A 72089-nucleotide genomic window follows, 5' to 3' on the forward strand; every position below is an offset into this window, starting at 1 on the left:
AGAGTCACCATGTGTATCTTGCTGCTTCATTGGTAACGGGGGAAACAGCTAAAATGATGATTTCAGCATGTTGAAACTGCGGATGTCAGTAGATTCTATGATTTATGATTGGATAAAATTGGTAAAAATGAACTGTTGCTTAGTGAATTAGTTTAGAATGTTAATACAAATAAAGATGCTTTTTTATACAATGAGAGCAAGAGGGAAAGAGGAAGACGTGGTTGGTGAAAACCCTCAAAGAGTTTACTTCCCATATTGGCATTTGAGGATTTTGTGAGCGAAGTAGCTTTGCTATTCTCTTTCTTGAGCCTTCAACTCTTCACAGAACGTGCGTTAACCTGTCAAAATGTGCAATGCTATTATTTAGTTGTAATTAGTTAATGATTATGTCGTTTCTTTTGGCAGAGAATGCCTTAACTGATGAAACAATCTTCTACTTGCTTGAAAAATATACACACATAAACGATAGAGAAAAGAGCCCTGGGAAGGCATGTGAAGTTTATTTTCCATCACATTAGCACATTAATGTGTGGTGGGTTTGAAGAAGTGGCACGAACAAGCGGCTACGCTGTCCTGTTGGTAATATTGACTTTTATGGGCAATTTACTTTTAAGTCTACAACATATGATTTAACACAGTTCTGCTTTTCCAAAGATGGAGTATGAAGGCGATCCTTGTTCAGTGAAACACCTAAAGAAAATAAATTATTTCACCATTCTGGTGATGGTTAAGGTGAGTAGAAATAATACTACTAGTTGCTTTATTTTCACCAGGTAATCATTTTTAAAGTGAAAGGTGATAATTAATTAGCTGCAACTAATTATTACTGGAAAACCTTGTATCGCTGAGTGGAAGAGGAGCGTTTCAACCAAATGATGAAATTATTAAGGTACTTTTCCCCCTCTTGTGAAAAAATCAGAGGCCTCAAACTTAAGACGTTTATAACATCATCAAATTTATTTTACTTCTGTTTCCCCAATTTAGGAACTGAAAGAGAGTGGCTTTCTTTTTTCCCTGCATGTTTCAGATGATGATGCTGATCTGGAAATCCAAGGCAGGTAACCTCACAGGTGACGGCTTCTCGTGGAGAGTGTGTCCTCCAAGTGCTACGATTTTCATGCCACCTGCCCCAGAGCACGTAAACTTCCAGAAAGCCCGTGGTTTTCAGGATAATATATGGTCAATCTGAAAAAAGAAAAAAATTAAATGCATGTATGAATCTGTTGTGGGAACAAGGCACATGTATAATGAAGGCAAGTTTTATGTGACCTGAAAAGGACTGGACCGTGAAATGATAAAATATTTAGAATTTTAACAGCCAAAGCACCATCTAGAGCAAATACATACAAGCAAGGCCGCCGCCTCAGAGTGATGCCCTGGCAAACTCTAAGATAGGATTTTATTGTTCCAGACCTCTATTTATCTACCAGCAGATGTCCCTATAAGGCAGTAATATCTTACAACCAGAACAGCTGATTATGAAAATCAGAAACTGAACCACTCATCATATTTCCAGACATTAATCGTATTAAATCCACCATGTACTTCAGAATGTTTCCAGAGATAGGTAAAATGCAGTGCAGTGCAAAAGTAAATTTAGTTTACTCTGGAAAACCAAATAGAACAAAATCCCTTTTTTTTAATTCTAGGAGTCCCCGACCTTTATCAGCACTAAAACTACTTTCTAAAGTAAAATAAAATTCTTGGTTGTGTCTGTGTTATCAGTTATACTTAAAGTATCCATTGAAAGAGGAAAGTACTGTGAACTCAGTAAGATGTTTAATTAAATTTGTATTTATAACTGGGTATAGTCTCTTTGAACATTTGCAAAATAACATAAACATACTATTTTACGTTTCCATGAGACACATTGCTGAACTTGCAGACAATTCAAGATGCACATACAGATTTAAGGATTCTAGCAATACTTCAGGCTGCCCAGAGGATCTGTAGCTACACATTGTGAAACAACAGTTTCTTCCATTCTGCTTTTCATTCTTTAGTGATATGCTGCTTCTTGATGGACGAAAATAGTGTAGAGTAAAATTGTTGCAAAGAAGTGAAAACTAGCTTATAAAGAGGTTCCTTCATTGATACAACATGCTAAAATACAAAATCAATATCAACACTAATTAGCATTTCTATTTTTAGAAGTAGTAGGCCCATTTGTTTTTCTCCCCTTATGAGAGGCAAATGCTATCTAGGTCGGAGAGATGACCTAGATGTAAGGAAAAATTATGGATTTTGAAACTAAACAAACCCAAACATGTAACTATCTTTGCCACTTTCTAGTAGTGTGAGTCAGGGCAAGTTATTCAACATCCAGCTTATGCTTCCTTCTTTGAGAATAACACTAGAAATCTCATGGAATCGGCACAAGCATTGAATAAGATCATTTATGGACCTGCTGGTATCCTACAGGAATTCAATAAATGCTAGTTCCCTTACTTCGTATTCCTCAATCAGTTCATTTACATTTTATGATCTCAATGACTATTAATTCATTTACATTTCAGGAGAAGGTGCAATTACTTCTTGTTGTGGGAGTTAGAGAACGGATTGTGGTCATGGAAGAAGCAACATCGGTGCTGGACTTAGAAGGATTTTGTCATGCAAACAGAGTTAGAGAAACTTTTCAAAAATTGTCTTCAAATAGTAGAAGTATTTAGAGACTTAAAAACAAGAGTTATAACAGTCAGTGAATCTTCTATTGCCGAGCTCCTCTTTCTCTGTGGAAACCATAAACCCTGGGGTTTCTCTCTAGTGATGTGCTGGGTTCCCCTCTAGTGATGTGCTGGGTTCCCCTCTAGTGATGTGCTGGTTCCCCTCTAGTGATGTGCTGGGTTCCTTTCTAGTGATGTGCTGGGTTCCCCTCTAGTGATGTGCTGGGTTGCCCTCTAGTGATGTGATGGGTCAGTATCACAAGGCCTGGACCTACTGGATGCACACTCATGGACAGTCCATTTCTCTCAATGATAAGTAATTTAAAGTACTCTCTTTATATAAAATGTAATAGAAAGCCAACTTCACACGTATTTTTAAGAGAAAATACAAGTCTTAAAATAAAAATCCTACCGTCATCTACTTGCTCTCTCTTTCTGCCATTATGAGCACTTGGGCGGAGATACTTTTAGAAACACACCTCACTGAGCCACACGAGAAGGTGGGGAAGCCTTTGGATGATCATTTTCATTAGACTATTAGAAAAGCAGAATTTTTTTTTCAGTTAGGTTTAGGAATAAAAATTTCTCCATACTGAAGTTATCACTGTATTTATATTGCAATTGTTACTACAGAGTTACTCATGGATCTCTATCACACATTTATGTACAGACCACTATATTCACTACTCACATGTTAGCAATATGTTTCTATACATCAGATAATACAGTAAAAAAAAAAAGCAAAATAATGGGAGAGAGCAGAAAATAGTGGGAGAAATATTTTTAAATATATACAAGTAGAGAAAAAAGTGAAGAGAGATACAGTGATGAAAGAAAAAAAAAATGATTGCATCAATTCCTCCTTTTTAAAAGGAGGATGCCTTTTAAAAAGGCATCCTTTTTAAAGGATGCCTCCTTTTTAAAAACAGATTTAAAAGGGTTTACAAAATTATATATAACACAAAAAAATACAAAATATGCGACTGAGAAAATGATGGAAAGGGGATAAAAGGGCAGAAAAAATAAGATGAAGCCAAAAGTAAGGAGAATATAGACAATGCATCCCACACAAAGTTCTGTACACGTTGTATCAATCGATTGCAAATTTTGTCCTGAGCTTTCTGGTAGACATCGCAAAGAGTGATACACTCATTTCTGTCCACTTACACATTCAGCAAATACCTGAGCATCTCCTATGTGCCATGCACTAGTGTAGGGGCTAGGGATAGTCAGTGAACAACACAGAACACTCTCCCGTTCAGTAGGAGGAGACAGACAATAAACAAACTAAGTGGGCTAAAGAGTATCCAGATTTGGAGAGCGCTATGAGAGAAAGTAAAACAAGGAAGAGTTGTGCCGGCAGTGGGAGTCCTTGCAATTTTAAAACGAGGTGGCCTCACTGAGAAAGTGATCGTTGAGGAAAGACCTCAAGGAGGTGAGAGTCAACCCTGAGATCTCTGAAGGAACCCAAGGGCAGGCAGCAGGATTAGCAAATGGGAGTGTGCCTGGCACCGACTTCCTGGTGATGAACAAAGGGATTTCTGAAGCTGAAGGTGGTGGGAATCAGGAGACACACGTCTCAACAATATCTCTTCTTTTCCCACAATCATGAGTTTGTCCCGTGGTGTTCTTAAGGTGTTCCCACTGGACTTCATGGTCTTAACATCAGGGAGCAACAGATGATGCTGTTCAGGGACAAGGATTTCTATATGGCTGTCTTAATCCAAGATGTAATTTAGCTCACCTGGAAAAGAAGTGCTAAGCTGTGTCAGGGAATCTACATATGCAGATTTGTATATGTATGCAATTGTGTGCGTTTTTCTGAAGAAATGTTCCTAGTTTTAAGCAAATTCTCAAAGGGCTCCATAACTGTAAAAGGATTAATAATCACTAGTCTAGACTGAAAGAACCGTATATCCTTCAGGCAATCTCTTTTTCAATGATTTATTCCTTTTTAATCCCTACTGAATTTTTTAGGAGAAGTGGATGGCAGGTTATGTTCTGCGGCTGAGTACAGACGGAGTCATGCTTTAATAATCACCCCAGAAAGGGTCAGGGAGAGGTAGTAAAAGGTAATAGCAAGTGAAAATGAAAATGAGAGGCCTGAGAAAAATACAAAAAGTGAAGTTCCATGTGTTGGAGAGTGAGTGTGGAGGAAGTTGCTAGGTGAGGATAGTTGCCTAGTCGTGGCTGGACCAGAAGGAGGTGTTGAGAAGAATGCAAGTGGTAGACCAGTGCTGAATGGGAAGCAGTCGTCAGCTGGTAAGAGTGAGGAGAAAGTGGGCAGCTAATTGCTGCAGGATCCTTACAAGATATAACATCATAAAGTCAATTTTCTCAGGAAGTCTTTCTCATTTGCTCTTAATCGAGGCAATTTACATGAAAAGTTTTGTAACAGCAAGTAGCATTCTAATATTAGGTACTTCTAGGAAAAAGCTACCAGACACTTACTTTAGTTTCCAAATTCACAAAAAGCATATTGCTAAAAGCTTTGAAATTGACATTATCTTGCTATTAACACAAACAGAAAGTAACACTGTAAATGAGAAATAAGATGATGAAGGAGGAAAAGAGAAGAAGCAGCAAAAATGGTTTGTATAAAACAAAAAGAATGGGAAGCAAGAAATAAAAAAACATTTCTCAAAGTCTGTGTACCTGATACTTGCATCTCATATTTTGCACTATATCTTTTGGAAATTAAAGTGGTCTTTACAAGTGGTTCATCATTAATAGCACAAGAGGAACAATTATAGACTCTGAGCTGTTTAGGTGAAGGAGAGAAATGAATTCTGGAGATCAGTCTGTAGACGCTGGGGCAGCCTGCCAGAAGGCTATGGGTCTCTTAGTAAGATGGCCATTTAAAATCGGACAGATCCCACCAACCTGGGACCCTTTTATAGCTTTCCACCTCTCCCTTGCCCTTGCCTCTCTCCTGTCCTCACCAAGGTGAAGAGATGGAAAAGAATAAACCACCTTTGCAGCCTTCTTCTACCCTGGGATTTTGAGATTGCTCCTGTTCCTCCCATCCACCCTTGAAAGGCAGAGATATTTAGTCAACACTCTTCTTTTTTCCAGCGACTCCTCTGCCTTTCAGGCATTACCAAACATATAATTAAGGAATGCTTTAAAGCTTGAGCAGGCTCAGTTTTTAACACACACCCCTACCATTTGAAATGCAAAATCGAAATGCTAATGAGGGTTTCCTTGTCTATCACCGTTTTCCCAAGCTGAGAAATGCTGGATGGCAAATATCTTCGGATTATCTCTTTGCATAGGTAATGAAAACCCCTGGATGTTCTATCCATACGGTAATTGTACTCATTAATTACAAGCCCCCAGTTTTCATGATGAAGGTAGATTCATTATTTTTACAGTGGGGTGGTGATTATTGAGCAAATGCCAAGCCTCATTTACAGGATAGATGGAATGATTCAAATCTATTCTTTGAAGATCTTTCCTCTGACCTCTACCATTACCCCTAAAACATAACTGGAGCCTTGACTGTAGGAGTGAACAGTTTCCTTGAAAGTATGTCTGGAGAGCAGGAAAGAACAACTTTGTGCCATGAAATGGGTCCTGGAAGGCAGCAAATTTCCCGACGAGGTGAATTGTTTTGTGACTCCACTTCTAACTGCTTGCTCAACATGTCCTGCACGACGCCCGCAGGAACCTCAAGTCTCTATGTCCCAACCAAAAGAGTCCACCTTCTCTGTTTTCCATCATATCACCCTTGTCGCAGGTGCTCAGGATCAAACTTCAATATATTTCGAAGTTTCCTTTCTCACTTCCCCCCATTTCCAATCAGTAGCCACGGTTTCTTTCACTTTCACAATATTTTTAGATGTGTGCTCTTCTTCACCAATGCCTCATCTCTTCAGGCTTTGAATTTTGTGATTGATCTTTCAGCCAGCAGTCTCTTGCCCTCTAGTGTACCTTATCAATTCAATTTTCTTGAAGTAATGGTTTGATCCAAAACCTTCACTGATACTCCTCCACCCAGGAGGGAGAGCTTAATCCACTCCCTGTCTCCACCCCCACAAACACCCAACCCTTGACTGGATTTAGTGACTCAATTCTAAGAACAGAGTATGGAAATGGGGAATAATAACTGTACAATGGAGTGATCTGCCTTAACCAAGTGATCAGGGTTAACATCACTAATGATAAGTATGTTGGTGTCATGTACCCCTGATGTGATGTGATGAGAAGGGCACTTCACTTCTGTGGTATTCTCCAAAACCCATAACCCCAGTCTAAACATGAGGCCGACATCACAGAGGTCTGTATTGAGGACATTCTACAAAATGCCTGACCAGCACTCTTCAGTATTCTCAAAGTTATGAAAACAAGGACAAACTGAGAAACTGCCATGGACCAGAGGAGACTAAAGAGATATATGACAAAAAGCATTATGATATCCTCTGTGGGATTCTAGAATAATAAAAAAAGGACATTAGTGAGAAAATTGGTGAAATCTGAACAAAGTGTGGCGAATAGTTAATAGTAATTTACCAATGTTAATTTCTTGGTTTTGACAAATGTACCACAGTTATTATATAAGATGTTAACATTAGTGGAAACAGTGAAGGGCACCTGGACACTCTTAATAGTATTTTTGCAACTTTTTTGTCAATCTAAAGTTATTCTGAGGTTAAAAATTTTATTAAAAAATAACTTTATTGTTTCTTGATTCCCAAATGCAGTTGTACATAAGAACTACTGTGAGAACTTTTTCAAAATATATATTTCTGGGTCATATCCTTGAAGATACTGTCGGGAGACAGGGAGAATCTCCCTCTGCCATTTTCTTTAAGGTTCTTATGGCTGGCCAAATAATTAACAAGACAGGTTAGCAGGAGAAAATAATACCAAGTTTAATAACATGTATACATGGGAGAAAGCAGGGACACTGCGTTTCTCAACACAATAGCAGAAATTCTCGTCTTAAATACCATGTTCAGCCAATGACAAAGGAGAATGTTGGGGGGGGGAGTCAGTTACAGGAGATTACCACTAAAGCACGGTAAACAGGAGTCAGGTTATTATGCAGATTTAAGGCCTCACCTTCCACATTGATAAGTCTCTAGAAATGAGGCCATCCCCCCTTTTCCCAATACAGAGAGGGAGATACCTTTACAAATGGAGATTTCCCTTATAAATGTCAATGTTTGTCTGGCAACTCCTCGCAGGGCCATCCAGAGAATGTGGCCAGAGAGACAGAACTTCCGATTTAAGATGGGCTTGTTGGTGCCTTTTCTATTGTAACATCTATTTTACATTATATTACAGCCATCAGATAGAAGATCTGTTCCAGGAAGGAGTTACTATGTCAAATTCTTTAGGCAGGTAGTGGGGGAGGTCAAATGTCCCTCAGAGAAAACAATCAAGGTGAAGAGAGGTATTTCAGGGTGGCCACATCTTGATGTCCCACAGTACTGACTCTGCAGGTCTGGGTGGGGTTCAAGACACTCCTTGTAAGAAGCCCTGGAACAGATTCTGACGTGCCGCGGGCTTGCTAATGACCGGCCTACAGAATTAAACTGTAGATTGCAGACAAGCCCCAGAACTAGTGGGCAACTTGAGCCTTTAAATGTTCACTTTCTTCTCTCACAACCAGAAAATAATTTCATCTTTGCTTAGCTCACAGGGCTTTCTAGAAGTCTCAGGTGTGCTTCAGGCTTGTTGATGACCTATCATCTCCCCGCTCTCTCTCTCAACACAGGTTAAAACGTAAAGACCCCTGTGTGGTATAGTGCAAGCCTCTTCTACACTTATCTCTTACCTAGTGAGAAACGAGTATATCTAATGACAGCATACGTTAGACAGACCAATTCTTTGAAAATAAAGGTTTTATTACTTCCCAGTTTATAGATTAGTCAATACCATAACGCTGATAAGTATTGTCCATCCGACCTGATTTAATGAATAGATAAGAACCAAAGGCAACTGCTCTTTAATTGACTTTAAGCAAATAGAAGGTGCTTGCAATTTAAGACAGTTCATGGACCCTCTACAGGTTAAATAGTGCTCTAGTTTTTTAAAAATATTAAAATAGCAAAAGCTCTCCACATATCTTTTCTGATTTAATCCTCAGAATAACCTTGGGAAGTAGAGAGTTATCAAATCCATTTCACAGATGAGATACTTTAGGCACAGATTGGTTAAGTAACTTGCCCAAGGTCACCCAGCTAGTCAGCGATGGAGTCAGGTGTACAGCCTGGGACATCTGCACCCAGTACGATGCACTGCTGCCCTATAGAAATACGCTTGACGAAGCTTTAAAGTAGCCGAATAGAATTTGTGACTTCAGCTGGGCCCAGACTGCACACAGTGCTCAAATGGTAAATTGTTGAGCATGGGTGTATACCACGAGCACATTTAGCTTAGATGCATAATATATTCTTCCATAGCTTATAAATTTTCATAAAGGATGGCCAGTGTTGTGTGTGTGTGATTTTTCTGTCATGTGTCTCTAGTATGCTACATTTTGATTCTTACTCACTAGGCAAATTTCCTGGATCTGAGAAATTCCCCAAGGATAGAAAAATCTGGGATCCAAAGCAGTATGCTTTGAAGGTCAGGGCAGGTGTGTGTTGGTAGGAGAGTAACATGAGAAAAAACCAGAGACTTCCTTTTAAAGCATTAAGGAGGTTAGGTGGAAAACATCCCAGGCTGATATCAGCTAACTCCAGGTCTCTACAAAATGACGGGATATTTTTGCTTGTAATGTGTTCTCAGGAAATTTCACCAAGCAAATAAATGAAACAAGCTTGTGTGGTCCTTCCTGAAAACCTCTAGTCTATTCAATAAGGAGAGCACCTGTTTAAGAACAGTCCGGGTGATCAATCACAGATGGTGGCATCAATCAAGGTGGCCTAGAGCTGGTAAGTGCAATTATTGGGTTGTCACCCTAGGGAGATATCTTGATCAAGGCTCCTCAAACCCACTATAAACCCTCAAATTCTTGCCCAAAGACTGCTGGACCTAATCTGAGGACTTAGCACATCTTATCCTTAGGGTATTGAAGGCCTTCTGGCAGGGCCTCATCCAATATCCACGGTAATGAACCCTTGTTCTGGTGAGATCTATTAATGGTGTGATGATGGAATACCTCCACTGCCAATTGGTAGCAGTCTTCACATACCACAAGTGAAAAGAAACAGAAACAAAAACCAAACTTGAGTCCTGTCCTCTCCTATTCCTGTGTATTATAGAATTTTACATAAATGAGAGTAGAAACTAGTTGTATCTCACCATTCAGAGAGATGCCTTCACTTGCTTAGGTTGATTTTTTTTAAATGTTATAAAATAGAATTTTTAAGACAATATCATAATTCAAAAAAGCATCAACAAATATATTTAAGACTAAAATGTAAATAATTCAGCCATCATTGTTGAATATTATTTTTAAATCGTGCATTCCTCATGGATAATTGATATCAGTTATTAGCTATGATGCTATCATCATAAAATATTTTCTTATTTTTCCTATATCAACAAAATGAGAGGAATCTATTTGGGTGCTAAAAAATCCAAAGCGCCTAAATTCTGGTATTAATCATCTAATTTCATTTCAAGAGCTATGTTAGTCCCCCTTCCTCCAAAGTGTACTGCACATTACACTCAATACTGTGTTCGCTCTTGGTACTCAACCACAGATCACCAACTGCTTCTCCCACGTTTGTGTCTTGCCATCATAGATCACACCTGGTATCGTTGATTAACATTTTATGTGTGCATATGATATCCTCCTCTTACCCCTGAATAAGTCCCTATGGGACAGGAGTTACCACCCTTTTTTGTGTTTTCATAGTTCTTATTCCATGTTACACTCAATTTATGTTTGGTAAATGACAAAGTCTGCAGGAAAACTGGTGCACTTATGCTTTGGGGACAATATGGGATCCTAAATTACAAGAATCCAGAAAGAGATGCCAGGTGTTTATGAATCTGGTGTGCAAGAAAAGTTAAACTTTCAATTCAGCAGGAAAGAAAGGTTTATTTAATAAACAATGCCGGCAACTTGCTATTCATTTAGAAAAAAATAAAATTCTTTCCCTATCCTATACTACTTTTTAAATTTTCCGATTAAGTTAAAGATGTAAATGTAAAAAATAAGGCAAGAATAATCTTAAAGTACTATCCAGGTGATAGTATTGACAACACACGAGTAGGGAAAACTTTTTTAACCAAGGCAGAAGACACAGAAATTTTAAAAAGGAAAGATAGACTTATTTTACTAAATTAAATTTAAAATTTATGCCTGACCTCTCAAAAATAGTAGGTAAATGATAAGCTTTTCTAAAAAACAAAACAAAAAGAAAACACATATCTTTATTGAACAAAGGGTTACTATCTATAATATACAAAAAACCTTACAGAATGAGAAAATAAACAATTCTACAGAAAATGAGCAAAGACTAAATCCATGTGGCCACAAAACTTGGGAAAAGATGTCCAAGTACACTAGCAGCAAGAGACATGCAAATTAAGGTAACAGGGATATATTACCTTATTCCCACCAACCTGACAAAACAAAAAGAACTCTTTCTGCCAGAATGCAGAGGAAAGGGGACTTGCATACAGCTGGTGATGTGAAATGTTATAGCCTTCTTGGAAAACAATCTGACAATGTCTATTAAAATTAACACTACAGAGACTGTATCTTAGCAATTCAATTCAATTCAATTCTTTCATAGAAATAAAAACACCAGCCAACAAAAATACGCATACCTAAATGTTTACTACTGCCTGGGTAAATATCATGAAACTAACAAAAATAATGAATCAGAGAGTATATGAGTTGACTTGGAGGGGTGGGCCCTAGGTATTATTGACTGAGAAAGAGTAGAGAAAAGGCAAATATGATAGCATCCAATATTTGTAAAAGAAGGACAAGCCTTTCTACATTTGTAGGTATATGTAATGGTAGGTATGACTATTCGCGTATTTCATATAATTAAATGAAAGTGGAAAAATTATAGAAGGATATTTACTAGGTTGTTAACATGGGACATTGTTCCCTGGGAAGAAGATGAGAGGGCAAAGAGGAAGAGAGGACTATCAAAAGAAATGCTGTACCTCAAAAGGCCAGCAACATACTGCCAAGAGTTAGAGAGAGAATGTGGAGGACTCTGCTGGTGAGGATAGGTGTCTGCTGGTGGCTGGATGAGAAGGAGCATTCCATTTATATAATTATGTAAAATTATGTACACAGACATACTTGCAGAATTTTTAAAAATGTGATAAAATACAGTGAATTTGGTTATTCTCTAGAATATCTCAGCAGTGTCGTGTCTTCACTGAATCACCAGTGGTTTCATTAAGTGGTCATACCAGGCTCATTTGTCCATCCATCTCCTGAATAAAAATAAAGGAAAGCTTCGAGTTCAGCCTAATCGTTTTGATTTTTTTCTTTTAAATGTATAAAAGGAGAGGTACTTTGAACAGAAACTCCATAGAGATAGCGTGATACAGTGGAAACACACTAGGCTTTGAAGTCAGACTTACTGAGGCTCCCAACCCAGCCCTGTCATTAATTAGTTGTATGACCTTGGACAAGTTGCTTAACGTTTCTTGCCCTCAGTTTATTCAGTTCTAAAATGTGGAGGACACCCACGTGGGAGGTCTGTGCTAGGGACTGAATTTTATAACGTGTGTGAGCATGCCTGGCGAAGTGCTCAGGACCTTGCAGGACTCAGCAGGTTACATGAAAAATAAATCAACATAAACTAGAGACCTGGATAATTGGAAGCCAGAAAAATCATGTAGTGCTGAATTTAATGGACATTTTTGATGTAGAAGCCATTTGAAAGACGATTGTGCACAATTAGTCGTCTTCATTCCCTGTAACACCAAGGTGCAATAAATAATCTTGGAATCGCCTGCCTGAGATTCAGGTCTGCACAGTGGGATCTCTCTCAGCCTTGGCTGGCTTGCCTGTCCGTTCCGATTTGTTTTTATATATTGTACAGCTGGATCATGCTTTCAGCTACACCAAGTTGTCCTCTACAAAGGAAGAATTTATAAAGTCCTGTGGTTTTCATTTCATGAAAAGTGGATGTAATTTTTGAGATCATTCAGTTAAGATTATAGGTGCTTTTCCCTAATAGAAATTTCTTCTTATGTATTGGCCACATTTTTAAGAAAATAGGTTTACTTGTACACTAAATCCATCCAAACTGGAGGCCTGGCAAGATAGGAGCCAGATAAATAAGATAGCACTAAGTTTATTAGGTATTTTTGATATAGAAAGCTCTACAGAACATGATTATGCACAATTCATTTTTGGAAGAAAACTTCCACAGTGAATTAAGCTGGGAACTATGAAAACTGACATTTGGAGACATTTTAAATATTATTATGAAGTTTAACTTGACTGAACACTGAAAGAAATTTAGTGCAGTCTTTATGTATGTGGCTTATTCGATTTTAATTTGTTCTATTATATTTAAAGATTTTGCTATAATTCATAATCCAGACATCTTTCTGCTGTTCGGTTTTTCCACTTACAAAACAGAATCCACCTAGGAACCCTTTAGAGGCATTGTAACAGGGCCCCTCCAGCATCTTTTAAATTAGTCCACTGTAAAGCATCAGTTAATCCCATATATTTCGTTTTTCCACTGGCAATTACAATTTTCCTCCTCTGTTAGAATTTCCCATCTGGGAAAGCTCCTTCTCCATATTTTTCTAATGACATTACATTCTTTTAAAGAGCTTTAAGCCTCTCCTATAGAGCAACACTAACCAAACTAAAATACTTCAGGAGGCAAAATTGGAAACAGACCTTCTAACCGGACTAACCCTGGCAATTCATGAAACCATTCTTTACTTTCCTCTGGTCATTGCATCATTTTTGGTAAAAATCTGGTCTACTCTGAACAGTCCTAAAGGCTGGGACAGGCTGGTTAGCTGGGCTGCTGTTCAGGTCCGGGTCGCTCTGTCTGCTGTAGACCAAAGCGCCCGTGTTGACTCCTGAACCGTATGTGCTTGTTTTTGCTCGTCCAGCTCTTGAGAGGTGTTGTGGTTCTTCTAAATGGCTCCCAGGTTTGCTTTTAAAAAGTACCTCTAAAATTTTGACTTCAAGAATAGGATTCATGTGCTATATCTTTTCTTCATTTCTATGAATTTCTTTATGTTGTCAACTTACAAAATGAGCACTTCCTTATTGAAACTGGTAAAACAATATACAACAAAGATGTGATAAAAATGCCAATTATCATATATTCTTGTCACTCTGGTTCTCATAAGATTACTAATTTTGCTTTTCTACTTGCTCATGCAAATGAATACAAGCACATAAATGCAAAAAAAAGTGTAATTTGGTTGGTTGGTTATTTTATTTCAGAACAGTAACATAAAATATACATTTCCTTTCAGCTTGTTTCTGCTTTTGTTCACTTGATACACCATGGATAACCTACATATCAGTAGATATTCATCTATGGGTTTTTCTGCTTTGATACACATACATAAATTTGTTCAAAAATGGAAATAAATAATACAAATTGGTTTCATATTTTTTAGAATCGCATCTTTTTCTTTTCTGTTTAGATGTATGTCCCTTACTTTGGCAATTAACCTAACACATCCTTCTCCCTTGACCTCGAAACAAATTCTGCCTCTGTTTTTTGGTCCCCACTTTTTGGGAATGATGGGCACACCCGACATTTGAGCAGTTAAGACAAAGATTCCTCATCACTTTTAACAGTGCTTCATTGCCTGGATTCCCAATTAATATTAAATGCCAGATAGTAATTAAGTCACTCAAGAAATGGAGCCAACTCCCTCAGATTTTAATATGACCGGCCTGTTATTCCTCAGATCATATAGATGCTTGATGAAAATCTCAGCGGTGAAAGCTGAGTGAGCTATTAAGATAACAAGAAGGGTCGATAGCTAGAATCCCATCTACTTCTCAAGCTGCTTGACGTGGAGGCCATGCTCTATGATTTTTCCCCGAGGAATGTCATGCTTGTGAATTATACATAGGGTCTGCTCAGATCAGTGAAAGGTTAACCTATGGGAATACCAATCCCAAGAAAACAGTTTATCTCACAAAATATTTATATTTTCATTAGGTATTCTAAACATTTTTTTCCTCGAGTCTTGTCTCCCATCTTCACAGATGCTAAGTCTCGGCATCTGTAATGGCATATGGACACTGTGATATGCTGCTCAGATGCCCCTTCAGGAGAGAAGGACTTGTCACGTCCGCTGCTGAGAGTAGCACCAGCAGTCGACCCTCTTCAGGGATTGTCTCGGCTGAGACAGCCACCTTACCCACCGTCAAACCTTTTATAGGTTTAGAGGTCAGCCCTGACTCAGGACAGCTCTGACGGGGCACCCCTCTCTCAGAACTTCCTGGGTCAGCAGAAGCTTCCAATGAGACTACCTTCCGCTCGAATTCTCCAGCTTCCCCATCCTGCTTCCTGCCTGTCCTTCCACCTGAAAGTTCTCGTATATAAAACCGAAGTCATCCTTTCCCCAAGACTGCCTCTTCTCTTTTCTTTTAAGAGAAACGTCATTTATATAAGTTTGAAATCTCTTGATCACTTCAAGATTTTCCTTTCCTTCACTCCTTATGCCTGTCAGTCAGGTTTTCCTCATTTATTCCATCACAATGTCTCTCCTTCCTTTTCCCTGGTCTGGATTTTCGGTGCTACACCTAGATGACGGTAATGCCAGCTTCTCTCTCTACAGCTCTGTCCTTGCCGTCTATTTTGCACTCCACAGTCAAGTATTCTTCCTAAACAAATTGCTAATTATATAATATAATGCACCTTCTCAAAGCCACCAGACTGGTCATTATTGTCCTTCACCAACATGTGCAGTTCTCCTGCCTCTGGCTCACGGTAGAATTGCCCTTCCCTGCTTTCATGAAACTAGACATGACCATGTGACTTGCTTTGTTCAATGGAACGTTGGTGAATAACTGTCACCAAGGTGAAGAGCCCGTGTGTGCATGCACGGCTTTTCCTGTCCCCTTCCCTGGTGACGTTTTAGATGGTGGGGACATTTTAGAGGTTCAGACTGTGCTCTGGATGAGGACAACACGGAGAAGACCCCCCACCAACTCCAGGTGACCGTGCAGCAGGAACCATAGGTAAACTTTTTCTTTTGTTTTAAGCCACCAAGATTTTTGTTTTAAACCTCAGCATTACTTAGTCTATCCTGTGTCATTCACGTTCTTAACTGGCAACCAGGATAAAGTTAAATTTCTGAGTCTTTCCTTCAAAATCCCCCTCCACCTGCTCCTAACCCAACTTTCCAATCCTGTCTCCCACTCTTTTCCTAGATGAGCCCCAGCTCTAGCTAATCTGGTCTCCTTTCTCTATGACTTGTTCCAGAGTCACTGTTGATCGCTTCGTTCTACTTCTTGGAATTCCCAACCTATTGTCCTTTCCCATTCAAATTATTTGCTGCCTTCAAGCCAAGTTCAACCCTGCCTTCTCCACAAAGCTTCCCTTGACCACCCCAAGGTCATGTGGCCTTCGGAAGTCATGTGATATCATGTGGACTATCCCTGTTACTGAATGCCTGTCTCTAGGTGGCAGATAGAACATTACGATTCTCCTTTCCCTTGCCCTCAAAAAGCAGTATGACTATATTCTGAAATATGGTTTCAGAATTATCTGAATCTTTATATTCCTTATTTACTGGCAAACGATGTGCCCATTCTTCTATTCAAGCATCTCTCTAGAGACAGTAAATGACCACCACACAAATGCATCATATCAATAATGCCAGCTAAATGATGTGTAATTACTGTGATAGATGTGGTACATTTTTAGTATTTATGCAGAAAGCTCATGTGCTGTATATTTAATATTATTGTGGCTCCTAATATTGTAGGCAAAGCCCCTACATCTTTATTAATAATCTACTTTAGGTAGGCAATTAAATTTCTTTAGAATAACAAGTTTGTTTCTTACTTACCTTTCATGTCCCTTAAAAGTTTTTTCTAATCTTAGCCATCTAATAACTTTATACCCCATCTGTGTAGGCAGTAATATTGATTTTTATTTCCTACATGTAGGCAAAGTCTTAGGTAATCTTACAGTATTTGACATTAATATTGATTTTTATTTCCTACATGTAGGCAAAGTCTTAGGTAATCTTACAGTATTTGACGTTAAAAAACTTACATATCCGATTTCAATCAACTTTAATGGAAACAGGGGAAACATCATGGACATGTTTTACTGATAAAATACAAAATTTGTAAAATAATTTTAAAATCAGTATATAAGTAATGCCCTTATATAGTAAATAATACCCTTTGTTTAATTTTCACATCATGTGTGTGTATGTGTGTGTGTATATATATATATAAATAAATGTATACATGTAGAGAGAGAGAGAGAACAAGCAATAACTTCTGTTTTCTGCTCCAAATATTTTCTTGATTGATAAACTTGGAATAAATCGTTGTGGTCATTAATCTTAATTGAAGATAATGAATTTAAAGTTTTATTCTCGGATATTGACACCATTTTGTTTTTAACTTTTCTTAAATTGTTAAAAGTGATTTGTTTTAGACCATTCTAATATTCATTCAACAAACATTTGTTGAGCACCAGCTAAGTGCCAGCCACTGTGCAAGTCACCAGCGATGTAATGATGAATAAAATAGTCTTTGCTTCAAACTACTCACAAGTCAATGAGATCATTAGTGATTGTAGCTGTTGCACCCACTGCCCCAATCATGATGTGATTTAGGAGTGATTTCCAAGCTTAGAAAATTTCCTGTAAACTCTGTTTATGAAGAAGCAGAACCCTACCTTTGCTCCCTGTGGACAATTGTGGCATAATAGAAATAGTACTGAGCTTAGAATCAAGAGAGTGAAATTCGCATACTGGCCTAGCTACTCCGTTACCTGTCTCCCTTTTGCAAAACGATTAATCTTTCTGAGTATTTCTCAATCCTGATATCACCATCATATTTATCTCAGAGGCTGTATAGAGGATTAGAAGTTAAGAGCTATGAAAATAATATGTATATTATTTATAATATTATAAATAATAGTCAAAATAATAATTATTTTGAAGTTTCTGATACTCTCCACGCTAAGCAGCTCCTTTCTCTCTTGAGTTTTGTGGAGGAATAATCACACGAGGCCGATTTCACAGCCTGAATCTTGTAGCTGAAACTTATCACCCTTATCATCATCATCATCACTCTAGTTACAATTTTGCATGCCTTCTATATACCATATGGTGGCCAGACTATATGTTTAGATCAGTGTTTCTCAAGCTTAGCTGCACATTGGAATCACATGGATAGCTTTTAAAAAACCAAATACCCAGGTTCTATTTCAGACCAATTACATCAGAATCTCTAAGGGAGGGACCCAGCGCCAGTACCTTCTAAAGCTCCCCAGGTGATTCCAATTAAGTTGAGAACAACTACTTTGATTAATTATCTCATTAAATCTTTATAAAAACCCTGAAAGTAGAGATGTTCATTTCTACTTTGTACAGAGGAAACCTAGGTTCAGCAAAATCAAATACTTGACTCAATGTCACATACCCAGTCAGTGGCAGAGTTTGGATTCAAACCCAAGTCTGTCTGATTTCAGAGTCCATGTTCTTTTTCCTAAGCTCTATTAACATAGTATCAACTCTTTTGCCTGCACTCCAAAATGGAAGTTCTAAGATAAGAGGACTCTGGGCTCAGCTTAGTGGCACATTTTTAGGATTTCCCCTTCTTAATACAGTATGTTTTCTGTAGATAAGGATTAACAATTTAACTTAATTGAGATGTTAGGGAAGTTTAGGGATGAAAATGTTCCTATTTCAGCTAACAAAGCAAGGATCCTCATTATTTGATATAAATAATGAGTATGATAATGCAATGCTGTGTGCAAAAATGTGGGCAAAGGTGAAAATGAATGGAATATAAGTTTAGCAATTGTTTTTAGAAAGCAAGTAAAAATGTGCTTTTAGTTACAATTAGTTACAACATACATTTTTTCATTTCTTTATCTCCAAACTTTATATGTTATTTTATATTTGGTTGGAATCTTGTAAATAGAAATAGCATAAAGTTGAATTTTTAAAAATCCTGTCTGTGAGTCCCAGACTTTGTTTTTTGAGTCTTAGTCTTTTAATAGCTAGGTTTAACCCAGTCACATTTATTGTGCTTAAAAATATATTTAGGCATATTTTTGCCATATTATTTTGTGTTTTATGATCATTGTTCCTCTTCTATGTTTCTTTTTTCTTTTCTATCTTCTTTGATATTTTTTAAGTCTTATTTCTTTCATATTTTTTTCTTTACAGTTTTGGAAATTGCACTAGTTAGGGTCCTTATTTGCAAAGAGCAGAAACAAACTCTAGCTGAACTGAGCAGAAAAGACATTGATGAAAAGATATTGAGTAGTTACTGTAATTAGCTGACAAGATTGTGTACAGTGGGGTGAACTGTTGAGGTAGTTTCTTTCTGATTGGCTGCAAGCTTAAAGAGATTGATAAGGGTCAAATACAAATTTTAATGAAACTCATTTTAGTGAATTACCTATAAAAAGAGTTACTATGTGTTCCTGTTTATGATTGTCATCCCAGATTAATTAGCAGTAATGCCTATATTTATTATACAAAAATAGTATATAGGATTCAGGATGATTGTTACCTGGTTTGAGGTGATGGGTTGTGGTAAAGGTACTCTAAAATCAGATATAAGTTATCTAGGTCATAGCTTTTCTTTTGGGTGGTGGGTTTCAAAGACGGTTATTATGTTACCAAAAATGAATAAACGGGTGAAAGAAAGAAAGCAGGACATGTATAGACCAAGTATAGGTAAGTAGGAATCAAGGAACATGAATAATCCAATTTTTTGCATTAACTTGCAGGTTAAGAAAAAAATACATAAAGTTAAACCAACAAGAAACTAGCATCTCTAGACTATACAAGGAACAGAGATTATGTATAATTTGTTACCTAACTCAGCTTAAATTTACTTTCTTATGACAGCGAAGAGGTAATCAGGCCTCAACACTTCACCGCATTGTACAGTCAGTCTTGTAAGCTAATTTATCTCACTTTTTTTGAATCAGAAACTTTGCTTGTTGTAACTACATTTAACAAAACTAAATGCTGAATTTCAACATTTATGCCATGATAGAGTTTTCCAGAGGTGAACACTGCCTCGGGCTTGACGCGACCTTTGCCCCACCAGGCATCCCTGAGCAGCAGATCACCCTTGTGCTCTCCTGGCTGGATTCCACTCGGAAGTCTGTGACTGACACACTACACTCTCTCCCCCTGCACTCGCCTGATGAAGTCCTTTGTATCCTGTCATTTTCAACGTAGATGTCACCTGGGAAACCTTTCCCCACCTCCCTACTACCTACCTCTGCCTGGGCTAAATTAATCTCTCTGTGCTCCAATGTCTCTAAATTGTAGAATCTAGAAGATTAAATGTTTGCAAGACTTTTTCCCCATTAGACTGTGTGCTCCAGAAGAGCAAAAAACTATGCTTCATTCCTTTTTTTATCTCCTTAATTTGACTCCACATCAGATTTCTATGGTTTCTTCATTTATAAATGCATTTCTTATGTGCAACTTATGAGTCGAGTAGGAAAAGAACACCCGGCTTCTTCACTTTTGTGCAACTATAGTTTACAACTTAAAAAAATAACGCACAGTTATGTTTATTGGATGAATGTGAAGTAATTGCTGCAAATCATTTACATTCCAGCAGCTGACTGCCAGCCCACCTTAGTCAGAGACACACATGCTATAGCCATGGCTACTATTTCATCTGACAGCAAGGCCACCCATCTTACTGGAAAGGAGCTCATTTTTCAATCAGACATAATGAACACTTAAGGAAGTGCTGTACTTGAGAGAAAGCATTGCTTCATGGAGTTTATGTCAACCCACTGACCATACGTAAATATTCACATAGACACCTTCTGCCTCTCTTGTCAATGAGTGGGCTTTTGCTTTATATTTCTGGAACTATGCTTTAGAGTTGCTTCAAAATATTAGTTAGCAACAAAATACACCCTATTGCCAATGTAGCTTGTAATCAATCAGTTAAGAACAACTAACTCTCCCGGAGAGAGTAACTGTATCATGAGAAGGGATTGGTGTTGGGATTTGTGTCTCTTCTGTATTGGCACAGAATATGAATGACGGCAGTGTAAGGAACCTAGCAAAGCAAGAACACTCTTTAAAAAATTTCTTGAGGCTATTTCCCCTATTCTCTCAAGACATACTTTATTCTCTGCTAATAAATATGGCTCGGAGAGAGAGTGTGGTTAGTGGAAAGGGAATAGAATTTAAATTGAGACAGAAGAGACTTTAAATCTGGGCTTCAGCCTCACCTGAGCAAGTTACTTCACCCTTATGAGCCTCAGCTTCCTCTTCTGGGAAGTGGAGATAATGGTACACTGAAGGTTAGTGGGAGGGCTCTTGAGGCACTGGGCGCAGAATTTGTGTGCAACGACTAATTGCCATTATTGTTAGACACGGTAGGAAGAGAAGAGACCTAAGTCTTCGCATGTCCGTCTTTTCCTTTCTTCATTAGATGGGCTTTGGTTTTAGAGCTGTATGTACATCTCATCTCATAATGAGTATTTGTGAGGATTAATGAAGCTCTTGATAGACCACCACTCGCAAATAGCGAAAATAGTCTTTGTGTGACGTGAGTGCTTTCTGTTTTCTGAGTAACAGCTGGGGCTTGTAACTGTTCTGATTGTAAGCAGTCTGCTCATTTTGTATAGAAGGTTACAAAACCAGTAAAAACAAGGTGATTTGGGAGTAAAAGTGTTCCTTAATACCTTGAATGCACGTCTTATCAGGTGAAAGAAAATCTGTTCATTTTATTCAGAATTGGGCCCATCAAAACACTGTATACAATAAACAATTCTAGATTTAATCTACATTTTTTGCCTGCTTTAGATATACATCTTTATTTCTGAGGCTAGCCTGAAACTTCTGATGTGTGCTCACTGTGCATACGGTAGAGGCAGTGCTGGGCGACAGACTGGTTGCTGGTGTGCGCCCTACCCTGGCCCGGGTGATATATTTGTTTCTTTGTGCAGATCTGTAACTCTTTCCCCAAGGCTAGAATTGCCAACCAAAAATAATCCTTTAGGTTTTGTTTAGCTCCCGTCTAATCTCTTCAAACATGTAGGTGTTATTTTTGGAAAAAACTTTCTTCCTGATTCTGAATGAGGATTTAGTTAAATGCCTGTTTAAGAATTGATGAGTAATTTAAAGGATTTAGGAGAACATTCTGTGCTATTATATGCAAATACATGCCATGCATGGCTCCCTATGTCATTAACCTGGCAGTCATTTCATGCATGACTCCCCATCTTATTAAGCTAGCAGTATGGAATATTTGATTTACTAAACTGGTATGAACTACTTAGTGTGCTAATATAGGAAGATAACTTTTAAATTTCTTTGGAATAACTATCTTCGAAACAGATTCTTGAAGACAATAACATTATTTTGACAGCTGTGCTCAGTTTCTAAAAGTCTATTTTAGGAAGCTTCTTATAACTGTTGGAAATGTACCTGTGTGATTTGAATGAACCATACAATAATTGAAAATGAAAACCATCATAGCAATAAGGGCCTTTAGAATTCTGTAGCAAGAGATTCAACAACACAGGTAAATAAATTTGGTGGAAGCGTTCGCTTCTAGACAGGATGTTTAACAGTGTGTGGTTGCCTGAGAGTCTGCACTAGGCTCCCAGTTACCATGATGCTCTACAAACTCTTTCTACAGCCGAGGCCCCCCTGGCTTTCCTGGTTTTCGTTGCCATAGCAGCATTCATTGGCCATGGGATTTACAGGAAAAAAAAAAAAAAAAAAGAAGGGGGAGGGGGCTGCATATTCGTAAAGTTGGTGCAGTGCCAAATGTAGCAGGAATTATAAATGCAGTCTGCTGGATTCTTCCTTTAGTGTCCATTTCAGCTGGCGCCTGATGTCACCCACATAATCACAAACCACTCTGTCATCATTCAGACCAGCTGCATGAAATGAGACAAAGGGAAATTTAGCAGCAAAGGAGGGAATGGTAATTTAAAAGGCTTTTAAATGATGTTTTCTGTGTTCCTCAATCAACAATATTTTAAAGCCTTTAATTTTTTTTTCCTACAATAGGATTTCCTTGTTGTTGCTGGCTTGACTGATGACATATTAGCATTAAGTTGGCCAAAAAAATGTCAGCGACTAGAAAGGAGGTCAAATAGATAAATCCAAAAAGGAGTAGAAAGGAAATATTTATAGTAATCTTCATTTCTGCTGGTTTTTTGCATTCAAATTATATAGGCAAATTTTCTTTCACTCTCTGCTGAAAGTATAATTTTTGAACCACAAATGTTTAATGTTCATCAGCTGTGCCCCTCAATAAACACAGCCAGATTTGTGACGTTGTGTTCATTGTTTCTCTAGTCGTGACACGTATTTCAGAGTTCACAGGGAATGGTAAAAAAATGTTCATGGGGGAAGAAAACCAAGTAAATAATCCAGGGAAGTTGGTGAACTGTGACATGTGTGGGCTCATGTGAGCCATGAATATGTAAGGGGACTGGCCAGGGCAGGGTGGGGGGAGGGGAGGGAATGTCAGGTGGGGAATTTGTCCGAGAGAGGGAATACACAATGTGTGTACTTGTAGCAGTTCCAGGATTTTGGCAAGTACACTAGGATATACAAATGGATGAAGTTTAATCTCTTAAAACTGGAATAGTTTATTGGTAGATGATTGGAAACAGAGAGGTCAGCTATGAGAGGACCATTAACGTTTGGCTGAGTCTTTTATTAGTTAAAAAATTTCTTCTTTGTGACCTCTTCATCCCAAATGGTTAATAGTGCCTGCATGTAAGGACAGACAATTACGTGAATGGCACAGAATAGAGATGGCAGATATTGACTCCCCATTATCTGGGGAATTGGTGAACCACAGAGGTGGCAATACGAATCAGTGGGGAAAGGAAAGAGTGGGCCAGTGACCATTTGGGGACAGTTTGGTTATCCATATGGAAAAAAATTAAAAGAATATTCATACATCACATCATAGGAAAAAAATAGAATTGACTAAAGACTGAAATTTGAATAAAAGACTCTAAAATCTTTAAGAAAAATATAGGACACTATTTTTATGAGTTTAAGGGAGGTAAGTGTTTTTTAAACAAGATATTACAGTACAAATTTTAAGGGAGAAATAATATGGCTTGACAAAAAGCAACATAAACACAGTGAGAAGACACGGTAAAGTCTAGGAGAAGGTATTTTCAAGGCAATAGCTGACTGAGGATTGTTTTGCAGAATAAATAAAGCATTCTTATAAATAAATAAGAAAAAGATTTTTTAACAAACCTCAATAGACAAAAACGGCTAAACAATATGAACAGGTCACCCACAGAAGAACCTTGAACTGCCAACAAACATGGCCAGGTGCTCGATCTCATTAACAGGGAAACGCAAAGGAAAACAAAAATGATAAAACGCTTATCAATAACACTTAACATTTATCTATTTTATAAATATCAGACTGGCAAAAATGCAAGGTCTGACAATGCCAAGTGCTGGTGTAGATTTGGAAGAATAATGCTGGTGGGAGTTTAAACTTGTATCAGGGCTTTGGAAAACAATTTGTCAAAATGCGTGAAAGTTTACAATGTGCCTCCTGCAGGCCTGGGTAATTCTGTATCACACAAAACATTACAGCATTAATTAAATTGGAAACAAATATATCATGGCATATTCATATTGTGGGATATTACATGTCCATTAAAATGAGCGAAATAGGTAAAAGTTTTAATAGATGAGGAAAAAAAACTTGAGCAGGAAACGTTAAGTTTTAGAATCAGACATAAAATATATCATCTATGATAACATAAACATACTATTCTGTTAATATATAATATATATTAAAATATAAAATAAGCTATTTATGGATACATGACCACATAGTAAAAGCATAAAAACACGGGTAGGAAGAATATACTCCCGATAAAGGAAAAATGGGCAAGGACATAAGCAGGGGCAGAGAGCACCCGAAGTGCTGGCTGAGGGAAGGACACCGCACCACCTCGGAAGTGGTGCTGCCAAAAAATATCAGACCTGAATCTGATTAAGTCTCGAGACTGAAAAACAAGTTTATAGGAAATACTGAGGACAGAGGAACCTTTCACCTCTCACCATGGGGGTGTACTCAGTGAAATTCTAACTCTGGGAAACTCTATATGTAACTAACTCAATGTCTTCAACAAAAAAAATTGCAAGCAAAAATTGTAAGCCAAACAAGGCGAAAGTTGAAGAGATTTAAAAACCCGATCAGCCAATGTCAATGTAAGAGCCTCACTTAGATCCTGATTCAAACAAAGAAACTGTCAAGCTACATGTCTGGGACAACTGGAAATGTAAGTACTGACTGGAGATTATATGTTATTCTAGGTGTGATATTGGTAATACAATCTATTTAGGACTAAATAGTAAATAATTAGGAGAACAGTGGAGAGGCACGCAGGGCAGTCTCGGTTCTTATTTTACTGCAAATCAAAAGTAGGGAGCGATCAGCTCTGAACACCCTCTAGAGTGGTCAGAAAAGGCTTATTCACTCATTTGCTCACTTAACACATATGGAGAGGAGCTTGGATATATCACGTGCCATACTCTTTTATGCCTTGGAGATGTCAGTGAGCTAAAGGGAAAAATATCCCTGCCCTCAGAGAATTTGCACTCTATGAGGGAAACACAGACAGTAAACAAATAAACATGCAGATAAATGATGTGTCCTTGGTGATAAGAAGTAGACAGAAAAATAAAGTGGTCCAGGGAATGACAAAGGGGAGGGCTATTACTTTATATTTATATATGTATTACTTTATATATTACGTCTATATTTATATACTCAGGGAAGGCCTCACTCGTAAGATGCTGTTTAAACAGAAAGATCTGAAGGAAGCATAAACATGCCAATGGCTGGTGGGCGGAGCCTTCCAGGCAGAGGGGACAGCAAGTGTGAAGGATGTGAGGTGAGAGCGTAGCTGGGGTGACCTGGAGGGAGTGAGCAGCTGGAGCGCCCCAAGTGACCTGCAGACGAGTCAGAGATCACGGGAGACAGGTCACGTGCAGCCGAAGCGAAAACTCTGCATTTCCTCTGAGCGAGGTGGGCCCTGGTGGAGGTTTCCAGTGGAGGTGCAGACACTGACTTAAATGTTGAAGGATTACTCTTTTGCTGTGTTGAGATTAGACCTCAAAGCAAGTGCTGAAGTAGGAAAACCAGTGAGCAGTCAGTCGATTATAACAATCTAATTGCCTGTTTCACTTCAGTCTCAACACTCACCAGTTTTCTCCCCAGATCTCCAACTCCTGCAGTCTTCCCATTTATTTTGTTGGACCAAACCCCAAACCTCTCTTTCTTTCATACCCACATAAAATCCTTCAGATTTGGGGCTCTATCTTCAAAATATATTCAGAATGCATGTTCTTTTTATTTTATTGCTGTAAAATATACAGCACATAAAATTTACCATCTTAACCATTTTTAAGTGCATTTTCTGTGGAATTAGTACATTCATGTTGCTGTGGAGCCATCACCACCATCCATCTCTAGAATGTTTACTCTTCCACAGAAACTCTACACTCAAACACTAACTCCTCATTCCCTCTCCCTCCACAACCCCTGGCAACTACTGTTCTACTTTCTGTCTCTGTGAATTTTGCTACTCTAGTAAAATTTACTACTTCTAATATAAGTGGAATTATGCAAGAATTGTCCTTTTATGGCTGGCTTATTTCATTTAACATAACATCCTCAAGCTTCATCTATGTCATAACATGTGTCAGAATTCCCTTCCTTTTTAGGGCTGAATAATATTCCATTGTCTGTATATACCACATTCTGTTTATCCATTCATCCATGAATGGATACTTGGGTTGCTCCATCTTCTGGCTATGTACATGGGTGTATAAATACCTCTCTGAGCTCTGCTTTCAATTCTTTTGGGTATATATCGAGAAATGCAATTGCTTGATCAGATGGTAATTCTATGTTTAGTAATTCTATGCCATGAAAATGCAAAGGAATGGATGATTGGAAGAGAACCAAGAGAGAGTGTTGTCCTAGGAGTGAAGTGAAGAAATGCTTCAAGAAGTAGGAGGTGATCAACAGTATCAGCTGCTATTAAAAGATCAGTTAAAGTGAGAACCAAGTGCTGTTCATTGGATTTAGTAATGTGGGTGTCATTTGTGACTTCAACAAGAGGTGTCTTGGTGGAATAGTAGGAGTAAAATCCTGACTGGCATGGCTTCCAGTGACCATGAAGTAGAGAAATTGGTGATAATGGGACCAGACAACTTATTTTAAAGGGAAACTGAGATATGGGGATGACCTAGAACTTGACTATAGCATAGGAATTGTTAAGTGCTAATTGTTGAGGCAGGGAGGAAGGCAGGCGTGGATACAACCATGTGACAAGCCACTAGTCTGAGGGCTGGAACAGAGCAAAAAGGTGGAGGGAGGGAAAATTTGCTTTTGTTGCTTAAGCTGGGATATCCATTGGATATTCACGTTCCTGGTTCTTAGGCCTTCAGATGCTGACCGGGCTTTACACCATCAGCCCTCTGATTCTTGGGCCTTTACACTAGTGCTGAATTATGCCACTGGCTTTCCTGGGTCTCCAGCTTGCAGACGGCAGACTGCGGGACTTCTTGGCCTCCACAACCATGTGAACCAGTTCCTATAACAAATATCCTCTTCTCTGTCTATGCATATCTTACTGGTTCTGTTTCTCTGGAGAACCCTGAATAATACACTTACTATCAAAGTTAAGGCTAAAATGTGAAGTCACTTCCTTATATATATAAAAAACCAAATTATTGTTATATTGTTATTAAGCTTTTTCTGTATATAAGACAATGTACTTTCTATGAGAGTGCCCGTGAAAAACTTCAGTTACTGTTTTCAATAAATGTAAAGTCCAGTTTGGGACATGAAAACAGATGGGAGATAATGCCCAAAGAAATGGCTTAATATTACTGTTATACCCCAGGACAGAGATGGAGCATCCTAGGGAAGAACAAGTTGACATATAGATTTAGTCTGTATGGCAGTCATTAGTGCTGCTTGCCAAATATTTTTGATTCTCCATAATCCAGGTTCATGGTAGGAACGTAATTTCTTTCTTCTTTGTGATTGGATGGAATCATGTCACTAGTTCTGGCCAATGAGTTGTGAGAGGATGTGATATGTGCCATGTCCATGCCAGAGCATCTAATGCTGCTTGAGACCATCCAGAGCATCTGGGCCCCTGAACATGAGATTAAGCAAAGTCTCTCTGCTCACGTGGGATGAACATGTCACAGAAGGAAGACACAATGTTTTATTGTTTTAAACCACTGAGATTTGAGGCTCTTTGTTACTACCTATACTGACTGATGCAGCTGCTAAGGTTTGTGTTGAATTAGCTGATGCCCACATTTTAGGAGAAATGAGAAAGGAAAAATTGGCAGGGCAGGTAAATTACAAGGGCAGGGTAAAGTTGTGCATTTTATCTTGCATAAGGTCACCTGATTGAGGGCCAAAAGCCTTCCTGCATCAGCCTAGGAAAAGGGATGTCATTCACTAATTTATTCACTCAGAGCAGCTACCTTTTCTAATTCACGCAAAGTTACTATATGTGCTAGTGGTTACATTCTGTGTGAAGAATATCCAGTTGACTGATTTTGCTGCAATCGTGTTAGGGTGTAGTAGGGAATGAGCTGGAGTGTCATGCATATGTGGGAGGAGGTTTGGAGAATAGGAGACACTCAAACACTGATTCATCTCTGCCAAGCACTTTAAATATTTTAGCTCATTTAACCCTCAAAAAACCAAGAAAAACCTGAGGTAGATGCTATTATTGTAATTTCCAATTTACAAGTGAAGAAACCTAGGGGAAGAGGTTTAGACGGTTTGCCCAAAGTCATTGTTAATAAGTGGCAGGGTAGAAATTAAACCAAGGCAATCTAACTTCAGAGACTGAACTCATGGCCTCTATGCTATGCTGCCTCTCAGTTAGTGAATACTAGACTAAGGGTGTGCTAGGTGACTCAGTCGTTCAAACTATACTATTGAGCACCCACTATGGGTCAGGTATTGTTCTAGGTGCTGGAGATACAGCGTTACTCAAAAACAATTCTTGCTTTCACAGATTACATTCCAAAAGATCTCTGACAGAAAACAAATAAACAAGTCAAGGTATAATGTGTTGGGTAGTGTTAAATGCTCTAAGGAATAAGAAAGTAGGGAGACAGAGGGATGGAAGAGGGTCCAACTTAAGGACAGTGTTTGGGTGATATTTGAGCAGAGACAAATAAAGGGAGGGCGTGAACCCCATGAAGATCTGGGAGAAGAACATTTAGGTCAGAGCAAAACACAAGTGTGAAGGCCCTGAATATGGAGTAACAAGTCATTGTGGCTGGAGGAGAGTGGGTGCCAGGGAGACCTGGAGGAAGTGAGTTCACAGATGGCTGCGATGGTGGGAGGCAGGACACAAAGGCAAGATCAAATAGATGGCTAAGGACCAACAGTATATTCTCCCAAAGGATATTATTATATATGGTACAATGTATAAGATACTACTGTATATTTATTATTACAATGCTAATGAGCTTGAGAAAAATCATTCTAGTTGCTCTCTATAGTTTGGATTTAGGCAGAAATATTTTGGAGGAGGTGGGTACAGCACTGAAGGGAAAGACTCTCACCAGGATAGTGAGTGAAACGGAGAAAGGGAATAAACTCCACTCCTTGCCTCGCACCCACTCCTCCAACTCTCCTCCCCCAGATCTCTGTGTCCCAATTACAGGGCTATCTTTCAAGTTCCTGGAAAGTCATGCTGCTTCCTGTGTTAGACAGTCCCTTATTCCATGCTATTCCCTTGCCCTCCATTTTTCCTTCTCACTTCCTTTGAGCTACCGTCTGGGATTCCCCAGATTAAGTTGGGCATTGCCAATTATATTATTATATGATATGAGGCACTCTTATTCTTTCTCAGTTGCATTTATCACAATTGTAATTAATTATCTGATAATATCTTTTTCACCCACTACTGGACTGTGAGATCTTTAAGGGGAGGGACTAGATAAATCTTGTCACCTCTCAGGCCCCAAACTTATTACCTGTGTGAAACTTAAAAAAAAAAAAGTAGAGGGGTCGGCCCGGTGGTGCAAGTGGTTAGGTGTGTGCGCTCCCGCTGCGGCGGCCCGGGGTTCACCGGTTCGGATCCCGGGCACGCACCGATGCACCACCTGTCTAAGCCATGCTGTGGCGGCGTCCCATATAAAGTGGAGGAAGATGGGCACGGATGTTAGCCCAGGGCCAGTCTTCCTCAGCAAAAAGAGGAGGATTGGCAGATGTTAGCTCAGGGCCGATCTTCCTCACACACACAAAAAAAATAATAAGTAGAATAAGGGGCCGGCCCAGTGGCACAAACGGTTAAGTGTGCACGCTCTACTGCGGTGGCCCAGGGTTCGCTGGTTCAGATCCCGGGCGTGCACTGATGCACCGCTTGGCAAGCCATGCTGTGGCAGCGTCCCATATAAAGTAGAGGAAGATGGGCATGGATGTTAGCCCAGGGCCAGTCGTCTTCAGCAAAAAAAGAGGAGGATTGGCAGATGTTAGCTCAGAGTTGATCTTCCTCACACACACACAAAAAAGTAGAATAAGATTTTTCCCCAATACATATATAATTGTAGTTGAAGAGGGGAGGAATGATAGTTTCATTTGGGGTTCTAAGTAGTTACCAAAGTTTAAAAATGTTTTAAAAGCCAAATGCTTTATACTGTGGTCATTTAATAAATTGATGATATTCTACATGAAGCTTCAGCAATCATTAGGTTGACTAATACAAGAATGTGAAATACCTCATATTTTACAAAAAGGTAAAAAGGCTCTACACAATATCCCCACATTATATTGTTTACAAATCCTAAGCAGGTAGAAAAGCTAGTAATTTAAAAATGTGTTTTTTGAAGAAAACAAGGTCAGTGCATTGAAGTGTTGCTTTATATTTAAGATTCCAAACTTGTGAAAAAATTTTAAATTCCTACAATTAGTAACATCATATAATTAACTTATCTGCATTCTGTTTTAATAAAGATTAGTTTATTGCTAAATTATACTGCGTCGTGTTTGACTTCTTCAATCTCAGTATTGAAAATGTTAAAAAAATTCTAATCACTTTTGTCAAAACAAACTCACAACGTCTTTACTATTCTGCATGTAAGAGCTAACTGGAAACATTCATTAATCTAGCACTTTATGATTTTAATTTCCGGATGGAATGATTAGCATTTCTGAGCTTTTTATATTCAAACCACAAAAATAGGCCTTTTTCAAGGATCACTGGAGGCAAATAATTTAGACCTAATATTTTGCTAAGTTAACCACTGTCCTGTCTATGTAACTCATTTAAAACATTCACTCTGATACTGTATTATTATTTTTAAGATTTTGCTTAAAATACAAACCAACTTATTTGAGCTAATAGTATCAATATGACACATCTTGAATTATTTTGTTTCTTTTAATTTTTTATGGATATGACTCCCTGTTTGCTTTTTTATTTTGTAAATTGATTATATGAAAATCCTGGACACTATTGTAAGAACTGAATTGGAGTTCATTGGTGAAATCATAATTCAGATAATCATATTACTTCGTTAACTATTCTATTGCTTTCTTCACAGAAAGTAGTTTAAGGAAATATAAAATGAGATACACTCATTAAAGAAAGAAATATTTACTATATTAAAGAAATTGTTAGGTGGAAAAAAGCAATAAGGCTGACTAGAATACAAGAAAACCCTCACTTTCTTCGGGGATGCATTTATGGAAATGTGAGAAGTTATTGAATCAATCTTTATGGGTCCCTGTAGCAAAGTCTCTGTGGGGATTATTTTCCACTAATATTGTGAAATCCTGACTTGCTTTGGTCAGTCGTTACTGCACATTGGTATTCATGGTACTCTTCATAATGTCAAAGAAATTCCACTAATCTCAGTTAAAATGCAAAACATATCACTGAAAGTGCATATAATATAAATGTGTGCTTTAAAAATAATAACCATAAGGTAAGTGAATACTCACATGTTATCCCACCCAATTGAAGAGGGAGTTGGGGTCTCCTAAGAGCCCCTTTCCCTTCTATCTCTCTCCCTCCCACTTACATGGAACTAGTTTTAATTTTGTATTAATGAATCATTTGCTTTTTTTTAAAATAATGTAACCATATATAGATGTAGTCTGAAGAAGATATTGTTTGGTTTTTCATTTTTTAAGCATTTATATTGGATCACACTGTATTTCTTTGTTGTGACTTGTTTTCTTCACACAATAATTGTTGATATGTGCAGCTGGTGAGTACTGTGTTCTATTGTCTGAATCTAGTACCATTCATTTATCCATTCTTGTTTCTAATTTTTTTTGCCATTATGAACAATGTGGCTAAGAGCATATCCTGATGCTCATGTATAATTTTTCTATGATATATACTTGGCAGTGGAATTACTGAGTTATAGATTATGTGCCAGTGGAACTCTATTAAGTGATGAGAAATTATTTTCTAAAGACATAGCAGTTTACATTTTCATCACTTACTCATTTCTGCAAATTCTTGCCAACATTTAGTATTGTCAGACTTACTTTTTTTCAATCTAGTGAGTGTGAAATTGTGGTTTTAATTTGCATTTCCTGGGCCAGCCCCGTGGCTTAGCGGTTAAGTGCTCGTGCTCCGCTACTGGCGGCCCGGGTTCGGATCCCAGGCGCCGCTCACCGACGTACCGCTTCTCCGGCCCTGCTGAGGCCGCGTCCTACATACAGCAACTAGAAGGATGTGCAACTATGACATACAACTATCTACTGGGGCTTTGGGGGGGGACAGAAAAGGAGGAGGATAGGCAATAGATGTTAGCTGAGAGCTGGTCTTCCTCAGCAAAAAGAGGGAGATTAGCACGGATGTTAGCTCAGGGCTGATCTTCCTCACCAAAAAAAAAAAAAAAAATTTGCATTTCCTTTTTACTATTGAGGTTAAACATCTTTTAATAGGTTTATTGACTCTGTGTTTTTCTTCTGTAAATTTCTATCCGTGTCTTTGGTAGGCAGCCTCTAGGGTGGCCGCTTGTGATCCTTGCCTCCTGTTTTTCATGCCCTTGTGTAATCTCCTCCCTTTGAGTGAGGGCTAGACCTAGTGATTTGCTTGTAATAAATAGAACATGGCAAAAATGATGGGATGTCAATTCTGAGATTAGGTTCCAAGGAGACTGTGGCTTCAGTCTTGCCTTCTCTCTCATTCTTTCACTTTCTCACTCTGAGAGAAGCCAGGGGCCTTGTTGTGAGCTACCCTATGGAGAGGCCCACATGTTAAAGAACTGAGAAAGGCCTCTAGTCAACAGCTGCAAGGAATGGAGGTCCTCACTCCAACAGACTGCCAGGAACTGAATCCCGCTAACAACCCAAAACCACATGAGTGAGCGTGGAAGTAGCCCCTACCCCACAGAGCCTTCAGATGAGACTGCAGCAGCTCCTGGCACCTCGACGCCAGCCTGTGAGAGACCCTGGGTCAGAGGTTCCCAGCTACACCTCTCCTGGATTCCTGACCCAAGAGGCTGTGAGATAACAAATGTTTGTTGTTTCACAGCTGCTGAGTTTTAGGGTAATATTGTTATGCAGGAGATAGATAACTAACACAATGACTTTTAAGACTATTGTTTTCTTATGGCTTCATAGGAATTCTTTATATATTCTGAATATAATCATTGTTCTATGTGTTGTGTTAAGTTTCTCCAAAACTGTAATTATAACATTTTTTGTGTTGTCTTTTGAAGAAAGACTTCTGATGCAAGTCTTTCTCTCTTTAATACATATATATGCATATATATATGTACTAATATCTAAACTATATGTAATATACATATTCTACATGTCATACATTTTATATATGATATATAATATCTATAAATTATATATAACATATTATATATAATATCTATAAAGATATATATATACCTTTTTATCCTTTGTACCTTTGAAATAATAAGAAATCCTTTCTTAACCTGAAGTCATGAAGACCCTCTTATATATTCTCTTTTTAAAGCTATATTGATTTTCCTCTAAAATTTAACTTTTTTAATCCACTTGAAATTGATTTTCACGTATAATATGAGGTAGGAATAATTTTAATTGTTTTTCCATTCAGGAAAATGCCATCCCAGGACCGTTTATTGAATAGGTCATCCTGTCCCTCTAATCTTCAATTCCAGATCTATCCTTTTTATACATACACAGGTTTGTTTTGGGGTCCTCTATTCTGTTCCATTGCTTTATTTTCCTATTTCTGTGTCATTGCCACAAAGTTTAATTAGTATAATAACTTTATAGTAAGTCTTTATATCTATTGGGGCAACTCCCCCATCTAGAGTGTTTTGGCTAAACTTATCTCTTTGCTTAATCATATAAAATTTAAGAACAACTTTCTAGATTACATAAACAACACTTTTTGTGATTTTTATTGAAATGCCATTGACTCTATAACACAATTAGGGGAAAATTAAAATATTTATGAAATTGTCTTCTTATTCATGAATATAGTATATCTCTACATTTATTTGAGTTTTTTTCCTCATAAAAGACACTTTTTTTTTTCTGGTGAGGAAGATTGTCCCTGAGCTAACATCTGTGCCAATCTTCCTCTATTTCGTATGTGGGACGCCGCCACAGCATGGCTTGATGAGCGGTGTATAGGTCTGTGTCCAGGATCCAAACCTGTGAACCCCAGGCTGCCAAAGTGGAGCATGTGAACTTAACCACTATGCCACCGGGCTGGCCCCAAAAGACACTTTTTTAAATAGAAAATGTATAATTCTAAATTGTACTTTCTAACCATTTGTTGCTGCATGGAATATAAGTGACTTTTGTATATCCAGCAACTTTTCTAAACTCTTTAACTTAATCTAATAGTTTATCTGTGGAGTCTTGATTTTCTATGCAGACAATCATTACATCTTTGAATAATGACAATATTGTTTATTTCTAATGCTTGTAATTTGATTTTCCTTTATTGTTTTATTACACTTACACTAAGTACAGTGATGAATAGAAATAAAAGTAACAGGCATCCTTGATTTGTGTCTGATTTTAAAAAAGAACACTTTTTTTTTTTTAATATTTTACCACTAGATATGATGTTTACTGTAGGGTTTGTAGATATTTTGCTGGATTAAGTTAGTAGGTACTTTTATTTATAGTTTATTAAGAGTTTTTATCATAAATAGTTGTTGAATTTTATCAGTCTATTAAAACTGTATTGAGTAATCATATACTTTTCTGTCTTTAATCAATAATTCTTTTGAATTGAATTAATAGCTTGTGTAATGCATTAATTTAATCTTATCTTTACCTGTCAAAGTTTATTTGGCATTGTCATGAACAGGAACCATTTGCATTACTAAGGACAGCAAACACCTGATACCCATCAGCCCTACATAAGTTACATCTCTACAGAGAAATAAACCATCTAAAGATAATCAAACAGGGCCAGCCCCGTGGCTTAGCGGTTAAGTGCTCGTGCTCCGCTGCTGGCAGCCCAGGTTCGGACCCTGGGCGCGCACCGACGCACCACTTCTCCCGCCATGCTGAGGCTGCGTCCCACATACAGCAACTAGAAGTATGTGCAGCTATGACATACAACTATCTACTGGGGCTTTGGGGAAAAAAATAAAATCTTTAAAAAATAAATAAATAAAATAAAGATAATCAAACATGCACACCATCATGGAATTAGACAATACCCAGAGGTTTGGCTACACAATGCCCAACAACTGATTGAAAAGACACCTAGTAGTCTCTTTTGCATATTTAAAAAGTCATCCACAATGTTTTGTGGCAGTCACCACCCCATCTTGTCATCATAAATAATCTCTCAAGATTATTCTTATTCACAAAAAGGCTTGTCTCATTTAGGTTTGCAGTGATTATTTACTTAAGTGCAGCAAGAGGAGTAACTAACCATGTGGGTCTCTTTGATTGCTTTGTAAATGTAGGGACTTGGAGTATTGAACAACCACTAATGCCACAGAATTAATATCTGGAAGTTTTCATAAGGCATCACAGATTCGATTTTTAAGCCTCTATTTTGGGGTTCTCATGGCTAATAAATCAAACAAAAAGACTATCTCCACTAGATTTCACCTGTAACATCTAGAAATTTGGGGGATTTCTCCCTTATTGAGGTTCCCCAAATTTTCTAAGGCTCCTAGCTTGATAGAAGCTTTCTTACAAGACTGGGAACCCATTAGTCAGGTACCTTGACAGTATTCCTGGGTGGTCAGTGTCATAACTGACTGAATGAGAATCAGTCTCAAATATGCCATTGAAGGAAGGTCTTGGTTGTATAATCATTTTGTGCAATTATATCCCAGTAAAAAGGAGGACAGATTCTACTTGGACCTATGCAAATGACTCTATTGCCACAAAAAGAAAGGATACCCAGTAGGAGTTTCTGAATTCTGGGGGTTCACTGAGAAGCAGATATCACTTTAAAATGTTTCATTTTAGTCTACAAAAATGTTCCATTTAATTCAGAGTTAAAGATGGTTTAAGAAGAGAAAGGATTTCTTCATATAGTCATAAGAGAATAGAACATTAAAACAGCATCAACAGTATTCTAAACAAATAACCATGATAAGATTTTCCTAATCAGTTCAGTGAGCGCTACTTACAATTCTTGTCTGCTGTCTGATTTCATGAAGCTTTTTATCTCTGGACTAAAAAGAGTCCTGGAAATCTTGACTCAGTCCAGTGGTATGGTCTGAAAGTTATCCAAGCCATGTCAATGCAGGAGCTTGTACCCAAGAGTCTGTTCTATGAAGTGTCGATTGTTTAGAGTATCTTGTACGGCCCTTTCCGTGAGCCTCTCAGACTGCCCTTTTTGAAGATGTAAACTCAGGTCTGTAATTTACAGCAGAGCCTTCAGGCATGCATTGGTGAATATCAAAAACTATCTGTAGATGATAAACACTTAGAGACTGTGGTTCATTTATAACTGCACCTTGTAATAGAATAGAGGAGAGTAATATTCTCTAATTGGGTATAACAAATGTCAATTTCATGAAGATTTTGTTCAGTCTTTCCCCTGAGGGTACAAACATAATGTTCAGAAAGAGCCTTGAGAAAGCTCCTGGGCTTTCTTATAAAGCATGCAAACTTAACCTAAGGAAGGCTGAGTGCCTCTTCCGGGTTTCCTCATTGCACCTCATTCCTCATTTCGGATCTAATTAAGAAATGCGGTCTAAATTTAGGTCTGATCCTGGGAAAACAAGTGAAAGTTATCCTAGGGCATAGGAGCATTTGATTAAGGTAGAGAGGATCATGAGTGCCTGGAAAACAACACTTAGTTATCTAGTTAATCAAAGTGACAATACAACATCTAAACATAAATATAGAAGGAGGAAGCACCATTGTAAGGAATCTTAGCTCCTTAGAAGGAAACTGTTTCTTGTTAATAGTCAGAGACATGGTCAAGATAACATAAAATACAGATTATGCTTCTTGTAAGACACAGAATCTCTGCCCTGTATGTGGATTATATAGAAGAGAAAGAACAACCTTTCACATCTTAGGTATTTTCAATCTTTTTCTGTAAATGGAAAGATAGTAAATATTTTAGGATTTGCAGGCCATACAGTCTCTTACAACTATTCATCTCTGTTGTTATAGCATGAAGCAGCTGCAGACAACATGTAAATGAATGGATTTGGTTGTGTTTCAATAAAACTTTATTTACAAAAACAGGTGACTGTCTAGATATGGGCCTTGGGACATCATTTGCTAACCCTTATTTTAGGTGAAGGCATTAATCAGAAAACCAAGGAGGCAAGTTCATCAAAACAGTGTGTGTATTATAACACATTTCATCACTTCTTTTCAGACTCATGTATTATAAATCAAGGCAAATAAATTCATACCTCAAAAATATAAACTTTCTGTAGCATGTAAACATAAGAAGCAAAAGTATACAAAAATAAGCTATTCTTTGATCAACGTTTCAGTATTCCACCTCATTTAGAAAATATCTACATATCCAAGAACTACCTATTAATTTGCTCAATTTAACATTAATTGAAGGTTTTAGAGATTATATTTAAATTGACATACTATAAATTAGTATTGCTATAAAAATTTCATTAGCATAATTATTAATTTAGTTAAATGAAAACATATTTTTCATAATCTTAACATTATGTAGTAGTGTTGCCAGCTTATTTGATCTGTAAACCTGTATGAGTTTAGGATTTTCAGATTAACATTCTCTGTGTGATAAAAACCCAAGTAAAACAAAATGTATATTGTGTAATACTTGACACTGATAAATCGGAAAAAGACACAGCTATTTATTTTTAAATCAAAAGTTTTAAACTGGTCTCATTTCCAAAACATTTCTGTGCTGGCAATTTCTTTAAGAAGGATTTTTTTTGGTAAGTCTAGCTCATTTAAAATATTAGAAGTTTAATTCTCTTATTTTCCGGGGATTTTAGAAAATATTTATAAAAGTACTTATTTATCTTTATAAACCAATCCCAACAGAGTTATTTTAAAAGACAAATATTATAATTCATTGAAATCTTCCAGAAGTAGAAAAACAACGAGACATAAAAGTGTTAAGCTCAGACAAAGAGACATATACACAGACAGACACACAGAGGATGTATCATCAGTTGTCCAACCTCAGCCACGGGTCAGAAGTAAACACAAATATAAAAACATATTGTGGGGGCCGGCCCAGTGGCACAGCAGTTAAGTCCCTGTGCTCTGCTTCGGCGGCCTGAGGGTTCACAGGTTCGGATCCGGGGTGCGCAACGATGCACTGCTTGTCAAGCCATGCTGCGGCGGCGTCCCATATAAACTAGAGGAAGATGGGCACGGATGTTAGCCCAGGGCCAGTCTTCCTCAGCAAAAAAAGAGGAGGATTGGCACATGTTAGCACAGGGCTGATCTTCCTCACCAAAAAATAAATAAATAAATAAATAAATAAATAAATAAATAAATAAATAAATAAATAAAATAAAAATAAAAACATATTGTTCCTCACATCAAAAAGCTGCTCTTCCCAATGACTACAGAATTTTTGATCATTTTTAACTCAAAATAGACAATTAATCAACAAGACTAATAAACTATATTTTCTTTTCTTTCATCTAACAGAGAATAGATGTCTGTCACCCATCAGCAGTAATCCCCAAATGGTTAGATCAGAGGATGGCAAACCACAGTCTGTGGGCCAAATCACCCCACTGCCTATTTTTGAATAACTCACAAAGAATAGATTTTACATTTTCAGATGGTTAAAAACATCAAAATAATAATAATATTTTATGCCACATGGAAATTATAAGAAATTAAAATTTTAGCACCTGTACATAAAGTTTTCGTGGACCCAGTCGTGCTTATCTATTTACAGAATGTCTGTGGTTGCTTTTACACCACAATGGCAGAGTTGAGTATCTGCAACAGAGACTGTATGACTCTCAAGACCTAAAATATTTACCATCTGGTCTTTTACAAAAGTAGTTTGTCGACCGTGGTGTAAGACCATAAATTAAATTCCCAATCATTGCTACCACCAATGGGAAATAACATATTGGTTATGTGCAAATCAGAAACTCAATCAAGACAAATTCAATGCAGGAGAAAAAAAAATCTACAGAAACAGAATAAACAGTTAAAACTTCTCTTGCCACTTGAGATTCACTCTGAGAGGCAAGAAACGTGTTCTATAGCCTGAGCAGCCCCTGAAGTTCACGTCTGTGCTAACAGTTTATCTGTCTCTGTTAGATGGATCCATTGGGCATCTCTGTGGACAACCTCCAAACTCTTAGAGGATAATTTTTAGAGGATAGAATGGATATGAATGTTTCAAAAATTTTATTGAACTAAACTAGTGAGCATAAAAACCAGTTCCCTACAGGATTATTTTACATTAATATTCCATGAGATTGATTTACTGCTCTCTTTTTTTGTGAAATCTTTATCAGATTTAGATATTGATGTTCTATTTGGTTCATAAAAATTCAGAAGTTTTCCTTTGTGCTTGAAACAATTCAAGATTAGCATTCATATTAGTGTTAACAGTCTTAGTACCATCTAATCTCTGCTTTGTAGAATTCCCCTGTGAAACCCTCAAGGCCTGGTTCTTTTATATAAATAGTGCTTTAATAAATTTTTCTAGTTCTTCTATGGAAATTGGTCTATTTAAGCTTTCTATTTCTATTGTGGTCAATTTTGTTAAGTTGCATTTCATAGGGAATCACCCATTTCATTTTGAGTTTCAAATTTATTTGCATTGAATTATAGAAATTAGTCATACACACATACGTACATATATGTATGTATTTGTACATATGTATTGCTCTGTTTCAATGGTTATTTCCCACTTGTTACTTCTTATTTTGCATATCTGTGCTTGTTCTCATCCTTTAAAAATTAGGTTAGCTAATGGCTTGTTTATTTTGTTGGATATTTTAAAAAACCATCATTATTATTTCTACTATTTTTCTGATTTCTACCTCATGAATTTCTGTTTTTATCTTTATAATTTTCTGTTTTGTATTTTCTTTTGCTTAATTTTGTGTTCTTTTTCAAACTTTTGAGTTAGAAAATATTATTATATCATTTTTATTGATACACATGGAGGGTTGTGGGTTTTCTTCAAATCACTGCTTTTATTATATCATAGATTTTGATATGTACTATTTTCATTATAAGTATGTCCTAGAAATTCTATAATGTCAGGTTTTCTCCCTTTTTACCCAACAGTTGTTTCATGGAGAGTTTTCTTTTAAATTCCAGGTGGAAGAACATTTTTGGTTTTCTTTTTTGGATTTTGAGTATTTTGTTTTGTTTGTTTTAATTTCTATTTTACTGCATTGTAGTCAGGGAATGTCATTTGTATTGCTTCTGTTTTATGGAAACCTCAGAAATTGTGGAGCAGAGGATGTAAACCATGCCCACTATGCCACATCTGAAGTCCTGATCTGCAGAGCCCATGAGCATGATAAAACTGTTGTTTTACACCAATAAGTTTTCGGGTGGTTTGTTACTCTAATAGAAACCGGGACATGGTAGAATGCTAAGAAAATTTACCTTATGACTTTACAGAATAAAAGAAACTCAGCATTGGATGTGCACTATAGGTCACAAAATCCAATCAGCCTTCTGATATTTGAATCCTTCTCAACAAAATTGCGAGTTGTCGTCATCCAGACCCTATTTAGACACCTCCAGCGACTGGGAGTTTACTGATTATAAAAGCCTTCATAACCAGCCTAGAGTTATTTTTTCTTGCTGGCTTCAGCTAGTAAAATATGATATGAAAGAAAAAAAAACAGAGGGACTGAGAACTCACCCATTGGTACAGACCAGAACCAGACTCAGTTTTTCTAAAACAGATAGTGCAGTAATTGTTTCTCTAGTTGAATTTTTCTAATACTTAATAGAGGCAAAGTAGGTGTAACAGCTTTTCTAATTTCTGTTTCTATCTTCTGTTTCTATGAGATGAAAACAATTTTAAAATGGTACTTTGGTATTCAATTTATCAGATGTTTGTCAGTCAAACATGAGTGGTCAGAACTGACTGATTTTTTTCACTGTTATGGAAGCATTTCTTTGACTAACAAGAGAAAATATTAGGACTTATATGGTGTTATTCTTTTTCCTTTAATGAGGTGCCAAAGTACCATCTGCCTCTATTACATGTGTCCATGGCTGGCTACTGACCTCAATGTCCAGAATATAAATCTGCGAGCCATAGTGGTGCCTCCATGCACTTTATCATTTATTCAGTGCGTAGCTGTCTTTCTCTTTGCCATCTGACCTCAGGATAAGAAACTGTTTTCAAATGTCCATCATTTAAAATTTTGTTTGAGGTTGTATTGTGGGCTATTCTAGCTCCCAATATCCTGAAGGCTTTGGGCTCAGTCTCTGAATTCATTTCAGCTCTCCATCCCTACATCATTCACAGCAATCATTTGAGTGCACCCCCAAAGACTTTCTGAACTTAAGGCCTTTGGGATCACTCTCAAATTCTCCTGGAATTGAACCAGATATAATGATTAAATTAGATCTGATCCTGTGGACAGAGGTGACCCATTGTTATGCCAGATTTCTTGGTGCTATCCTGGACCAGAGACTTCTGTGAATCTGTATCTCCTGGTGAGTGACAAAACTGAAGTGGCATCTTGGGTTTGGAAGCTTTCAACTTACAGCATCTGATGATAAAGAAATTTGGGATAGTATATATTTTTAAAATATAATGGTTACTGCCATTATTATTCAACAAGGTGTTGGAATTTTGCCAACCCAGAAGGAAAGGAATCAGAAACAAGGATATAATCATTGGGAAAAAATTATTTACAAATTATATCTAGAAAATCCAAGAGAAACAACTGAAAACTCCTAAAATAATGAGTTGAGTTTTAAAAAGTATTTTTAACACTATGCTATCCATAGCTAATAGGTAAACATAGATGAGAATGTTTCCGTTTACAATAATACTTTTAAGAATATTCAGCAAAAGACCTTGAAATTACCTTGTTTGTGCACGACCTATGTGATTACAACTGTAAAATTTTATTGAGGGAGAATTATTGAAGATTTGAAACGATATGGGAAAGTGCACATTATATAACATTGACTGGGAAACTGGCATATACAATGTGATCCTAATTATGTTTGCATTATGTCCATGCATAGGAATATGACCTAAAGGAAACATATAAGAATTGAACATTGGTTTTCTCTGAGTTTTAAATTATTGCTCTTTTTCCTTCAAAAATTTCTACATTTTCAAAAAATTTTATTATGAGCACATGGTTTATAATTTGAATAAAATTTTAAAAGATTTTAAAAAATAATCTCTTGAGAATTGATTGAAATATATATATTTAACAATTTGGAAAAATTGATTACTCTAAAAGTGAGTAAAGTTGTGATCATCTTCTAAACACTACAAATGATGGTTCATAGACCTATATGATTTTCAAGAATTAGAAATGAGGACCCCTCCCCTTACTCCAGTCCTGCATTATTTTGAAGAAAATCCCAAACTTCACATTATTTCAACCACAATGTATTTCATGATATATTTTTAAATATAAGGAATCTTTTTTGAAACAACACCACAACACCACTAGTGTAGCTGAAAATTTAGCCATAATTTGTTAATATCAAATATTCAGTCAGTATCTAAATTCACTAATTATTTCACAATTTTTCTTGCATTGTTTGAGTCAGAATTCAAATAAGGTATGTACAGTTCAACGTTTGATGTGTCTCTTCAGTCTCTTTTAATCTATAGGCTTCTCCTCAATCATTTTTTGGACTTGAATTTATTTGCTGGATAAACCGAATCTTTTAACTTTTAGACTTTCCCATTATCTGAATTGATTGGATTTTTCTCATTAAATTCTTGTGTATCATTTAGTATATTCCATGTGTTTTCTATACATTTCTGGTTAAATTGGGAGGCTTTATCAAATTCACATAACTTCATTTTTTCTGTATTTTTTTGATGTTGGTGTCTATTTGTGGCTATTTTAAAACTTGTTCAAAACTGTTTAACACTCTCACCATTAAGAGGTGGGGTATATGTGCTTTCCTCTTGAATCTCAGCTTATTCTAGTGATTTTCTTGTAACCAATAGAATGCAGTGGAAATAATGCTGTGAGACTTTCAAAGCTAGGTCTGAAAAAACCATGCAGCTTCCACTTGGCTTGTTTTGGATGCTCACTGCAGGGCAATGGCTCCCTAGCAAAGGTGATTTAAACCCCCTCTCCCCTCCCCAGGGGACCTTCGGTCAGGTCTGGAGATGTTTTTATCTCCAGATAAAAACAGTAGTTGTCACAACTGAGAGGGTGGTAGTACTGCCATCTAGTGGGTAGAGGATAGAGACACTGCTAAATATCCTAAAATGCCCTGGCTCACCCCCTACAACAAAGAATCATCCAGCCCAGAACGTCAATAGTGCCAAGGTTGAGAAACCCTGCAATAAGGGAAGCCAGCTGTCATTCACAAGTCTGACTACTTTCAGACTACCATGCTGGAGAATCCACCTGTTGGTACTCCAGTCAAGTCCCATAAACGCTCGCAGTTAAGGGCCAGCATCAGCTTTCAGCCATGTGAGTGAGCTATCCTGGATATTCATTCAGTCTAGTTGAGTTTTCAGATCACTGTGGCATCAGCCAACCTTTGCTTTCAGCTGTATGAAAGGCCCCAAGTGAGAAATGTCCCACCGAGTCTCTCCTGAATTCTTGACTTACAAAATTATGAGCAAAATTAAAGTTTAGTTTAATCCACTAAAGACCGGGCTAATTTGTTAAATAGTAATAGTAATGGAACTAAATGTTGCTCCAATTTATTTATAGATTAGGAGTTACAAAATAGATATAAAATAGTTCTATCATTCTTTCTTCATTTATTAATCAGACTATTTCTATAAAGAGAAACTTCCCCAGATTGACTATTTGATTACTCTAAAATACAGGTTATATAAGAAAATCAATATGAATGCTCAACTTTACAACTGCAAATGCATACATAAATATATAAAATAAAAGAGGGGGAGAAAATCTTGAAAGCAGGGAATGGGGGTTAATAGACTATTTCAAAGGAGAATAGTTAGATTGATGTCTGACCACTCAACTGTCACAATGGAAGGCAGATATCAATGCGTGACAGTCTCAATTTGCTGAAAAGAAATAACAGCCACACTAGAATTCTATACTCAGTGAAATATTTCTCAAGAATAAATATGAAATTATGATCACATTCAAATGCATGATCACAATAAAAAATTGAGTGTTTGTAGAAGCTACAAAGCTACGAGATCACTATGTTATTTGGGTTTCTTTCTGGTCAAATAAGAAGATAATTTTCCCCAGCATCTCTGACATCTGGGTGGGACCAAGTGACCAAATATGTCCAACAGGAAGGGGACACAAATGATGCACTAGTTCTAGGCCTAGCCATAACGTGTCCTGTCGGATATTCCACGCTCCCTTTTCCTCCCTTGTGACTGGAGGTAAAGGACTAGATTCTTGAGTCAACTTGTAAGAAACATCTCAGGACTACTGCAAAACCCACATCAGACTGTAACATGAGCAAAATGTACATTTTTAAATGTCATGTTTCTGAAATTTTGGGGGTTGTTTGTTAAAGAAGCAAATATTAATTTTCCAGATTCATACAGACATTGGCAGCTGGTGAGGAGACCATCATCAAAGGCTGGAAAGATGGAAATTCATCTTTGTTTGGTGACAACCCATTTGGTAAACTGTTACCTGGAGTAATCTGAGAGGCAAAGTTCATATCTACTGAGAAGGCAGCTCTTGAGAATATTATGGTTAAAAAGCCTTTGTGTGTGTTGGTCGTTACTGGTAGTTTCGATAAGATATTACAAGAAAGAAATTAGCTTATGAAAGAATTGGGAGATTTTGCCAGCATAAATAAGAGGTATCCTATAAAGTCCAGAAATTCAGGGTCAACAGGGCTGGAAAAACTGTTTCTAAATACCAACAATAAGAGTTGAGATTTTAAAGGGCCGTGAGGAAAAAAAAAAAAAAAAAGCCTAATGAAACTTCTTACATAAAGTAATTCAGGGCTCAGATCAGATTAAGATATGATCTTTCCACCTTTGTGTTCCAGATGGCCTCCTGGTCACCATAATTACAGAGAATGGAAGTCACGGGGTTTAGGAAACAGAACAAATCAGGGTCGAAACAACTTTGGGTCTTTACTGGTACATGAAACTGACTGGAGGCAAACAGAACTAAATTTTTGAAAAAATTGTGTTACTGAAGAAATCATGAGCCTTGACCCAAAAGGCTTTTGATATTTTGGGACTCATAACTACATCTGCCACCCTTGCATAAGAAGAAAATGAACAGCTCCAAAGAAGGCATATTTTCTAACATCCGTTTCAAACATGTCAAGCAACATAACTGGAAATAAAGAACCTTGTAGAAGGAAAGACAAGGGCCATAATGACTAGTGGACAAGGGTTTCCCACCCAGAGAGCAGACTCCAGTCTAATCATGGAAATGCCCAACCCCAGTGTGGTGGACCTTCCTAATGCCTGATCCTGCAGGATTCCTGCATTGCCATGGACCACTGATTGGTGTTTTTCCATTGTTTCCTTTCCTAAATGATAATCCTATTTACAATTATCCTGTCCTGTTATACCATAGTACATTGAGTATATGGAGGGAGGGGCAGATATTCTGTTCTTTCAGGCCATAGGTTCCAGGAACAAGACAATCTACATTAAAGCCTGATAAAGAAGACTGTACATAACCCAGATCACAAAAAACATCGTGATCAATGTCCACCTGGGCTGTAGTTGAGAATGGCACTTTCTGGGCCATTCTGAGCTAGACATATTTCCTCATTTTGCAGACGAGGAAACTGGTTTAATAAGTACCTTGTTGTTGATTTTTTAAAAAACGTTTTTCCACCACACATAATCACAGAGTATTGTTGTTGAATTGTAGTTGAATAATGGAAAAATTTGAGGATCGATATGTTGATGAAGTTTGATATCAATATATATTAAATTAGTTAGTTTAAAAAAATAACTGGTGAGAAATTGAGTTTAATTACCACTAAGAAAGTTGAAGTTTTCTGTTTTCACTCTCAGCCTGTCGTGCTCCCACTAGACTATTGTCAATGAGTCATCATAAGCCAAGCAAAGTAGACTGCAGGTGTTGATAATGATCACTTATCAATTTTCACACTGTTCCAAAGCTGCACTTCGTTACTTATTCCAGACTTAGCTGTTTTTATTTTAATTGGTACTTTTTGAGATTTGGTATCTAACCAGCTGGCATGGTCCAGCAGGTGAGGCAGAGAAATAGCACTTTTGTCACAGTAAAAATGAAAGCAAATTGACTCATGTCTGTCAATGATATTGGAAATTGGCCACTGCTTCTCTGTGGACTCATGTCCATGAGATAATGGCTGAGGTGCTGTCCTTGGGGAGATCTTGTACTTTTACCACACAAAGAGATGTTTAACAACACCCATGAAATCGCATTAAGAGCAAATAAAAAGCCCTAATATAGTTTAATACTCGTTGATTTTGATGTTTTTTCCGTCACTAATGAAATTAACCCTTATTGGTCAAATCAATAAAACAATGCTTGAGACATAAATGACAACATAGAATAATGTAGTAATTTGCTGATCATTGAAGAAATTTGCACATTTACCTTGTATGTCCCCCCGCCACCCGTATAGAAGCTGTTAACACAGATTACATACCTAAAATGACTATAATGTTTTACATAAGAACTTCATACCCAGATCTTGCAGATAATAGGTACTCCACATATATTTACTGATGATGCAGAATCTTTAACTTATTAATAGCTAATTTGTTATATGTTGCATATTTACAGTACACATACATATGCTATACTCCATAATGCATTTTTGGGTCATTTTAGCTATGAATTTCGAGTCCTCCTTCCCAGTTGTTTCATTTTTCTGTTCAGTATACAAGGGTAGCTCTGTTCCTTGATTTGTTAGTTTACTGCAGAATGTTGACATGTTACTGCAGGTGAGTTTTTATGCCTTATTTCTTATTTAACCAGTATCAAACATCTGATTTTTTAAAAAAATTACAAGGAGGTAATTTTACTAGCCAAAAAGAACTCCATAATATTTTTGTTTATTATAATTTAGAAAATGTGTTGAAAGATTGTTCTTGTTAAGGCACTTTGTTGCCGTTAGGATAAGAAGCTTGTGCCCTTTCTGCTGACTGCCTGTTATGGATTGAATATCTCTAGCTCCCAAAATTCATCTGTTGAAATCTAACCCCCAATGTGGACTATTCATATTCAACAATTTCCTATGTTGGAGGTGGGGCCTTTGGGAAATAATTAGGTCATGAGAGTGGATCTCTCATAAATAGGATTAGCATGAGACACCCCAGGAAGCTCTCTCTCCCTCTTTCTACCACGTGAGGATTCAACGAGAAGTCGGTAGTCTGCAGCTCAGAAGCGGGCTCTCACCAGAACCCGACCATGCCGGCACTACAGTTTTGGACTTCCAGCATCCAGAACAGTGAGAAATAAATTTCTCTTGTTTGTAAGACACCCAGTCTATGGTACTTAGCTATAGCAGCCCGAGCTAAGACACTACCTTTTACTAGGTCTTATCGTCAGGATTATAGCTCAAATTCAAAGGGAGAAATTGCTACATAGAATTAAGCGAAGCAAGCCAGGGTTGAATAAGTGGAGATCAGAATTTGAGATGATGCAAAGAGAAAATTAGAGAAATATGGGTAAACATATCTCTCTCTATATGTATAATGTCTATATTTGGATATACAAGGACACACTAAGTTGAGCATATATGCTGTCGTTCCTCAGAATCCACAAGGGATTGGTTCCAGGACTCCTGTGGATACCAAAATCTGCACTTGCTCAAGTCCCTTATATAAAATGGTGAAATATTTGCATATAACATACACATATCCTCCCATATACTTTAAATCATCCCTCGATCATTTTATAATACCTAATAAAATGTAAATGCTATGTAAATAGCTATTATACTGTATTATTTAGGAAACAATGACCAGAAAAAAATGTCTGTACATGTTCAGTAGAGACAAAACCATCATAGGCCTTTTGATCCTTGGTTGGTTGAATTCCTGTATGCAGAAACTGCAGATACGGAGAGTCAACTGTATGTGTGTATATATATGTGATTTATATAACATTGAATATTAAATTCAATATATAATTGATGGCTGCGTACACCTAGTGTTGTGGGTTGAATTGTGTCTCCCAAAAATGAATGTTGAAGTCCTAACCCCCAGTGCTTGTGAATGTGACCTTATTTGGAAATACGATCTTTGCAGATGTAATCAAGTGAAAATGAAGTCATTAAGGGTGGGCCCGTAACCCAATATGACTGGTGTCATTATGTGAGGAGAAAAGAGACACAGAGAGAACGCTGTTGTGACAGTGGAGGCAGAGACTGAAGTGCTGCGAGCCAAGGAATGTCAAGGATTGCCGGCAAACTACTAGAAACTAGAAAGAGGCAAGGAAGGATTCTTACCTACAGGCTTCAGAGTATGGAATATGGTCCTGCAGACACCCTGGTTTTGGACTTCTCACCTCCAGACCTGTGAGACACTACATATAGAAATGTATAACAATAGAACAGAAAACAATAGAATGTTTTAAGCCAACCAATTTGTGGTACTTTGTTACAGCAGCCCTAGGAAATTAATACAGCCAGCTGTCACATATCTGAAAAAGAAAACGAAGTTTTTACCATTGTTTACTTAAAAGTGTGAAACAAATCCATATTTTAATAATGCCCTTTGTTCCAAACACATATCAAAGATGAGTAGAATATAAAATAAGAAAACCAGAAGGACATGGCCTTTTTCAAATACAAAGGCAACATCTTTTTAGGCCAGAAGCAGAAAATAAATGCAAGTTGTGAGGAGAGCAGACGACAGGGTCTTCCTGACTTTAGGTACGGAGCAGGCAAGAGTTTCCAGGACCTAAAGTTCACTCTTAAGAAAGGGTCCCACATGAGGGATGCTACTTGAAGTCTAGAGCTGGTTATGATTCCTGGTGAGATATAGGATAGAGATAGTCACAGCCTCATGACCAGAAGATGAGTAAAGTAACCTCAAAAAGCACTAAGCTAAGAAGGTGAGTTTTACCAAAATTTCAAAAAGCCAAACATATTTATTTTATACCTTCCCTTTTGGAGAACAATGAAAGCACAAAAGCTACCAAAGTCATGTTTAGATCCACCACAGTAATTAGGAGAGTATATGAAAAATATAAACATATCTGGCTGATAAAAAGAGATGCAAAAATCTTCTATAAAATACTGTTAAACCAAAGTAAGCATTAAATTAAAGAATTACATCGTAACTAAGTATGGTATTTTCCAGGAATACAAAGATAGTTCATCCTCTGAAAATTTATTACTTCAAATGGCCATATTAACAAATCAAGAAGAAAATAAAGCATATGATTATAAATGTTGAAAACCTCTTTAACAAATTCCAAAATTCACTCTTGGTAAAAACTCACAAGAAAACTATAAGTAGAAAATAATTTCCCTAATCTGACTGAAGTCATATGTTAAAACCCTACCAAAAAATGGTGAGCATTTCCATTGTCAGGGAAAAGAAAAGAACGTCTACTCTCATGGATTCTATTCAACAGTAAAGTATAGGTAATGGTAAATGCAATGTTCAAAAATGACTATAGGAAAAAAGAAAAGAAAAGAAATTTGAGAAATAATAGTAATTACAAAGGAAGAGATAAAACTCTTTTTATTTATTAACTATAAATTAATAAAACTCTTATTTTATAAGTTTTATAATTATAAAACTCTTTTTATTTATTAATTATATGATTCCCTATATTGAGAATTCAAGGGACTCTGTTTACCAACAGCAAAAGTCAATATCATGCCTAATAATGAATACATTAATAATGATCAACAACAAAAAAATTGATCAATAAAAAAAATCTTATTTACAGTAGAAAAAGTTATATGGTATAAAACTCCTGAAGAAAATGTTTGAAGATCATTAAAAAAGACCTGAATAAGTGGAAAGTTATATTTATATGTTCATTTTGGGGGAAGTCTCAGGTGATGCACCCCAAATTAATCTCTACATCTAATATAAATCTAATGATAATCTTTTTAGGGTTTTTCATGGAATTTTACAAGCATGAAAAGCAAAAGCATGTGGCCAAGAATATCTAAGACAACTTGAAGAAGAACTGGGGTAGTAGATTTGACCTAGCAGATATCAGGAATTTTAATAAACAAATAAAAAAGATATTGGCACAGGATAAACAAATAGACTGATGGAATAAAAAGGTCCTAGAAATTGACACACTCATATATGACAATAATGGATGAGAGATGTGACATTACAAATGAATTGGCAAAAAGATAGTTAAGGGTAGAAAAATATGCCACTCCAGAATATGCCACTTTGGTATAAGGATTATTAAGAAGCAGATACAAGTAAAGCTCTCTGCTCTCCCCCTGTTTGCTTAAATGTAGGAAATAAATTTGTAAAGGTGTCCTCCTTCTCCTCTCTACCAGAAAGGACAGAAGTTAACCATTGGAGACAACTATAGATTTTTATCGGCCCAGAGACCACACCAGGGGAGTCTACATAACAAATTTTACTAACTAGCACTTACCTAGTTAGTTTCCCCATATATTTGCCTTCCTACAAGTTGCCATCCCTAGAAATTTAAAGTCCTTTTCCTTTGTCTTGTCAATTCTCTACAAGATTATCGCTCTTTGCTCACATGCTACCATCTCTTTGAGTTACCCGTCTCTGAGTACTCCCATGTGTATGTGCGATACACGGTTAATAAACTTCTGCTTGTTTTTCTTTTGTTAATCTGTCTTTTGTCAGTCTAATTTACAGGGTCCCAGATGGAGAACCTAAAACGAGTAGAGGAAAAAGATGTTTTTTCCTCCTTCACAATGGGCTATTAGATAAATGGTGCTGGACAATTCTTTATCCACATGGAAAAAGTTAAATTAGATGCTTTAAAACGAAAACAAGGAAAACATAAAATAGTATCTTCATGACCTTCAGGTAAGGAAGGGTTTACTTACTCAAGATACAAAAAATACAAATTTTAAAAGAAAATTTTGATATATTTGCTACATTATAACTAAAGTTTTTTGCACAAAAAGAAACTGTAAACAAAATGGAAAAACTAGTTACAGACTGAGAAAAGATATTTGCATCACACGAGTGACAGACAGAAGTACCAAATTCCCAATGAAAATATGCAAAGCATGTGAATAGGTAATTCACAGAAGAAGAAATAAAAACGGCGAATAAATGAATGAAAAGATGCTAACTTCACTAGTAATCAGGGATATGTAAATTAAAACCATACGAGAATCTCACCAAAGAAGATATACACATGGCAAATAAGCATATGAAAAGATACACCACATCATATGTCATCAGGGAAATGTAAATTAAAACAATGGGATACTGCTACACATGCATTAGAATGGCCAAAATCTAGAACACTAACAACACCAAGTGCTGGCGAGGATAAGGAACAATAGAAACTCTCATTTGTTGTTGGTAGGAATGCAAAATGGTACAGTCACTTTGGAGGAAAGTTCGGCAGGGTCTTACAGTCTGAACATATTCCTACCATACGATCCAGCAAGTGCCCTCCTTGGTATTTACCCAAAGGAGTTGAAAACTTATGTCCACACAAAAATCTGCATGTGGGTGTTTATAGCAGCTTTATTCACAATTGCCAAAACTTGGAAGCAACCTGTGATATTGTGATTTATAATAAGAAATATATATTCGGTCTTTGTTCTTGTTCCTGTCACAGAGCTCCTGAAACCCCTGTAAATTCCTAAGTGATAAGAGTACTAGGAGCATCTTTTGTCCTAATAAGGCGACTCTGGGTGGGCTCCTGGACGGCTCCTGGATGGGGGCTGGTCACCAGAAAGATCAAGCCATGATTAGAAGCTTGGAACTTTCAGCCCCATCTCCCCATTCACCAAAGAGGGGAGAGGGACTGGAAATAGAGTTGATGACTGATCACGCCTATGTGATGAGGCCGCCATAAAAATCCCCAAAGTCCGGGGTTCGGAGAGCTTCCAGGTTGGTGAACACATCCACATACCTGGAGGATGACACACCCCAACTATGCCGGCACAGAGGCTCCTTCACTCGGGACCCTCCCAGACCTCGTCCTATGTATCTTTTCATCTGGCCGTTCATCTATATCCTTTATCATATCCTTTAATAAACTGGGAAATGTAAGTAAGTGTTTCCTTGAGCTCTGTGACTCACTCTAGCAAATAATCAAATCCAAAGGGGAGGATGTCATGGGAACTCTGATTTGTAGCCAAATTGCACAGAATTTGTGGGTCGCCTGGGCTCTTACTACTTGCGATTGGCATCTGAAGTGGGGGGGGCGGGGCAGTCTCATGCCTTCATGAGACTGAGCCCTTCAACCTGTGGGATCTGATGCTATCTCCAGGTAGATAATGTCAGAATGGAGTTAAATTGTAGGACATCCAGCTGGTGTCACATAAAATTGCTTGGTGTGGGGAAAAAAACCTCACACACTTCGTGATCAGAAATGTCAGAAGTGTTGTAAGTGTGGTAGTAGTGCGAGAGTAAAGACACACAGGAAGAACACTGAAGTTTTTCTACACAGAATCAAAATGTCCTTCAGTAGGTAAATGGATAAATAAACTGTGGTACATCCAGAGAATGGAATATTATTCAGTGCTAAAAAGAAATGACCTATCAACCCATGAACAGACATGGAGGAACCTTAAATGAATATTACTAAGTGAAAAAAGCCAATCTGAAAAGGCTACATAACTGTATGATTCCAACCATATGACACTCTTGAAAAGGTAAAACTATGGTTGCCAGAGGTTGGGGGAAGAAAGGGATGAATAGGTAGGGCACAGAGGATTTTTAGGGCACTGAAAATACTCTGTATTATGCCATAATGCTGGATAGATGTCATTATTCATTTGTCCAGACCCATAGAATGCATAGGACCAAGAGTGGACCCTGATGCAGACTATGCGATTTGGGTGATTATGATGTGTCAATGTAGGTTCAAATGTACCACATGGTAGGGGATATTGATAGTGGGGGAGGCCGTGCATGTGAGGGGGCAGAGGGTATATGGGAAATCTCTTACCTTCTCCTCAATTTTATACTGTAAGAGAACTTCTTACACGTCACTGGCAAAAATGAAAAAAAATCTGACAATGACAAGTGTTAGAGAGACAGAAACTCTCAGATACTCCCAGTAGGAATGTTAAATAGTGCAAATCTTTGGCGATCACCTTCGAAATACATAGTAAAGTTGATATATCTCATGACACAGAAATTTCACCTCTGGATGTACACCATGGAGAAATTCTTGTATGAATTAATAAAGAGACATGTACAAGAATTCTTATTGCAGTATAATTCATAAAGGCAAAAAATAGAAGCAAGTAAAATGTACATCAATTGGAAAACAGATAAATATTATGCATTCATCTAACAGAATAATATACGGATTTTAAAATAAATAAGCAAGGTTTATATATGTGTGTGTGTTCATAAACATGAATATATCTCTTTAAAAATCAAGTTAAAAAATGAATGAAACATGAAGAATTATACCACTTATGTAAATTTTACAATTCTTCAAAGTAGTGTATAATAAAAACAAATAATGTATTAGTATTACAAGATAAAATATGTAAAGCAAAAATAAGACTTTTTAAAGTTTTAACTCACTTTTAGATAAAAATGTTTTTGTAGAATTTAAAATATATGAGTTGGCCCTTCAGAGTTACCATTTATCAGTAAGGGAGATAAAATCTTATTAATTAAAAAAGACAAACAAATTAAGGAAGAACACAAATATAATGAAAGATAGAAATCTACAAATAACCCAAGCTAATTCTTCCAAGTTCTCTCAATATGACTGTTAGAATTGTTAACAAGACAGCAGAGCACATTTTGTGTTTCTTTTTACTTCCTCTACCCACCAGTCACCAGAGAGGCTAATTAACAGTGAAATGACCAAAACTCAGTAGCCAGAGGGAGGAAAAGAGACCAAAAAAATCCCTGGAAAATTTACAATCTAGATAATCAACTCTGAACTAATCAGAATTTGGCTTTAATAAATACCAGTTCACACAATGAGATTAAATCGAATATAGGAAACTGCTCTAAGGCTGTTCTTTTGAATCAGTTTGGCCTCTTCGAGTGCAGATACCCTACCACTGTCGTTGTCAGGATTTAGGAAGGAAGATAGCTGGTACTTTCCTGTCTTCCAGCTTTTCAATACAACAAACATATATTGAAACTATTCCTATGGTTTTAATTTGAGCACTTGTTGTAGGACACTATTTTGTATGGGTGTTTGGCATCTTCTTTTAAGAATCTTAGAAGTACACTTATTAAAAAAGTAAAACAGTCTCTCTTGAACTAAAAAAATATAGCAAAATAAGTTATATCAACGCTTTTTCTTTATTATCTTCTCCAATTATTTCATTAAGTAACTTTGGAATGAGCCATTTTAACCAGCAAACATCATAAGCAGGGTTTTCTGTGGAAAGTAATAAAGAATTTTACAAGAAAACAATTGCCTATTATTGCTGTCAAAATTCAAAGCTATCTTCCTGCATGTAAGTGTGCATTTCTGAGGAGAGAATGAGTTTCTACTGAGGTGGGTGTGGGGGCATTTACAAGGGAGCAGCTCACATGTGGTTACAAATTATGCCTAATAATTATAGAGCACTTTACAGTTGTAAAAATGCCTTCACATTTATTATATCACTGGGTTCTTAAAATAATTCTGTCAGGTCAAAAATGCAGTGTTTCTCATTTTACAGATGAAGAAATTGAGGACTCAAAGGGCATGTGACTTGACAAGAGCGTCTAGATGTAGGTAGCAGAGCCCATTCAAATTTGGGTCTTCTGCTTCTAAACTCAGAGCTTCTTTTATGTGCCTGGATGCCCTGTTTTATTATAGGACACATAAACAGAAATCTTGGCATTGCATATTCATTAAAAAAAAAATGTCTTCGGTAGATCTCACCACTACATTCAGAAAGATGAATTAGAGTGAGTATTATTGTAGTCCAGAGTTCTAGAGGAAGTGAGATAATGCATGTGGAAAGATCTAGAACATAGTAGAAATTCAATAAATATGTAGCAGGGGCTACACATTCCATTGCCTCACCCGTTTAGTGGGATATTTCAAGCTAGTTTCTATAGATTCATCCTGGTGCAGGGTGAGGCTTTCCCTGTATGCCCTCACTTGTCCACAGGGCATCCAAATCTGTACTTTCTGTCTGGAGGATTATACAAGAGTCTTAGGCTGCTGGGTGTGAATTTGCTGATATTGGGATGGGGTACAGACTGGGGACCTGGAAGGAGTCTCAAGGAACAGATAAGCATCAGGCCAAATTGGGTGATTGTCAGAAACAGGCTGACCTCTGTGTTCAGATCGCCCAGTTTCTGCCTTTCCCTCAGGAGCTGGGGGTGGGGAGTCCTTGCTCTGGCACCTTCTTATTCCCACACTCCCTGCATGATTTCTAACTCTTTTCTTCTTCTCCTGACCATAGCATCTCTTGATCTAGTCTGAGACTAGTGAATTTTGAGCATGGTAACAACTAATAATAGCTAATGTTTGATACTTACTGTGTGGCAGGTGCTATTCTAAGCAATTTATGCATATAATCTCGCTTACACCATAACCTTATTTTGTATGTAAGGAAACTGAGGCAAACAGAGGTCAAATAACTTGCCTGAAATTATCCTTTTATCAACTTGCAAAGCTGGCATTTGAACTCAAAGAGTCTAGCTCAAGAGTTCCTCATAACCACTTGGCCATGCTCCTTTCAATAACACAGCTTGGTAGGAGACCATGGTGAGTCTTTCAAATCTAGTTGTTATGAGTGGTGGTGGAGGGTAGAGAGGAGGTGGGGAAAAGATGCTTTCAGGGTAAAAATGAAGGAGTCTATGAGTGCAGAATGGGAGAGAGTACGCCAGTTAATATCTCGTCATAGTATCTTCCCACAAATGGATACCAACATTAAACATAATAGACCATATAGAGAATGACCTCTTATATTAGACGTGATGTCTCCACTAGTTTATCAAGCAGGTGAATGTATTTTTTTCCAATTATAAACTTAAAAGCCTTGTATTCAAACCACATGTGTGTGAATTGTCCATCTTGTAGTATTTGAGCAACAATTCTCTAATTCAATGTCAAAATCAACAAATTTTAGAAAAATAGTCACATCTTGATTTATCTAATCTAAATAGTATATTAGCTCTTGTGAGTGCTTCAGAGTACAGCTTTTTTCCCTCTCTTTTATGTGATATCCCAACAGCCATGTAAGAATATTGATTTTCACTTTTTGGAGGATAAATATTCAATTAACTCTGGTTCTTTCTGTTAAATATTTTCCAATTTTTCAAATGTTGACTTGCAATTATGGGTAGCTGAGATGTTCTTTCTGGGCTAAATTTTAAATTCTCGGTTGAATTTTATATTACACTCATGTGATAGGCTATGAATTTGAAAGTGTCCTAGAGATAGCACATAAATCAATTTGGTAATAGTCTATTGCTTTGGGGATAATTGCATTGCTGTTTTGGTGTCAACAGTTGTCCTCATGAACAAGAGCCATCTTGTTAGTCCTCTCTCTATTTCAAGCATTAGTAAATGAATGACACAGTGTGGAGTGTAAATTAGAAATGGATGAATTGGTTGCACCAAATTAGTATTCCACTTTTACTACTCTGGCATATGAAAGAGCATTTGATAATTCAGAGTCACTCTTCAGAATACTTCTAATTGCCACTTTCGCTTACCAATTTTGTTCCTTTAAATGATTATTGAATATTGATTTTTCAAAGAGGAAACTATAGCATGCTCCTTAAGTCATTTTTGTGTCTTATTTACCTTTTAAAGACTTCCTCCTTGTTGATATTTTAAGATTGTTTCTTCTTTTTTTCCTGTCTCAAGTTTGCTCATTCATGTTTAGGCAAGGAACACTCAGTAATTGTACTTCCGACAGTGAGGGTGAACCTGTTTTCCAGTGCAGCCCTGAATAAATGCAATTTGAAATTGCAAAGCAGTTGTCTTGTTCTTGTGTGGGCATTTCTAATTACGTGATTTTTAAAATTTATTTCTTAATCATCTCATGCTTCCTTTTACTGATTTCTATCAAGCCATTCTATGGCTTATTAAATTAGGTCATAACTCAGGTTTCAAAAACTTCCTGTGGGGCCAGCCCCAGTGGCCTAGTGGTAGAGTTCAGCATGCTCCGCTTTGGTGGCCCAGGTTCGGTTCCTGGGCGTGGACCCACACCACTCGTCTATCAGTGGCCATGCTGTGACAGCAGCTCACATACAAAATACAGGAACATTGGCAACAAATGTTAGTTCAGGGCGAAACTTGCTCAGCAAAAAAAGACTGGCAACAGATATTAGCCCAGGGCGATTCTTCCTCAGCAAAAAAAAAAAAAAAGAAAAAGAAAAACTTGATTTACTTATCGAATATTATTTTATTTTTCTTCCAACCTTGTAATCACAGAGCATGAAGGAAATAATCCAAGCTTTATGTTCTTAGGAGTATAATGAACCATGCATATCAGTCAGGGCTCCAAGTTGCAAGTACCAGAATCTTCCCTGGCAGATTTAAACAGAAAAATAACTTATTAAAAGATATTAGGTAGCTCAGAGACTCTTCAGAAGGGTCGGAGAGACAAAGATTTAAAACTAATTTCCAGGAGCAATGCTCATAACCAGGCTCATAAGTGGCCTGATGAAGAAACCCCCACTGGTGCCACAGTCACCGCAGGGAAGCAAAGACCAGGAATGCGACTTTCCTGAAACTAGTACTGCCAGGGCGTGGATGTTACTCGTTTTCAGGAGCTCTACTTTGCTGGACACTTCTGTTCCAACTGCATCAATACAATGGAAGCTCTGTGCAGGGCCTGGCATGGCAGTGATCATATCAAAAAGAGTCCCCTGTGAGTCTGTCTGATTGGTGTGGCTGAAGTCACATTTCTGAGCAACTACTGTAAGAGTGCTAGAGAATTTGAGTTCTGCTGTCTATACTGGGGAGGAGACACTCGGTATGAGACTGTCCCCACGTACAGAAAGACTATTCAAGAGTGATTGCGGGAGAGGGGAGAAGATGGCGGCGTAGGCAGACTCTGAACTCACCTTCTCCCGTGGACACAGCCAATTTACAACTACTCCTGGAAAAATTACCCCTGAGACAGAACTGAAAACTGGATGAGAGGAACTCCTGCAACAACGGACAATCCTAACTGGGGTAGAAGAGGCAGAGACTCCCTTCTGGAGAGAAAAACGCCGCCTTCACAAGCCGCCAGCGTCACGGCCGCCAGGAGCAGCTCACAGGTACGCAGCCTCCCTGGAGGAGCGGGCCCCTGAGCCGGGGAGCGCCCTTGCTGTGGGCATTTTGCGGACCCAGCACAATCGACACCAGCGGCATAATATCTGACTTTGCCTGCTACTAAAGCATTGGGGAGCACCCCCAGAAAACCCGGTTCACAAAGAAACTAAAACTGGCTCTTAAAGGGCCCGCGCGCAAACTCACCCGTTTCAGAGAGCATCCTAAAATCACCAGAAAGAAAGGTGCACAGTGCTTTGGTGACAAGAGACTCACCTAATAGGCCCTGAGTGCATCTCGGTGAGGGGTGAGACCTCTCCAGGGACTGGGACATTGGCGGCGGCCATTGTTGTGGCCTGGTGTGAGCGTGCTGACACAGACGCCATTGGAGTTCTCCCTGAGGCCAGCTAGCCCAGGGTCTGCTCCACCCGCTAGAGCACCGATTTAATCCAGCTCAGCCAGGGCAGGCAGCCCACCCTAGAGACTGGCCCCACCCAACAACAAGCCCTCAGGCAACGTGTGGGCCTGCATAGATTGGTGACTGGATTCTCTGCAGCCTGGCAACTGAGCCGACTTGAGTGGGGCAGGGTGTGCACAAGGAGCGGGTGGAGAGTGTGGGGCGGTGGCGGAGTGTGTGGGGCTCCCGCCGTGGAGAGACTGGGTCCGCTTGGGGAGGTCGGGGCGCTCACACGGGGCAGGACTGTTTTGACTGTGTGTGTGGACCAGTGGGTGGTGGGGCTTGTCAGCTGCGGAAGACATGTGCTTCTCAAAGACCCACATAGGAGGTTTGCCACACCTTCCAAAGCCTGAAACAATCGGGTGCTCCTGTGCCTGAGGCCAGCCCCACCCAGCTGCAATCCTCAGAGAGCTAAGAGACCTAATAGGCTAGAGGCTTACAGCAATTGTAAGGCCCTGAGCCTAACAACCTGCCATGCTGGAGGCCTACTCAGTTAAAAGAAATACTGCAACACACATGTGGTATTAGAACTTACAGCCAACTGTGCTGGGGTGCCCCACACCTGATAAAGAGACTGAAGGGCCCACAACAACTACAAGCAGCTGAGCATTACAACAGCTGGCCAGGAGCATAACTCAGCCTCCCTGGGCGCCTATAGGGAGAGCTAACAGGCCACAATAGAAGGGCACACGTAGCCCACATAGGGGTCTCCCCTGGAACATTGAGAACTGAGGGAAGCACACTGGAAGCCTCCTAAGGCATCACTTACATAAGGTCACCTATCCAAGAGCAGGAGACGTAGCTGACCTACCTAATACGTAGACACAAGCACAGGGAAAGAGGCAAAATGAGGAGGCAAAAGAATACATTCCAAGTAAGGGAACAGGACAAAACCCCAGAAAAGGAACTAAGTGAAACAGAAATGAGCAACCTACCCGACAGAGAGTTCAAACTAAGAGTGTTAAGGATGCTCACTGATCTGGGGAGAAGAATAGATGAACTCAGTGAGAATGTCAACAAAGAAATGGAAGACATAAAAAAGAACCAATCAGAAATGAAGAATACAATACTGGAAATGAAAAATTCATTAGAGGGACTCAAAAGCAGAGTAGAGGATACAGAAGAACGGATCTGTGAGCTGGACGAAAGACTAGAAGAAATTACCCAAGGTGAACAGGTAAAAGAGAAAAGAATTAAAAAGAGCGAGGACAGTCTAAGGGACCTCTGGGACAACATCAAGCGCTCTAACATCCGTGTTATAGGTGTCCCGGAAGGAGAAGAACGAGACAAGGGGGCAGAGAATCTATTTCAAGAAATAATAGATGAAAACTTCCCTAACCTAAGGAAGGAAACAGACATCCAGGTACAGGAAGCACAGAGAGCCCCAAACAAGATAAACCCAAAGAGGCCCACACCAAGACACATCATAATCAAAATGTCCAGAATTAAAGATAAAGAGAGAATCCTAAAAGCTGCAAGAGAATGTCAAGTTACATACAAAGGAAACCCCATAAGGCTATCAGCTGACTTCTCAGCAGAAACCTTACAGGCTAGAAGAGAATGGCATGATATATTTAAAGTGCTAAAAGGAAAAAACTTACAGCCAAGAATACTCTACCCAGCAAGGTTATCATTCAAAATGGAAGGAGAGATCAAAATTTTCCCTGATAAGCAAAAATTAAAGGAGTTTGTCACCAAGAAACCAGTGCTACAAGAAATGTTAAAGGGACTGATTTAAGGGGAAAAGAGAAGACCACAAATAGGAAAAATTATCTATTTCCATGATTAGAACGTAATGGATACAAATGCACAAAAAAGAGGTTAGATATGATATTAAAAACATAAAAGGAGGGAGGGGGGGAGTTAAAGAGTACAGCTTTCAGACAGAGGTCAAACTAAAGTGACCATCAATTCTGTATAGAAGAAGTAAGGAACAGAGAAGGACTACTACAACACTGAGGGGAAAAAAAAAAAAAAAGTTAAAAAATGGCAGTAAGTACATACTTATCAATAGCTACTTTAAACATCAATGGACTAAATACTCCAATTAAAAGGCATAGGGTGGCTGACTGGATAAAAAAACAAGACCCATATATATGCTGCATACAAGAGACACACTTCAGACCTAAAGACACTCACAAACTGAAAGTGAAGGGATGGAAAAAGATACTCCACGCAAATGGCAATGAAAAGAAAGCTGGGGTAGCAGTACTCATATCAGACAAAATAGACTTTAAAACAAAAACTGTAAAAAGAGACAAAGAAGGGCATTACATAATGATCAAGGGAACAATCCAACAAGAGGATGTAACACTTGTAAATATCTACGCACCCAATGTAGGTGCACCTAAATATATAAAGCAATTATTAACAGACATAAAAACGGAAATAGGCTCTAACACAATAATAGTAGGGGACTTTAACACTCCACTTACACCAACGGATAGATCATCCAAACAGAAGATCAATAAGGAAACATTGGCCTTAAACGACACACTAGAACAGATGGACCTAGTAGATATATACAGAGCATTCCATCCAAAAACGGAAGAATACACATTCTTTTCAAATGCACATGGAACATTCTCCAGGATTGATCACATATTAGGCCACAAAACAAGTCTTCATAAATTTAAGAAGATTGAAATAATACCAAGCATCTTTTCTGACCACAACGGTATGAAACTAGAAATCAACTATAGGAAGAAAATCAGAAAAGCCACAAATACATGGAGATTAAACAAAATGCTACTGAACAACGACTGGGTTAACGAAGAAATCAAAGAAGAAATCAAAAAATACCTGGAGACAAATGAAAATGAAAATATGACATGCCAGAATTTATGGGATACAGCAAAAGCGGTTCTAAGAGGGAAGTTTATAGCAATACAGGCCTATCTCAACAAACAAGAAAAATCTCAAATAAACAAGCTAACAATGCACCTAAAGGAACTGGAAAAAGAAGAACAAACCAAGCCCAAAATCAGTAGAAGAAGGGAAATAATAAAAATCAGAGCAGAAATAAATGAAATAGAGACCAAAAAACAATAGAAAAATTAATTAAACCAAGAGCTGGTTCTTTGAAAAGATCAACAAAATTGACAAACCTTTAGCTAGACTCACCAAGAAAAAAGAGAGAAGGCACAAATAAGTAAAATCAGAAATGAAAGAGGAGAGGTTACAACAGACACCTCAGAAATACAAAAGATTATAAGAGAATACTATGAAAAGCTATATGCCAACCAATTCGACAATCTGGAAGAAATGGATAAATTCTTAGAATCATACAACCTTCCAAAACTGGATCAAGAAGAAGTAGAGAATTTGAATAGACCAATCACCAGTAAGGAGATCGAAACAGTAATCAAAAACCTCCCCAAAAATAAAAGTCCAGGACCAGACAGCTTCCCTGGTGAATTCTACCAAACATTCAAAGAAGACTTAATACCTATCCTTCTCAAACTCTTCCAACAAATTGAGGAGGGGGGGAAGCTCCCTAACTCATTCTACGAAGCTGACATTACCCTGATACCAAAACCAGACAAGGACAACACAAAAAAAGAAAATTACAGGCCGATATCACTGATGAACATTGATGCGAAAATCCTCAACAAAATACTAGCAAATCGCATACAGCAATACGTTAAAAAGATTATACACCATGATCAAGTGGGATTTATTCCAGGTATGCAGGGATGGTTTAACATTCGCAAATCAATCAACGTAATACACCACATTAATAAAATGAAGAACAAAAATCACATGATCATCTCAATAGATGCAGAGAAAGCATTTGACAAGATACAGCATCCATTTATGATAAAAACTCTGAATAAAATGGGGATAGAAGGAAAGTACCTCAACATAATAAAGACCATATATGAGAAACCCACAGCTAATATCATCCTCAATGGTGAAAAACTGAAAGCTATCCCTCTAAGAACAGGAACCAGACAAGGATGCCCACTGTCACCACTCCTGTTTAACATAGTATTGGAAGTCCTAGCCAGAGCAATCAGGCAAGAGAAAGAAATAAAAGGGATCCAAATTGGAAAGGAAGAAGTGAAACTGTCACTATTTGCAGATGACATGATTTTATATATAGAAAACCCTAAAGAATCCACCAGAAAACTTTTAGAAGTAATAAACGAATATGGTAAAGTTGCAGGATACAAAATCAACATACAAAAATCAGTTGCATTTCTGTACATTAACAACGAAGTAGCAGAAAGAGAAATTAAGAATACCATCCCGTTTACAATTGCAACAAAAAGAATAAAATACCTAGGAATAAACTTAACCAAAGAGGTGAAAGATCTGTACACCGAAAACTATAAAACATTTCTGAAAGAAATTGAAGAAGACACAAAGAAATGGAAAGATATTCCGTGCTCTTGGATTGAAAGAATTAACATAGTTAAGATGTCCATACTTCCTAAAGCTATCTATAGATTCAATGCAATCCCTATCAAAGTTCCAACAACATTTTTCACAGAAATAGAACAAAGAATCCTAAAATTTATATGGAACAACAAAAGACCCCGAATAGCTAAAGGAATCCTGAGAAAAAAGAACAAAGCTGGAGGTATCACACTCCCTGATTTCAAAATATACTACAAAGCTATAGTAACCAAAACAGCATGGTACTGGCACAAAAACAGACACACAGATCAATGGAATAGAATCGAAAGCCCAGAAATAAACCCACATGTCTATGGACAGCTAATCTTTGACAAAAGAGCCAAGAACATCCAATGGGGAAAAGAAAGTCTCTTCAACAAATGGTGTTGGGAAAACTGGATAGCCACATGCAAAAAAATGAAAGTAGACCCTTACCTTACACCATACACAAAAGTTAACTCCAAATGGATTAGAGACTTGAATGTAAGACCTGAAACTATGAAACTTCTAGAAGAAAACGTAGGCAGTACGCTCATCGACATCGGTCTTAGCAACATCTTTTCAAACACCACATCTGACCGGGCAAGAGAAACAATAGAAAAAATAAACAAATGGGACTACATCAAACTAAAAAGCTTCTGCACAGCAAAGGAAACCATCAACAAAACGAAAAGACAACCTAACAATTGGGAGAAGATATTTGCAAACCATACATCTGATAAGGGCTTAATCTCCAAAATATATAAAGAACTCATGCATCTCAACAAGAAGAAAACTAACAACCCAATTAAAAAATGGGCAAAAGATCTGAACAGACATTTCTCCAAAGAAGATATACAGATGGCCAACAGACACATGAAAAGATGTTCAAAATCACTATCAGGGAAATGCAAATCAAAACTACAATGAGATATCACCTCACGCCCCTCAGAATGGCTATAATTAACAAGACAGGAAACAACATGTGTTGGAGAGGGTGTGGAGAGAAGGGAACTCTCATACACTGCTGGTGGGAGTGCAAACTGGTCCAGCCTCTATGGAAAACAGTATGGAGATTCCTCAAAAAATCAAGGATAGAACTACCATATGATCCAGCTATTCCACTGCTGGGTATTTATCCAAAGAACTTGAAAACACCAATTTGCAAAGGTACATGCACCCCTGTGTTCATTGCAGCGTTATTCACAATAGCCAAGACTTGGAAGCAACCTAAGTGCGCATCAAGGGACGAATGGATAAAGAAGCTGTGGTATATATACACAATGGAATACTACTCAGCCATAAGAAACGATGAAATCCAGCCATTTGTGACAACGTGGATGGACATTGAGGGCATAATGCAAAGTGAAATAAGTCAGAGGGAGAAGGTCAAATACCGTATGATTTCCTTCATTAAGTAGTAGATAATAACAACAATAAACAAACACATAGGGACAGAGATTGGATTGGTGGTTACCAGAGGGGAAGGGGGGAAGGAGGAGGGTGAAAGGGATAATTCGGTACATGTGTGTGGTGATGGGTTGTAATTAGTATTTTGGTGGTGAACATGATGTAATCTATGCAGAAATAGAAGTACAATGATGTACACCTGAAATTTTTACAATGTTATAAACCAATGTTACTGCAATAAACAAAAAATTAAAAAAAAAAAAAGAGTGATTGTCAGTCATGGAAATGATTAATTTACACCAAGAGATGCTGTAGAATAAAATGTGTAATTATAACTATTACTTATTATCCTCCTATTTAATCAAACTAAATATGTGATAATCATAAGTTATCCAATATAAATTTGAAAGCAAGTTGTCACTTAAATAACATGCTCTCATTGGCATATAAAGCCTGTATGACTTGATTAATAAAATAGAATAATGCTCATATGTTTGAGTCAATCTCTGTAGAAAAGAAATATGTTTATCATAAAAGATGAATCTGATACTAACACTTTCTGATAATTTGGGCTTACTAGAAAACCTATGTAGTCTTTTGTTGTAATAGAAATATCATGACGATTTGGTGAATGACTACCAAGATGATTAAAAACCACAGTGATATAGTATTAATACATACCTAAACTTTAAGCCATTTAATTCAACATAGACTCAGTCCCTGGAGGTTTATTAATATTTAATGCATTTTAATCTTTGTCCAGGATTCACCTTGAGCTCACAGTTCATAAACAAGTACATAGTAGAAAAGCAATGAGAGGAACTCTGATGTCTACATATTGTTTTAGAAATTGTGATGTAACTGAGAACCACTATTGAAGGTTTCTGTATATTTAAGGAAACAAACTTGCCTCCGTCTTGGGAGAGCTGTGTCATATTGGGACCGTATTTGAGGCAGGACTGGAGGCAGTTCTGTGAAAGAAACAACTGTGGCTAAAACCCCAAAGGATGGACGTATGCCCTGAGGGGTCTTCTTTACATCTCTAATTGCACAGTTCTGTGGGTGAAAGGAACAGCACACAAAGCGACGAGAAGGAAAACTTGAAGTACTTATGTTTCTAAAAACATCGTTTAATAAATTATAAGAAGACTAAAAGGAAGTCAAGTGACTGAGCGGAGAAGCGTAGGTTTATTCCCCAGGTAACCCTTAAAAGACGGGGAGGAGAGGAAGCCAAGTGTGGACTGTGGATAAAATATTTACAAAACAAACCCCACAGGCAATAATAATTGAATATTTTATATTTTGACTTATTCAACTTTTATGATTTAATTTTTTTTCTTCATTGAGTTTAATTAAGCTTTCCCCAGGGTCACAAGCCTTGAAAACTTTGAAAAAATAAAGCTATTCTGTTTACCAGGCAGGTTTTCACAGCCCTCTTTCAACTGAAGTGTGGATTTTGTTAAAATCTTTTTCCAAGGGCTGCTGTTCAGCATTTTTAAGGTGTCTGCTCCTCCATTAAAAAAAAGTTCTAATAGTTTGGCAAAGACAGTGCCTTCTGGGCTGAACTGTTTCTCCAAAGTTTTCTGCAGTATGTTGGTATTTTTCATCAAATACAAATAATATCTTTAATACCTACATATGGGAAACATATAATAATATTGTTATAAATATTTTCCTCTTCAAGGTAAATAAATTTATGTGCTTAATATAGGAAATGTATGATGGAACCACAATTCAAATATATACTCCAAATATACATATTCAAATAATTCAAACTATTCCTTCCCTCATTTGTTTATTCCAATTATTGATTAATTCATCCACCTGTATATTCGTGCATTCATTCATTCAAATACAACCTGTCATGTGCCACTTATGATGCAAGGAGAGACTAGAAAAAGAAATAGCCACAAACAAGAAGAAGAAGAAGAAGCTTAATGTTTCCTACATCTTTCTCCTTAGAGTGGAATTAACTCCTTCCTGCTTCTGCATAACGTAATGGAATGGGCTGTGTGTACAGGCGGCTGACCTATTACTGGATCTAGATGGGATCTGGGATGGATAGGGAGAAGCAGAAGGAAAGGATAACACTCTCCAGCTCTTTCATTCCCCCTGAAACCAAATATCTAGGCCCAGAAATTCAGTGACTAGATAAGGCTCCCTTGGCTACCACTGGAAAGATGTGTAGCTATGATGGGATATAGAAGAGTATGCAAATAGAGAAACTTTATTTTTAAATAAAATAGGCCATATTATATCATCTATATAAGATACTATAATGGTTTATTTGGAACAAAGTGAGTGGATCAAAAGGAGATTATTGTGCTGTTAGCAGTTATGGGTTTACTTTATTTCTTGTTAGGAAACATCAGCTCCATCAAGAACAGTATCTTTTCTGTCATCTTGATGCTGCCCAAAATTGTTTTTTAAAAAAATAAGGTGAAGTCCACATTTATCTTAATGATATTGATGAGTTTTATTATCAGTAACCCGGGAAATAAAAACTGGCTTACGAAAAAATAAGCATAAAAAATAAGTATAAAGCAATAGAGGGCTTGATATAAATAAGAGTTGACTCTGGTGAGCAGTCTCAACATGATGATTCCACCAGTTACATATGCTTTGGGTGTTTCTTTCTGCACCAAACATCAAATCATGAAAAATTCGGTTGATTTGCTGGTTCGGTTTTTTAACGAATTGACTATCTTTTTTTTCCCTCGTTTATAACCTATGTGAGAAACTCAAGACCTTTTTACATGGAGTCAAAAGTATTGAATACACAGGAACAGAATCCAATTTGCTGTGTAATTTTAAATGTCTTTTGGACACTATTGTTTACGAAAAGATCTCCAATGTTCTTTTTTTTTTTCCTTGAATGTTCACTCAACTAATAGTTACCGACTGGGAGCTCATGTAAGCTACTTACTAAAAGGACCATAGCAGTGATGGGGATGAGCTTGCTTAGTCTTGCCTCACAATTATCCATACACATGCACATCTTTAACCAAATAATTCCAATTTGGTCTATTTTTGACCCTGTACAGACACAGCCCAAAGTATAGTATTGTTGGTGAATGCTGGTGTTTTTTCCTGATGTAATGAGACAGAAGTAGCAGAAGAAGTATTGGCAGGAGTACACGGTAAGATTTATCAGTTTAGCAATCAAAAAGCTATCTATCATACATACCTACATATATATACACAAGGATATACAGATACATATATATGCAAAACATTTGCAAAACTGTTATCATCACTTTTTTACCACCAATAACCATGGCAGGAAATGTTAAATGTTTACAGAAAACTACTTTATTTTGATCAGTTGTTTTCAGACAGATCCCTACACTTCCTCCTCCATTTATAAATGTCTTTTCATTAAAAAAAAATAAAGAAAGGAATTAACTATTTAAAGTACACAAATTAATCTCTGGACAAAAGTAGTTCCCTGGGAAAAGGTGAGCTTAGACATGTTGACATTGTCATGAGAATTATCACAAGAGGTTAATCTTCTACACCCACACAGAAGCAATCACAAACACACACATATACTGGAAATACTTGTGTGTGAAATATACATCTATTTCGCACAAGTGTTCCCTATCGTTCTCTTGACTTTAGGACATATCCTGTAACTTCCTCATTGGACTCTGAAAATAAAATACTATAAATCAAACAACATCGAGTTGAGACTTGATTTCTTTTTTTCTTGTGAGACAGCCAGCATCCCTCTATGGAAGCCGTTCTAAGGTCTTGTACTATAGCTCTGTTGAAAAATTGCGCTGGCTCGCCAAATATCTTAATGACTTTTCTCTCAGCAGTTGGTAATGGTGAAATGTTATTCTAGTAACCATAATGTCTCTCATAAAACAATTGCATACAATATGTACTGTACTTCTATTTTAGTGAGCTCTTCTGTCAGAATAGCAGTGCCAGTAACCATTTAGCTTTTCAGAGCAAACTGCCTACCAGTCCTTCAAGTGTAATATTGCAGAAAGAGTGAAGAAATGCGTGATTAAAAACGTTCACTAAGAGTGGACCATTTAACGCAACCCGACGCTGCAAAATAAACCAGCCTTCACATATGTAGGCGCTCATCATATAAATGACAGTTCTATGTGGTCATTTAATTTTACGATCTCAATTCTCGCATATATTGCACACATAAATATAGTGTTCTCCTGCAGGGAGGTCTGCTGGGTGTTATAAAATCAGTGAGACCTCACTGGGTTCAAATGGACATCTTTTATAATTATTGCTATAAAATTTCTTGACAATGCATTTTGTTGTCCGATGGCTAAAGAAAATGATTTTCCAAAAGAATGGGTTTCAACAAAGAGAGTAACAGAGCCTGGGAATTTGTTCCTGTGTTCACCCATATTTAAATTACCTTAGTTACTCTCACCTATTGGAGGCCTCCCTGCTCTTCAGAATAAAGTCTTAAAATGTGACTTCTAGTTAGAGGAGGGCCAGGTCTGAATGGTTTTCTGGTTTCATGAGCAATACTGAATACCCAGAGGGAAGGATTAATTTGCTAAGTGCAATTAAAATCTATTTACAGGGAATTCTTTCATGCTCTTAGAAAGATAAGGAAAGGGGAGAGAAAAATTTCCATAAACTCAGGATTAGAAATAGTTTGGAGAAAAGATACATGTGCTTTGAAAAATGGTTCCAGGGGGCTGGCCCCATGGTGTAGCAGTTAAGTGCACACACTCCGCTGCTGGAGGCCCAAGTTCAGATCCCGGGCACGCACCGATGCACCGCTTGTCAAGCCGTGCTGTGGCGGCATCCCATATATAAAGTTGAGGAAGATGGGCACAGATGTTAGCTCAGGGCCAGTCTTTCTCAGCAAAAAAAAAAAAAAAAAGAGGAGGATTGGCATGGATGTTAGCTCAGGGCTGATCTTCCTCCCCCCAAAAAAAGTTAAAAAGAAAAATGGTTCCAATAGTACTATGCATTGTTTGAAGAATTTATTAGTTTTTTTGACTTCTTCAGGGTCATATATTTGATATTACAAATGAATGTGGTAGATTTTCTCTACAATGTATTGGGATATTTTGATTACCTCTTGGTTTTTGTATTTCCTCTAGGATAATAAGTTGTGATTATTATTGTTGCCTGTGTGACAAGTGTTTAATGGCATACTAATTGGATTTGGGCATTTGTTTCCTATGATTGTCCTGTAACTACTATAGCAAACTCATTGCTTAAATGTCTGTTTAGAAATGCAATGAAACATTTTCTATTTATCGTGGAAAAGGAAATGAATTGCTTAATATGATTTTGAATGTTAAAATATTAATGAGTAGTCACATTTGTTGAACTAGAAAGAAGGGAAGTGAGCTACGAGTCATGGTTTCACCTTCATGGAAAAAGCAAAAGCGCAGAGAGCATCACGGGTAGAGGAGCATGTCCTGAGGACATTCAGGCTCTGGGCTTACTTGGCCCTCCGTCAGCTCTACCACCACCTGGGCAGGTCATTGGTCTTTTGCCTCTACTGCTTTTGGTGCGGGTCTGGCAGCAGCACTAACATTGGGATGGAGATTGAGCTGTCTCCCGCTTCTGAGGTTTGGGCATGGCTCGACTTCCACGTGAAGGGCAGGCATGTGACATAAGCTAAGTAAACAGAGAATTACGTTTCTCTCATGGCAGAGATTGGTGCAGGGAGGACATGAGACCAAGGGCAGTTATGGAAATCCTAGTCCAGTGGATTCCAGAACTTTTATAGGAACCACTGGAAAAAAGAAACAAGGCTGCTCTGGAAGCTCACATTGGAGTTGTGAGGGGAGGGAGCTCTGTTGCCCGTACCTTACCACCCAGTGAGACCTCAGACTAAGCTTTCATGTGGAGGAGAAGAGGGAGAAACTAGAGACAATGAGAGACCAGGTCTTGGATCACTATTTGAACTGTTCCAATAAGCTTGACCTAAAGCTAAACTCACCCCAGAAGGTTTTAACTAAACTAAGCTGAGTTGATTTTCCTGAAGTTTACTATTGACAGTCCTAACTAATCTAATGTTCCTTACCTTAATTTTCTTACAAAAGCAATAACCATCACTCCTTTTTTGCCTAAGTTCGTTCAAGTTCAGTTTTTTTCAGTTGTAACTAAAATAATACTAATAAAACTATTCTTTGCTGGAAGCAGTTTCCACTATTTTGATCTTCTGTTCTAGTCAAGCAATTCACTCTTTCATTCAATTAACACAGTTGTACTGATACAACTGATATCTGTTGAGTGTCCTCCATGTGATAAATACTATTGATGCAGCAATGAAAAGCACATAGTCTCTGTCTTCTTGAGGTGGAAAGTCTAACGATAGAGATCATTAAGGAAACAGTTACAATAACATATAAAAGGAAGGGTACACAAAGCTTTTAAAAGGATTTAAAAGGAGACCAAGTCCTCACATGGGAGGTTCAGGAAGGTTTCCTGGATGAGGGAGCATCAAACCTGAGGCCTGAGAGACAAGCAGGATAAATCTAGAAAGGCTGAAGGCAAGATGAGGAGGGAAAAGGTTGGAAAGTTTAAATTTCAGAGAAAGCATGACGTGATGGCTTAAACTTAGAGAAAGGGGCATAGGAGGGGAGGTGGCTGAGGAGAAGAAATAGACGAGATTAGAGAGGTGTAGGTGTGGGATAAACTAGCCCAAGAAGAGACTTGAAAACAAGGAGAATGTGGGCTTTATCTTAAAAACAGTAAAAAGCTAGTAAGGTTTTAAGTAGGGGAGTGATCTACAAAATGATCAGATTTTGGTTTGTCTAATAAAACAAATTCAGACTTAAATAAGGACCGTATTCAAAAGGATTATTGGACTAAAGGAGCCAACTATTGCAACAGCGGGAGGAGAATTACTGCAGCAGGAAGAACACTCTAAGCAGGACATCAGCCAGTGTCTCAAAGGTCAGGAGAAAAAGGGCTTTTCTTTTCTAGGGAGGAGTGAGCAAGGCTAGAAAAATTAGATGTGGGGAAGTGAGATGAATGAATGAAGTGGGACCCTTGGATAATACATCCGAGACTGTTTCACCCTGAGGTCAGCCTATTCCTGGGTGGGGCTGTTAAGGAGGGGTTGTGTGCTGGTTCGTGCAGAGGATGGGTCAAAATTCAGGGACGTGGGGGAGGAGAAGAAGGTTAACTAAAGTTTGGTGGAGTGATGTTAGCAGGTATTTTGTCCA

At 37.6% G+C, this 72089-nt stretch overlaps 1 long non-coding RNA gene across 1 annotated transcript; it reads right to left on the reverse strand.

The window, feature by feature from the left end:
* Positions 1 to 940: 940 nt before the first annotated feature.
* Positions 941 to 59133, reverse strand: LOC147916955 (uncharacterized). The gene is made up of 3 exons (XR_015552346.1): positions 58947 to 59133; positions 3076 to 3197; positions 941 to 1185 (listed from the first exon to the last, which is right to left on the reverse strand). It is a non-coding gene; the product is annotated as an uncharacterized LOC147916955 (long non-coding RNA).
* Between the last annotated feature and the right edge of the window lie 12956 nt (positions 59134 to 72089).

This window comes from Ceratotherium simum, chromosome 5 (assembly GCF_057802395.1).
Source record: "Ceratotherium simum simum isolate JZ-2026a chromosome 5, ASM5780239v1, whole genome shotgun sequence".
NCBI lineage: Eukaryota > Metazoa > Chordata > Mammalia > Perissodactyla > Rhinocerotidae > Ceratotherium > Ceratotherium simum.